Source organism: Rhinichthys klamathensis, unplaced genomic scaffold, assembly GCF_029890125.1.
Source record: "Rhinichthys klamathensis goyatoka isolate OS25496 unplaced genomic scaffold, OSU_Roscu_1.1 h1tg000236l_1, whole genome shotgun sequence".
Lineage (NCBI taxonomy): Eukaryota > Metazoa > Chordata > Actinopteri > Cypriniformes > Leuciscidae > Rhinichthys > Rhinichthys klamathensis.
In genome coordinates, this window is record NW_026606759.1 from 744,198 (window position 1) to 796,917 (window position 52,720).

The following is a 52,720-nucleotide window of genomic DNA, read 5'->3' on the forward strand; positions in this document are numbered from 1 at the left end:
ACCAATCACAGCACATTTCGTATTTCAGAAGGAGGGGCTTCACTGAAAACCCATTCAACCAGACTGGGGAGAGAGGAGCTTTAATAATGTAAAATATGTGAAAAATAATGTGTCTTTTGAACAATAAAGCATGACAACATATTGTAGTACAACCCAAATACAAAATCAAAACTTCGTGATGGGGCATAATAGGACCCCTTAAGCTTTTGAAATAAATTCAACTTTAAAAAGGTGATGTCTGGCCTTCTTGCACCCCACCAAACAAACTCCATTACCATGCCCTCATTTCTTCTCTTTTACAGGAAACCTTCTTACCCCATTTCCTCTCTCTATTGCCCTCTAATGGCCGGGATGAGACATTTCACCCCTGTAACAGGGTAGCTGTTACAGCAGACTAGAGTAAGCGGCTGGCATGGCTCCATCAGACTCTTGATTGTGTTACCACTATTGGCACAGTAATAATGATCACTACTGCACAAACTAACAGAATGATGAATGCAAATGTTTTACAAATTTTGTTCCTCTTCATTTCAGCTGCTTTCTTCTTGAGCAGAGAATCATAGCCGGGGGTGTAGAGATCTTCCAGCCAGAAGCTCAGCTCTCTTGGGTCTTCCTGAAAGACACATTCAGAACAGTATTTTTTTTTTAAGTTTTAAAAGTAAACACTGTCAGTAAACAATTTCAGATTGTGATAGCAAATGCGAAATCTTTTATATTTAGCTTTTCATGATAACTAATATATTTAATAAATGGTAACAAATGAGGTCTTATTGTAAAGTGTTTACCAAATAATTCATGGGATGTTGACATAAATATTAAATTTGGTGATTAAATTGCAATACAGAATTTAGACATTTGTTAATTAGAATTTCACCTCAATTTTGCTTATTATTGTTTGCATAAAGTAAGATTATTAATGATGGTTCATTGTTTACAGCTTGTCAATGTTATATTCCACAGGCTTAAGTGTCATAGGATCATAATCACATAACAGAGCCAGTAGCACTTAAAGGTGCAGTGAGCGGAGCAAAGAACATTCATAGCATGTTTCTATGAATATAGCTTGCCAGAAAACAGTTTGAAATGCTTAGATAGATTAAACATGAATCCGTTCACTTTGTCTAAGTTGCAGTCTCAGGTATTGTTTTTAACAAAGAATGTTTTAAATGATGAATGCATTAGACCAGGTTCTCAAACTTTTTACACCAAGTGGTTCTCCAAGTACCACCATAACGACCAACATTAAAATACAGTAGTAGTAGGCCATTCAGCTACAGTTATGCACAGGCAGGCTCAAAAACCAGGCAGTTTTATTTATAATAAGAACATTTATTATTGTCAGCCACTTTAAACAGTGTAACAAGTTTTAAAATCAACACTGCACGGTGTTGCTAACATAGAGGTTAATAAAATAAAAATTACATAATGATTAAGTTAAAATGTATTGCACCTAAAAGTGAAATAAAAACTGTACTTAAAGATTAAATGAAAATGTATTGTACTTAAAAGTACATGTTGCTACTAACATGAGCTTAATGTGATGGGTGTGCATGCCTCTGTGAGTTCTCTTTCTAACATTCGTTCGGTATCTCACTATGGGAACACCTCTGGGCGTGTCCGATCGCGGAAGCACCAATTACACCACGTCTGCCAACTATGGCAGACCAATCGCTGCAGCGATCAAGGAGTCCCGGCTCCCTGTATATAAACGCAGCTACCTGCCGTTTCGTCATTCTCGCTCTCTTCCCCGTGGAAGATTTCGGAAGCTGTCCTCAGCAGACTTTGGGAATTATTTGCTTAACAGTTTTCAGACGGAGCCGACAGGTAACGTCCCAAACGCTATAATTTCCTTAGGTCGTTGAGTGACTTCGTCACTTAAGAGTACGATAACTAACGTGTCAAGACGAGTTTTCTTGCTCTTAAGTCCTCTATCTTTTTCCAAGTTTTTCTGGGCGCTTACCACGCACCAAAAGGACAAGGAAAACGACAGCTCTCTAATCGCAGCACAGCTCCGTACCAGTTGTCACGTTGGGTGAGAACTCACCGTACGAAGAGAGTGCTAGCCCCATCATGGCCACTGCGATAGAACCGGAGAGCCCCGGAGGGAAAGGTCGCCCTCCACATCCGTGTGCCTGTGGAATGTGGATTTCTGCTAAGGATGCACACGGCCTCTGCATCTCCTGTCTGGGCGCTAAACACGCGCAGGCAGCGCTGTCCAACCCCGAGGAATGCCCGCACTGTGCTACGTTCTCGATTAAGACCCGAGAAAGAAGGCTCCGCGTGGCAGTCGGTGGAAAATCGGACCCAAGCCTCTCTGCTCAACCCAGAGAGGAACCCATGGATTGTCCCCGGACCACCACCTCATGGGCAGAGATGATGGAGAAGGTTTCTCCCGTCCTTCCCCCGCTGTTCGATGATCCGTTAGCGGGTGAGGAAGATGACGATGATGAAGTGTTGTCGAACATCCTCGAGGACGAGGACGACGACGACGACGACGAAGATGCCATTCTTCCCCCGAACCAGTCCAGGCCGCCGAGTGCACAGGATGAGAGTTCACCCTCCCCTGTACAGACGGATTCGGATCTAATCGAGGTCTGTCGCAGGGCCGCGGCTAGATTATCGATCGACTGGCCATCCCAACAGACAGGTCAAGGGGCTGAAAGAGACCTGTACGATGGAAAGAGACTTCCGTCACGTCTCCCGCCAGCAAGGCAGTTCATTCCGGCCGTCCCGGCCTGTGTGACGGAGATGAAGAAGTTTTGGGACAAGCCTTTTTCTCATCGAGTGCCCGTCAAGGGTTTCTCGAGGCTTGATGTTTAGGGAATGGAGGATCTAGGGATGGCGGATCCTCCCCCGGTGGAAACTTCAGTGGCAAATCACTTGCACCCGGGCCGCAGGGCGGCGCTCTTCAACCGGAGCGTCGCTGCCAGGGAACACAGAGCGCTTCGCCGCCTCTGTTTTTCAGAAGATCTATAAATCAACTGCACTGTCCGTCCGTGCTTTGAACGCGACGTCCCTCCTAACAGCCTATCAAGCGGAGCTTTTAGAGGAGATGGGTCGTCAGCTGGATTCCGGATCTCCCAACCCAGTGCTCTGGGAGGAGATATGCGTCATCGCAGATTTGAACCTGCGCACATCCCGCGGAGCAGTTCAAAGTTGCGGACGGAGTATGGGCTTAGCAGTAGTGGGTGAGAGATCGCTGTGGCTGGGCTTGTCAGGGCTCTCTGAAAAAGAGAAGGCAGAGTTTCTGGATGCTCCGATAGATCCAAAAGCCATGTTCGGCGCGACAGTAACGGCGATGCGGCAGCAGTGTGACCTGCGAAAGAAGGAGGGAGAAGCTTTCCAGGTCTGTCTCCCCAGAAAGCCGGCGGCTCGGCCTTATCACCCGAACCGGCCGAATTTCAGACCGTCAGGCAGAGGAGGGCATCCAGATTATCAGCCTTCCCGCTCTGCCCCACCACAACAGCCGAGCAACACGGCCCCACAACCAAAACCAGGTTTCGTTAGACCTAAACAGTCTTTCGCGGCCGCAGCAGCGAAACACCGATCGCCCGCCCCCCAGGGGAACAAAAAGAGGTGGTCGACCTGATACGTCAGTTCTGCATCAGGAAGGGTTGGGAGACAGCACCCAGGGTTTCTCTGTCCCATCCCTTCAGAACAATTCCTCTCTCCCTCCCGCGGGGAAAAGGAGAAGGTTTTCAGAGGTGAAAAGTGTTTGAGTGGACAGTTCAGAATCCAATGTATGCGGGAATGTGGCCACCGTTCTGCGAGTGCCCCCCAAGAGATCATCTCCCCCTCCACCTTCGAGGTCTGTTACAGGGGAAGAAGGTCTAACGTTCACAAGCAGTTGTTTAAAAATAAATTTTTCTCTGACGCATCCTGGTCTAAGACCGAGGGCGCAGAATGTGAAAAAAGAGAAAAAGTTCACAAGAGAATAAAACAATCACAAATAAAGACCAATATAACTCCGTCACTGGAGCGGTCTTCCCCCCCTCTGCCGCTAGAGTGTGCTGCGGCACCTCTAGTGAGCGAAGACGGGAAGGGCCCACTCGCTGCTCAGACGGTGAACTGGCGCGCATGCGCAGTTCATCCCTGGGTATTAACCACTGTAGAGAGGGGATACAGGCTTAAATTCGCTGTAAAACCTCCTCTGTTCAACGGAGTGGTAATTTCAGTGGCCAAAGGGGAAGCAGCTCTGGTTTTAGAGGAAGAAATAACCTCTTTAATGAGAAAGGGAGTTATAAGAGTGATTCCAACGGAAGAGAGCCACAAGGGTTTCTACTCCCGTTATTTTGTGATTCCCAAGAGAGGGGGAGGTCTCCGTCCCATTCTGGATTTACGGGTCCTCAACAGACACCTGAGAAAATACAAATTCAAAATGCTGTCTATCAGAACGTTGTGTCAAAATATTCGGCAAGGAGACTGGTTCACCACGGTGGATCTCCAGGACGCATATTTTCACATAGATATTTTTCCTGCGCACAGGAAATATCTGAGGTTCGCCTATCAGGGCACAGCATACGAGTACACGAGAATACCTTTTGGCCTAGCTTTAGCGCCTCGAGTATTCAGCAAATGTGTAGAAGGAGCCCTGACTCCGTTGAGGAGATCAGGGATCAGAATTTCGTCATATCTGGACGATCTGCTTATCTGCGCGCCGTGCCGACGACAGGCAGAGAGCGATACACACACTAGTGACGCATCTGGAGAGATTAGGTTTCAAGATAAACCAAGCGAAGAGTTGTCTATCTCCTTCTCAGGAAATTGTCTACCTGGGTCTCAGGTTGAATTCTGTGACGTTTCAAGCGTTCCTATCAGAGGATCGCATCAAGACTTTTCACAGCTGTCTCGCTCTTTTCCAACGAGGGAGATCAGTCTCTTTCAGGATGTGTCTTCGGCTACTAGGTCTGATGGCCTCAACTGTGTCAGTGGTTCCCCTGGGGCTGTTACGTATGAGAGATTTTCAGAACTGGACAGCGTCACAGGGCATCCGCCCCGAGAGCCGCCTCAGCCGCAGAGTGCGCGTCTCACCGGAATGCACGAGCGCTCTCTGTCATTGGAGAGTCCCGTCTTTTCTCAGGACAGGATGCCCTCTGGGTCCGATCGTACTGAGAAAAGTGGTGACGACGGATGCATCGCTCACAGGCTGGGGCGCAGTGCTCGAGGGCAGGACAGTGAGAGGAGTTTGGTCTCCCGCACTAAGAGAAAAGCACATACATTTTCTAGAGCTACTGACAGTGTTTCTAGCTCTGAGACATTTCGTGCATTTTCTAAAGGATCATCACGTATTGGTCAGGACAGACAATACGACGGTGATAGCCTACATAAATCGGCAGGGAGGAGTGCGTTCTCAGACGCTTCACATGGTAGCGAAGAAACTGATTATGTGGAGCAACAGGACCTTCCTGTCTTTACGCGCGACGCATGTCCCTGGGATAATGAACAGGGGAGCGGATCTATTGTCCAGAGGGAATCCCCTGTACGGGGAGTGGCGACTCCACCCCCAGGTGATCCTCATGTTGTGGCAGAGATTCGGCCAGGCTGCCGTAGATCTCTACGCATCGCGCGAAGACGCACAATGTCCCCTGTTCTTCTCTCTGGTCGGCGACGATGCACCATTGGGTGTGGATGCGCTGGCCCACGAGTGGCCAGACGTGTTACTGTACGCGTTCCCTCCGTTAAGCTTGATCGAGCCGACACTACGGAGGGTTCCGGAGCGCGGACATGTGTTAATTCTGATCGCGCCGTACTGGCCGGGGAGACTGTGGGTTGCGGAGATTGCGCAACTGCTCTACGACCAGCCTTGGCAGTTACCAACGCGCAGGGATCTCCTCTCACAAGCACGGGGAGAAATATTCCATCCCTCCCCTCAGAAGTTAGCTCTCTGGGCCTGGCCCATGAGAGGTTGAATCTGTGTGCAGCCGGATTACCTCCAAGGGTTATTGAGACGATTGAGAACGCGAGGGCGGCCTCGACTCGTTCTTTATATAACCTAAAATGGAGAGTCTTTGAGGAATGGTGTGCAGATAAGAACATTGTTCCGTTCTTGTGCTCTGTTTCAGATGTGCTGTGTTTTCTTCAAAACCTCCTGGATAAAGGCAGAGCTTTTTCCACGGTGAAGGTTTATCTGTCCGCCATATCGGCATGTCATGTAGGCATTGATTCGGCTACCATGGGTCAACACCCTCTAGTCTGTCGTTTTATGAAAGGTGCACGTAGGTTACACCCAGTATCAAAGACGCTGGTCCCGCCATGGGATTTGTCTGTGGTCCTGAGCGCGCTCTCAAGAGCCCCGTTCGAGCCCATTGATAGCATTGCCTTAAAGCTGCTCGCTTTAAAAACGGCTCTGTTACTTGCTCTTACAACAGCAAAGAGAGTGAGTGAACTACAGGCGTTATCAGTTCACCCTTCATGTATGAAGTTCGCTCCGGGTGGTCAAAGAGCTTATTTCAGAACTAACCCGGCGTTCGTGCCCAAAGTATATGATCACGCGGATACCGTAAGAGCAGTGGATTTGCCAGCTTTTCATCCTCCTCCTTTTTCTTCTCCAGAAGAGGAGAGGTTACACTGTTTATGTCCGGTTCGCACGCTGTACAGTTATGTACAGAGAACCCACTCATTGCGTAAGAGCAACCAGCTATTTGTCTCATGGGCTGACTCTTACAAGGGAAAACCTATTTCCCGTCAACGCCTTTCTCATTGGGTGGTGGAGGCTATTGGTTTATGTTACAAAAGCATGAATATAGAGCCACCAGTAGGGCTAAGAGCGCATTCTACTAGGGGGATGGCTACATCCTGGGCTCTATTCAAGGGTATTTCTATTCAAGAAATTTGCGCGGCGGCCAGCTGGTCCTCTCCGCACACATTTATCCGTTTTTATAGACTGGATGTTACGGAACCCTCTCTGGCACACTCAGTTTTGGGAGTAAGTAGTCAGGAGGAGGTTTAGATGGTTTCAATAAGGGGGCACCTGTCCCCATATCATTCTGTTTTTCTTCCGTCTGGGATCATGATTCAGTATTATTATATCCCCTCTTCTTCAGTCTGCTTCGTCAGCATATCGGCAATACGGGAGTTGTCTATATCCCATAGTGAGATACCGAACGAATGTTAGAAAGAGAACGATAGGTTACTGACGTAACCCCGGTTCTCTGATAACATGAAGTGAGGTATCTCACAACATTGCCCTCCTTGCCTTTTCGCACGGAGAAGAGATATGCGGAGAATGACGAAACGGCAGGTCGCTGCGTTTATATACAGGGAGCCGGGACTCCCTGATCGCTGCAGCGATTGGTCTGCCATAGTTGGCAGACGTGGTGTAATTGGTGCTTCCGCGATCGGACACGCCCAGAGGCCTTCCCATAGTGAGATACCTCACTTCATGTTATCAGAGAACCGGGGTTACGTCAGTAACCTATCGTTATCCTTCCCGTCCAGATCCAATGCTACCACATCTTTAAATTACTATTAGTATTGTTTGAATTTTGAAGTTAACATTATAAAATACGTAGACCTACACCACAAAACTAGTTGAGTTATTTAAAATGTTATTCCAGCGTTATGGACGTGACATTTGCAGTCAAAACTTGAAATATAAATTCTCAGAAAATGCATTTAATACTAATATATTGAAACGTCTGTTTATCCATATGCTACTTCTGAATTTGAGATCTGAATTTGAGCAGTCGAATTTGATCAACCTGAATCTATTTTCAGCTAAAATAGATTTTTATAGTGATCTTAAAACCCTTATCAATCTTGTTAATCTGAAAAAAGAGTTAATTTTAATAGGTGATTTTAATATTAATTGGGATAATAAGAAAGAAAGGAAAAACCTTAAACACACAACAGATTATTTTAATTTGGAACAATTAATCAAAACGCCAACTCGAATAACTAATCGGTCCAAAACAACAATAGACCTAATTTTTACAAACAAACCTGAAAGAATTATTAAAACCTACAATCTTCTAACTGGTTTGTCTGATCATAATGGAATCTTTTTTTCACGAAAATTAACTAAAACACGATCTTGTAATTCCATTGTTTCAAATAATTCTCTGTTTCATAATATTATCCCTAAATGTCAACATCAAAATTTGGAAATAGCCCTGAATGGGCAGGATTGGACTTATCTAATCGCAAGCGAAGATATCATAGACAATAGCGTCATGTTTCATAGCAAGGTTAAAATGGTTATGGCATCATTTATAAAAAAGGTGAGGCATAGAAGAACGAAAGAAAATGCCATACCATGGCTTCATAATGATTGTCGTTTGCAAATGAAGAGAAGAGATCAATTATTAAAAAGAGCGATTAATACTGGCCTTACCTCAGACAGACAACAATTCACTTCAGCAAGAAATAAAGTTATACAAATAATGCGGAAGGCCAAATCTAATTTTTTTATGAATATTATTGACGGTGCAAAAGGGAATGGGAAAAAAATATGGCAAAGCATTAATAAACTAACTGGCAAAAAGAATAAACAAGATAAATTAACTGAACTTAAAATTAATAATGTAGTGGTGAAAGATCCACTCACTCTAGCGTCTGAGTTTAATTCATTTTTTAAAAATTCTGTCCAAGAAATATCTCAATTATTCATTACACCTAAATGTGTCTCTTCTCCTGTAAACCACTCACAACCTATATTTAGGATAAAAGAAATCACGGAACCAGATGTGTCATCCATCATTGATGAGTTAAATAATTCCAAAGCCAAGGATCAGTTTGGATTGGACACTCATTTTTTTAAACTACATAAGGAGTCGTTAGTATGCCCTATTACGCATATGATTAATTTATCAATCAAACAATCTGCTGTTCCTCCAGACTGGAAGATGGCCACAATCTCACCAATTTTTAAATCAGGGAGTAGATTAGATATAAATAATTATAGACCAATTAGTATCCTGCCAGTTATATCAAAAATTATTGAAAAATGGATAGCAAAACAATTAATAAAACATCTAAATATATGCGGCTCCCCTCTGCATCCAATGCAGTTTGGTTTTCGTGCTCATCATTCAACTGAAACAGCTGTTAATGTTTTTATGGAAAAGGTCAAACATTCATTAGATACTCATCCTGTTGTTGGTGCTGTTTTTCTAGATATGAAAAGGGCATTCGATTCTGTAAATCATCAGATGCTCCTATCTAGATTAACTCATTTCAATTTCTCTGAACAAGCCATCAGCTGGATGAATTCGTACCTGGCCAATAGAATACACTGTGTCTCTATTGACAACATTAAATCTCCGTATTTAGAATGTCCAGTAGGGGTTCCACAAGGCTCCATACTTGCCCCTCTTCTTTTTTCTTTATACATTAACGACCTGCCTACTGTATGCCAAAATATCAATATTTTAATGTATGCAGATGACGCAGTAATTTTTACACAAGCAAAAACTATTCAAGAAGCCTCTCAGTCACTTACATATGCATTGAGCCGTGTACAGGAGTGGCTCATTGAATCATGTTTACTACTGAACCCTAAAAAAACTGTCTGTATGATGTTCTCAAAGCGGCTCATTGAAGTAACTCGCTCAAATATATTTTTAAACCAAGAAGAACTACAGTTAGTAAACGAATTTAAATACCTTGGCATTGTACTAGATCCAACACTGTCTTTTAAAAATCATATAAAAAGCTTGTCAAAAACCGTTAAATTTAATCTTGCTAACTTTAGATTCATTAGACCATCCCTGTCATATAAAGCGGCCAGAATGTTTCTTCACTGTATGATCCTTTCTCATCTGGAATATGGTTTTACAAACTGGTCACTTACAAACGCCACAATACTCAAAAAAACGGAGTCACTTTTCAAACAAGCCCTAAAATTTTTAGACCGGAAACCACTCTCATATCATCACTGCTTAATTTTACAAAAATATAACCTACTAAGCTTTGCAAATTTCTTAAAGCTCAAATACGCCTGTGCTATATATAAGACCTTACATGGTCTAGCCCCAACCCCACTAAGTGACTACATTAAAGTGAAAACTACGGATGGAGGCAGAAGTGTAACCAGGGCCTGCACGAGAGGTGATTGCGTGGTGCCTCACAGACGTACAGCTTTCGGACAATATGTACTATCAATTAAGGGGACAGAGATCTGGAACAAATTACCGGTTGCTGTGAGAGAAAGCCCGACCTTCCCCTGTTTTAAAAATCAACTTAAAGAATGGCTTAAAACAAATCAAATATGTGCCCACTAATGATAATTGTTTTAATTTAGATAAATAGATACGGTTCATTGTATTACTTTATAAGTGTATGTATGTATGTATACCAAACTAGATCTAGCATTTTGCAGCATCTAATAGCACTTGAAGAATTTGATATAGCACTTAATGCACTTTAAGTAGCACTTTACTATGTATGTGTATTTTGCATGTGCCCGTCATGTATGATTATGCCATATTAGATGCCCTGTTTACCAATCTGTGTCATTTCGTATAGGTTGTTGTTAATGTTTTTTTTTTTTTTTTTTTTTTTTTTTTTTTTTTTTTAAATGTCGATTCATGTTTAAATTAAATGTTTAGCTGTGTTATTGGGTAATGTTTGATGACCTCACATGGGACTACAAATGTAAAATAGCCTGGGGGCTAATTTTGGCATATGTACATTGCTAAAAACTATGTTCATTCATATGCATTGTCCCTTTTAAATAAATAAATAAATAAATAAATTTTATCTGAAATTCTGTAAGTTGATTTTTTTTTGTATCTGAATTTGTGAGCACAAAAATATTCATCGAAATTCAGGTTTTTAAAATGGAAATCAAACATTTCTGTAGGCCTATTTAAATTTCAGAGGTAAATTCGAAACAAATAAATTCAGATACATGGTTTCCAAAGTAAAATAATTTCAAAGGGGGGAATTCAGAGCAAATAAATTCAGATAGGCCCTAAATGTTTTTCAAAATAAAATATTTCAAAACTAAGTAGGTATTCAGTGGCTTTTAAATTTCAAATAGTTATGTCTCTTATTTGCTTCCATAGCCTATTAGGAGGCAAAATATTTTTTTGTAATTCTGTGAATTACACTGCGCAAATCAAAAGTAATACTAGGCCTACCCACCGGATGAAGAAGGGTTGGCTCTCCACAGAACATAAAATATTAATTTCATTTTATTTTTCGTGTTTGCATTTATGAGGAAAAAACAATGTAAGGACGTGACAGTTCTCCGTTACGGACGCGACCGCTCTGAAGCGGCACTAAAAGACTGTTTTAAAACTTTCACACAGACCTCAGTCAAACAGAAGACACAAAGCTTTTCTTTAAAGTGAATTTCGATTTGTACTAACTGTATCTTAATTTTAATCAATGTTTCATCAACCAATTACCTGGATTTAATAAATAAGAAGTAAATATAGCAGACAATAGATAGGCTAGCTAGCCTAATCACGACACGGAGGCGCCGGCGCGTGAACTGGAGCGCGTCTCATAAATTAACCGAAACTTAGCGTAGGCCTATTAGATAGCCTACTTCAAAGACCTGAAAAATATATCTATATTGAAATGTCTACTTGTAAACAGAACAATTCAAAACTAAAGAAAACGGACTGCTCTCTGCTTAGCCTATCTGTATGAAATGTGCATTTCTCTCTGACGCATTCACTACTGCGAAGATCGCGAGTCAGCAACGTCAACTTCATCTTTATTAATAAATAATTAAAATGTCTCCTTGCTATATTTGATATATTCATAATCATTGCTTTTGCCGGTTCTTTGTGACAGCTTTTAGGTGCTTTGTCGGCAGCGCCACCGCCACCGCCACCCTTAGGCCTACATCATGTTAAGTGACCGCATCACCACCGCATCAAAAACAATAGGTTACTGTCGTAACCCCGGTTCTCTGAAACATCGAGTGGAGAGATCCACCTATGGGAAGGGCATCCGTACCTGACCTCTGCAGAAGCATCCAATTGCACCAAGTCTGGCTAACAGACAGAAGCGCGCAGCCAATGCCAGGTGAGGCCACACCCCCTTACCTACGGGCATATCACAGCTGGGCGCGCTGCTATTCCTCAGTAAGTATATTCGCTTCTCGTGCGGCAAGCGGGGCAAAGCTGGTGGATCTCTCCACTCGATGTTTCAGAGAACCGGGGTTACGACAGTAACCTATTGTTCTCTTTCATCATCTCGTTTCGAGATCCACCTATGGGAGAGACATGGACAGCTCCCCGATTGCCCAATACACTCACAGTGAGGTTCTGAAGGCCAGAGAAGGACGGTCACCTCAGAGAGGCGGTGCCTGACACGTCCCACAAACATGACCCTGCAAGTTTTCCGCCACGCTAACTGCTGTGGACAAGCAGGGCATGAAACATGCATGAGACACATACATGATAATGGCCCCCGCACCACCAATGCACATAGCTAAACCCAAGAAGGAATGCGAATGCTTGGTGACAGGAATGAACATGGCCAGCCGGCCCATTCACTCCTCGTTGGTTAACCAAACGGGGCTGTGGGAAAGGGCTAAGAGGACCCTACCCCTAGGACCGAGTGTGCCACCGAAGTTCTGGTGACATCCAACCGGTAGTAACGCTCAAAGGTATGAGGAGAGGCCCAGCTGGCCGCGGAGCAGATGTCCTGCAGTGGCACTCCCCTGAACAAAGCCCAAGAGGCGGCTAAGCCCCTTGTGGAATCAGCTCTGATGCCCCTTGGGGCTGCACTCCCTTTGCTTCCTAAGCTATAGTATAGCGTCCACAAGCCAATGTGAGAGGCATTGCTTTGAAATGGGACTCCCCTTCTGCAGGGGAGCCCTTGAAACAAAGAGCTGGTCGCTCTTGCGGAAAGCACTGGTCCTGGTCATTATGCTTGCAGAGCACGGACGGGACACAGAGCATTCAGCCCCTGATCCTCCGGGGAGGCAAAGGGTGGAGGGTGAAAAGCGGATAGCTCCAAAACCTCCGACGTGAACGCAGGGAAGCATTTCGGCATGAAGGCCGGGTTAGGCTTAAGGAAAACCTTATCTCCACTTAGGGAGAATTTGGCGCACGAGGGGTGAACTGAGAGTGCATGTAGCTCACTGACCCGTTTAGCAGATGCCAAGGCCGAGAGCAAAGCTGTCTTGAGGGACAGCAGCTTAAGGGAAATACTCCCCAGAGGCTCAAAAGGATACAGAGACCGCGCTTCCAGCACCATGGAGAGGTCCCACTCTGTGACAGATTCAACAGATCTCCTGATGACCAGCAAAGAGCGGCGTGCACCCTCCATAAATCTGCGGGTTAGAGGGTGCTGCCTGACGGTGGAGCCCCAAAACCCACATGACAGGCTGAAATCGCAGCCAGGTAGACCTTAATAGTGGAAAAGGACCTGCCTCTTTCCATGAGGTCTTGCAGGAAACACAAAATATCAGGCACCGAGCACTGATAAGATGTGAAACCACGCCCATCATACCACCCTTCGAAACACTTGCCACTTACAGCCATATAGGGATCGCGTGGAAACGGCCCTAGCCTTCTGAGTAGTGGCGATTACACGCGGCGGGAGCCCCAGTGCATTTTGGTTCGTCCTCTCACGGGTCAGGCCCAGAGAGCCACCCTGTCCGGGTGGGGGTGGTAAATCTCCCCGTTGGCTTGGGACAGTATGTCCGTGCGAGGGGGGAGGCGCCATGGCTCGGCGTATAACAGAGGGATTATCTCTGCCAGCCATGGGGCTTTGGGCCACCTGGGTGCTATCAGAATGAGAGACAGGCCGTGCTCTCTCACCCTGGCCAGTGTGAAAATTATCAGGCACAGGGGAGGAAAAGCATACAACAGCACTTTGGGCCATGGGTGTGCCAGTGCGTCTGCCCCGAGGGTCCTTTAGCGAGAAGAACATAGGACAATGGTGATTTTCGTGCGAGGCGAAAAGATCTACGGCTGCCTGTCCAATCTCATCCATAACCTCTCCACTATCTGCGGGTGAAGACGCCAATCCCCGTGGATTGGGTTTCCCCTCGATAGCAGATCCGCGCCTCTGTTCCGAATGAGTGACATGAGTCACGCGTAATGACAGAAAAACCTGTCTGCTCCACACCAAAAGCCTGTAAGCTAGAGCGTGGAGTTTCGACGAGCGCATGCCACCCTGACGGTTGATATAAGCCACTACCGTGGTATTATCGCACCGTACTAGAACAGGATGTCCCTGCAGGCAAGGCAGAAAATGATTCAGAGCTTTCCAAATAGTAAAAGCTCTAAATAGTTCATGTGCGCTGAACGTAGTCTGCTCAGCCACAGACCGTTCACCGTTCTGCCTTCCTGGGTGGTTCCCCAGCCTGTTAAGGACGCATCTGTCGTCAAAACTTTTCACCTCGTACCGTCCCGAGGGGGGGGGGTTCCCCGTGCGTAAAAGTTCTCGCTCTCCCAATGGCGCAAGGCCGCCGAGCAGGCGCGTGTCATCGTTACCGAGCGGCAGAGATCGCAAATCGGGCTGAAATGTAGTGTACAAAACCCATTTCGTGAACGTTCTCATTCTCAGGAAACCAATGGCACAACTTGTATAGATGAAGCCATGAGATCCTGCAGCCTGAGGCATGTGCGATATTGTACTCTCGCCCCTTCACTGAACTGAGACAGACAGTCCATCAGCGAGCGAACGCGCTCTTGAGAGAGACGCGCTCGCATGGAGACTGAGTTCAATTCCAAGCCCAGGAAAATGACATTCTGACTGGGAGTCTGATTGTTTTCGCTCGCATTCACCTTGAACCCGAGGGATGTGATGTGCGTGAGCACCCGGCCGGTGTCCAGCGACACCTTCTCCTTTGATTTGGCTATGATGAGCCAGTAAGTCAGAATTCTCAGCCCTGATAGTCTCAGGGGCGCCACGCCCACCTCCGCACACAGACAGAAAGTTCGGGGACTCAAATTGCGCCCGAACGGAAGAACTGTGAATTCGTAACAAACGCCTTGGTAGGCGAAACGAAGATATTTCCTGTGTGGAGGGTAGATGCTTATGTGAAAGAAAGCATCTTTCAGATCGACTGATGTGAACCAGTCGTTCTGCTTTATGGCACAGGCGAGAGAGGCTTGTGTCACATTCTGAAATTGAATTTCCTCAAATGTTTGTTCAACACTCGAAGGTCCAATATAGGGCGGGGGGGGCGCCACGCCTTTTGGAACATGAAAATACCAGGAATAAAAACCATGGTTTATCAGATTGGGTGGCACCATCTGAATCGCCCCCTTGTTAGGAGGGAGGAAATTTCCTCTTTCAGAATGTGTGAGGCGTTTTCTTCTGTGTGAGAAGAGAGAACGCCGTTGAAATGCGGAGGTTTTATTGCAAACTGCAGCTTGTAACCCTGGGTTACAGTACGCAAAAACCCACTCGGGCGCTGAAACGGCTTGCCAAGCCGCTTTGTGACTCGCGAGCGCCCCCGCTCGGGCCGGAGCGGAGCTGTATGGGCCCAGCTGGTTCATTTGTGATGCAAAGGCGCCATCTAGTGGGAACACTAGAGGCGACATGCAGGGGTTTGGAGGGATTTCCTCTCTCTGCAGTGAGAAGTTTTCTTTGCGGAGAGGGGTCTTCTCTCCAAAACGAATTCATTTGATTCGTAGCTTTGTGTGTTTTGTGTTGGGCAAACACTGGGGCCGAAGCCTTTATTGACAGAGTGAGGGAAACATAGTGTGGTGTCCACTGTGCTGAACTTTCCCTCACAAGTTGCCCCCAAAAGTGGGAAAAACACATATCTCCTGAACACATGAACTGGGCAGTCTCAAGTGCAGGCAGAAAAATAATATCCGCGGAGAGAGATACTCTCTCTGTAACGGATTTATTTAATGCGTTTTTTTTTTTTTTTTTTTTTTTTTTAAGTGTTATTTAGTTATGCGTGTGTTTTGTGTTGGGGAACACAGGGGCCTTACACACACCACGTCCACTAAAAAAACGTCGGCTGGACAGCCGCAACTGAGCTGTGTGAGCCCAGTTGGTTGATTTATGAGGCAATGGCGACCTCTTGTGGACGGACTCAGGGCGACATGCATGGGATCAGAGAGATTTGCTCTCTATGTTGCCGCTGGCAGATATATAAATCTGCACGAATTCATTTGATTCGTTTATTAAATGTGTTGTTTAGTAATGTGTGTGTTTTGTGTTGGGAAACACTGGGGCCGAAGCCTTTAATAACTGGGTGAGGGGAACCAAGTGCGTGCGGTGTGGTAACACTGCTATGTACTTTCCCTCACGACAGCCCCCTCCCCCGTAACTTGTTGTTGTGGGGGGGAAGGGGACACACACACACAACGTCCACTAACATACGGGCTGGGCAGCCGCGCGAGGGGATTAACCGACCGTAGGTGGGAGACCCTGTTAGTTAACGTTACTCCCAATGGTCGAACAACAGGCAGGCCGCTTGCGTTCGGGACCGCCTTCCTAGGAAGGCATAAATTGAAAACCTCAACACGTAATCGTAACAAATCAAGGCCCGTGAGACCGTGTTAACAGTCTAGCGGGACGCTCCGGCCGTTCAGACTGGGCGGTGGTCCCAGCGTTTACCCGTCGTACATATTCCTATCCTGGTCGGTGGCGCTCTGTGGAGCTGGCCACACAATGTTGAGACGAACGGCCGCTCGCTCACAAACTTCCAGGAGGATGGACGGAGGCAAAGCCGCGTGAACGCTAGCCTAGGGAACGCTAAAAGGACCGCCTCATCCCCGTCGCCGGAACCGACCGGTTCGTCAACGAGAGTGAGGTTTTCCCGCGAAGATGTCCTCTTCAGGGAATGCGGATTGGGCTGATGTCAGCTCAAATATTTTAGAGAGGTGGCGCTCCGGGAGTCCCCCGGTAGCGTCATCATCACCGTGTCTCTCCTCCGAGTCAGAAAGGCCGAGCACGGCGCGCTGTGTCGTGCAACTAAAAGCCGGCTTAGTAAAAGCTACATGGGCAGCAATTACAATGACCGCAATTCCCCGGGTTCTCCAAAGCTTGAGCGTGTTAAGCCCAAGCAGACCGCGCAGAACGAGAGGGTCCTTATAGCGGCGATGAGAGCACCACACGCGGCCGGGCAGGCTTGTCGTGATAGGCTGTTCCCCGGGGGAAGCGGCTGTTTAGACGGTCACATAGCCATGGGTGGGCCAGCGGTGAAGAACTCGGAAAAATCCGTGGCGGGCAGCCATGTAAAGGAGGAGCAGGTGAAGGACAGCGAGAGCTCGGGCGGCTCCGGATGCAAAAAACACAGCGGATAGGCTGAAGAAACGACTGTCACTCACGTCTGGCGGAGGCTGATCTGGCGATATGTCCTCCTGAAGACTCGAAAGTGAGCAGCGTAACGTTAATCCAACCGAACTGTGTCAATGCAGAGATCGCGAGAAGCGAATGTCAACTGAGGAATAGCAGCGCGCCCAGCTGTGATATGCTCGTAGGTAAGGGGGTGTGGCCTCACCTGGCATTGGCTGCGCGCTTCTGTCTGTTAGCCAGACTTGGTGCAATTGGATGCTTCTGCAGAGGTCAGGTACGGATGCCCTTCCCATAGGTGGATCTCGAAACGAGATGATGAAAGAGAACATGATTGCGTGATGAAAACATGAAAAATATCACCTAAAAATAGCCTAACTGTTTAGAAAGAAAACACAGAACAAATAGAGTAGCCTAATGCGCAATGCGCATACCTCCATCTCGCGTATGTAGTCTTCTTCATGCCATCTTCACCCATTAGCCGCTTTTCCACTGGCCAGCGTGAGCACAGAGGCCAAAATCATGTTGTAAAAACTAAATTGCTATACAAATATATCAGACGCTGCCATTTAGTCTTTATTTACAAACTTGGACACCACACGCGGCTATTGACTGACCACGAACAGGAAGCCTATACTTGCAATTTTCATTCGTTAATGTCTCACGGTCTTGGTGGGTTTTTGTGGGGTTTTTTTTTTTACAATTAAAACTAAAACTTACACTGCTGCGTTACAGCAAAAAGTAATATGTTACTGTAATGCATTACTTTTGTAACGCTTTACTCCCAACACTGTTAGTTGGTCAAGTCATACACTCACCGTTCTACTCAAACCGGTGAGATCGAAATTCAGTGATTCCCCTGCGTACCACTAGAGGAAGTCTGCGTACCACTAGTGGTACGCGTACCACACTTTGAGAACCACTGCATTATACTTAAGCAATGTATAAAAGGCTACAAATAATATACAAAATATAATTATACAAAAATAATCCACATGTGTTCAGAAAAAGTTGTTTTATACACTCACGTTTTTGTTATACTTAAAAGATCAGATTAAAAAAATCTACCACTGTTGGAAAAGTAATCCAAAAGAATTAGATTACTTACCTTGTAATCTAATACGTTACAAATTATATTTTGCAGCGTGTACTCTGTAACATGTAGTGGAATACATTTTAAAAGTAACTGTCCCAACCCTGATCATATCACGTTCTTAAAATACAATGTTATTCAAATTGTAATATGTGCATTTGTCTGTGCGTGTATGGGCAGATGTACCTTCAAATAGTCTGCCAGCTGACCGTGTGCAGTGTGTCTGTCGTAGTCCTGGATGGTCCAGGATGGTTTGGACTTGTTCTCCTCCGCGTGGATGATGTTGATGTGAGAATAGAGAGGGTTCTGCTTGATCTTTGGTTTTAGAGTTTGAGGAGTGATGTGTTTCTCCAGCTCCCTGTCTTCAAACACATGACTGTCTGCTGATGCCTTTTCTTCCTTTCCTCTCTCCATTCCCTACAAAACACAATAAGATTTATGAAGGAGGGATTTAAATCAAATGTTCCTTGTTGAATTTGTTTTCTTTTCTTTTTTTTTGACTAGAGTGAATTCCCATGTTGGCCCATGCCAGTCCACAGGTGCATCAACATAGTCATCCAGCTCTGTGTGAATGCTTTAATTAGTGACCAAAATGGGCCCTAAATATCCTGAAAGAAAAGTACTCTTGTGACTGGTGACAATTTTGTAGAGTGATATTGCTTCCTGCACTCATAGAGGGTATGCATGTGACGTCAGCTGCTTTAAAACAGTCTGTATTGTATAAAGCGCTATATAATGAAACCTGACTAGACTTGACTTTTGCAAAAGGAAATTATTTAGTAAAAGAGAGTGAAAGAGAGTTTTTGTGTGTGAGAGAGAATGTTTTTCTTTTAATAATATACAGTAAATAAAATTTACTCTTTATTTTGTGGTTTAAAAAGTGTTGTTAAAGGTGCTCTAAGCGATGTCGGGTGACTTCACTTCTTGTTGACGTTTAAAGTGTTGTCAAACAAAACGGAGGCTAGCTAGACCCTCCCTCCTCCTCATCCGTACACTAACCCCCCAAACCCTTCTTGTCGGTCATTGGCTGGAACAGTTTGTTATGTTTCATGGTGCGGGTAAGCCCAGTTTGTTTTTGTTGCCGTTTGTGGAGCCTGGGGTGTCTGCAGAGACCGCGTTTCTTTACAGTGTGTTCAGGGGGACAGGCAGCCAGCTGATAGTGAGGAGATGTTTGCTGTATGTGACAAAAAAAGTTTTGGCCTAAAAAACGCGTGACATCGCTTAGAGCACCTTTAATATGTTTATATTGTAGTGTATTTGTTAACATATAAAAAAGTGAAATGTGCATCTTGCTTCAGATCATAACGTTCCATAACACCGATAAACTCCGCCTTTTACGTTGAGCACGCCTCTAGCCCGAGCTGGCCCGCTTTGGCCCAAGGTAATCGACGGGCCAGAAATCCTGGCCGTTGGCCCCGAGTAAGCCCCGATCAAGCCCCGGAAGTGACAGTGGAAACGCGACTGGCCCTGGCACGCACTAGCACGGCTCGGCTCTGGCCCGGCAGTGGAAACGCGGCTAATGTTAGCCCTGGCCCGGCCCTAGCCCGGCAGTGGAAACGCTGCTATTGTTACAGGGGTGTGGGCCACATCTGAGCCGGAGGAAATTGTTTGTGTGGGCCACAATTTTGTGGACAGATAAATCAACAATCTTTGTATTTTAGACTTTTACAGTCTATGATTTTAGTTAGCTGGTCCATAACATTTATTTACTGATTATATAAATCACAAATTTAACTTACCAACAAAAAAAAAAATCAATGATCCATCGGTTCATCAGGTAGGTTAGTACAGTTTACTTTCAGAACAGCTAATTATCACGGGGGAAAAAGCCAGTTGATGCCTCAGTGACTAACGTTACATCACTCAGAGAGCTGTCAATCATCGCGCGCCGTTTTCATGGCATATAACTAAAACCGAACACTTACGTGATAATCAGTGTGATAAAAACTGCCTAAAATGACAGGAAAATTTTTTATTTGAAGTGTTTTTTGGTTGTTTAATTTGAGATCAAGGGAGGGCAGGGTTTATGGCCACCTGGGGGTGATCGAGACGCCTTTGCTTCACTTTCAAGGACGAGTGCGCGGCAAAGCAAAGCATATTATTTGTTTGGGCTGCCATGCCAAATCACCCATACAGTATGCTTGCTTTTCTACTAAACATGAACAATGGGTTGTTATCGGGAGCGTTTTTGCTGGTAGCCTATGTGTATGTTGTTACTAGGCGACACGTAATTTGAAAATCTATGTCATTGAAAATCTATTTAAATGTGTTTTATAGGGGAAGCGCATCTACAGTTGGTTCGCCCTCGGTTTATATGTGTGTGATATTCCACTCCGCTGTAAAATTCAACGATAAACAAAGGTGCGTATCTCTAGTGTGACGTCACTGTGAGTAGCTATAAACCGGAGATGGTGCTCACTGCAGAACACGAAATCCAGGGTGAGGAGTTGGATCCAGATCCAACTCCTCCCACCTTACATATACCTAAACCTACCCATCTCCGCCCCCTGATCCCTAACCCCACCCCTAATCCTGTGGTGCCCCCCTTGTGGTTGTGAATGGTTGGTGTCCCTGGGCACTGGCCCAAGTGCCCTTATGGATAATCCGGCTCTGAATGTTATCTGACTCTGTCAGCATCAGGGAGTTGAAAGATGAGGCAAAGCCTGTCGTGTTATCGGCCTGGTCTTCAGGGAGCATCAGCTCAGAGAGACACGAAGGCTTCTCCTGCAGGCACCTTCAGCCCAACAGGTGAGATGTGGAACAACGGGTGATTAATTAAATCTTGCACATTAATCTTTGAACATTACTGTTCTTTTGCTCTCTTCCTTCTTCTGGAGGTCTCATTTAAAGTCCCCCTGTGGTGAAAATCAAGGTTTTAATGTTGTTTACAATATGTTTATGTGGTATTTTTAATATGCTTTAAGACAAACCATGTGCAAATTCATGTCAACACCATTACTGCGTATTTTCTCCTTAAAACTGCAGTGAACCAAAGACAGTCTCAAAAACACGGCTTGAAATCGCTGGTGTTACTGACGTCACAAACGACCTTGTAACCAATCAGATCAACGAGTGGATCCTTAATGCTAAGGCCACACCAGAAGTTATTTAAAATCTTATAAGATTTTCAAAATGCGAGAGACCACAAACACAAGGACAAAAAATCCTAGATTTAACAGTTTTTCTCCTATAGTGTGTGGTGTCACACACAAACAGATTTTTAACCATAGTTCCGACTGTGAACATGAGAAATCTCGCTAAATCTCTCGAGACTTCAGAATAAACATAGCAGGAAATAGGCAGGAAAAAAATTGCTATGATTTGGAGTGCTTTTGACAGAACATTGCCACAAATAGACAAGCTGATCCTGCATCTCTGATGTCCATATCCATTTCGCTCTGTGCTGCGCCATGACTGCGGTTGTTATGCTTGTCTTCTGTCAGCTTTCTGATTGGGTATCGTGTCGTTCCACCTGACAATCAACAGATTATATATGCACATACTTGGATTTCCCCCCACACATCAGGATTTCTGATTGTAAATTTCTGATTTCCGATTTCTTTGAATTATTAAATATTAAATTCAGGGACGCACTCCCTCCTAGGGCTGTCCCGATAACTGCAATATTGCAGTACCGCGCTACTGACAGGCCAAACGCAGAGCAATGCAAGTAACCGCAGCAACCGCGATATTCGCATGTTTTCTTTTTTCATAAGGCTAAACCCTTCGTACTATGTGTATTGAATGTTAAATAAGTTAATAATGATAACAAGTAAACAAACATTATTATAGTTTTAGCTTTATATTACAATATTATTAGTAACTGCATGATTCAATTAACTTTATGATTAAAAAACCCTCCAGCGCTACTGAATAAGGTGCTGGCGCCTCCATCTGTAGAACTGCTCTAGTGTTAGTCTGGAGCCCTGTAGAGCTACTCATTTCTTAAATCCAGTTATCAGATAAAATAAGTCTCATTTTCAGGAAGTTGTTGAAAACTGAATCTGTTTCTAATCTGTAGTCAAAGATGTTTCTAATAGTTTGCATTTTATTTTTCTTCATTTTAGAAAAGCCTGCAAAAGACAGGGCTAGGAGAGCAGTCCGTGAGATCTTCAGGAGATTCGGTGCGGTTGTGAAGCAGCCCTTCCTCTGCTGCGACCCGTCCCGGACAGTGTCCAGCACATTACACAACAGCCCAACACTCAGGAGGCGGGGTCTGTCCCGGGTCCCTCCAGGATCATGCTGACGGCTGACACGGATCATACTGTCCCTGAGCTGGTGTGTCTACCAGGCCAGGTGTGTGAGGATCTCCCTTTGCCCGTATGTGTGCCGGTCGGTCAGGCCGGTTCAGTGTCATCTGTGCCAGAAAAGCCTAATGATGAGTCTGCAGATCCAGAAATCGAACTGACTCAAGGTGAGTCGCTATTGCTTTGGTTCACGTTATGTCTGCCCTGTTTAATGGCCTATTTATTGTGACTTTAGGCTGAAATACTCTGAGAACTGAGCCACTGTCACCTTTGGCTTTTGGCTTGCTTAGTTGGGGACATTCATTTAATATTCAACAATATTATTGATCTGCCTGCATTGACACCATTATATGAGAACTGACCTGAGCTGGACGATGACATCACGGTTTTCTCCAGAGCAGTTGTATATATGAAAATGAACCATAACTGAACTTACTTAAGCTGGACTATGATGCAATTTTCTTCTAGAACCAAACTTTGTTTTATTATTTTCATGTTATCACTGTAAAGCTGCTTTGAAACAATCTGTATTGTAAAAAGTGCTATATAAATAAAAGTGACTTGACATCACTTAAAGATACTGCAGATTAGATCAGAACAGACCATCAAAGAAACTTGCAGACTCATGTTCTGTGTGTTGTTCAGGATCTGTCGTGTCTTTGTTTGAAGTGGGTAGTCTGATGACATCAGGAAAATTCAGCAAGGTGTATGAGGGAAACCACATATTCAGCAACTTAATAAAGGTTGCCATTAAGTCCATCCCCAAACACAGGACGTCCCGTTATCTTGATGTTGTAAGTTAGCAAACATAAAGCTGAAATAGACAGACAATGTTCTTCAAATCTTCTAGTTTAAGAGTTACTCATAGCAAACTAACCGCTGTTGTTTTTCTGTCTAGCCTGATGTTTCCAAACCTGTGCTTGAAGAAGTGGTACTGATGCTGCGTTTGGGACAAGCTCCCTCATGCCCCAACATCATCAAATTACACAGCTGGATTGAGGAGGAGGAGGGTGGCTTCGTGCTCATCATGGAGAAACCTGAATGCAAGAGCTTGGAGGATTTCATCATGATGGAAGAGGACATGACTGAAAGACAAGCATGCTGGTTAATGCTTCAGGCAGGCCAAGCGGTCAAACACTGCCATGAACGAGGGGTTTTCCATGGTGATATCCACACGGGGAACTTCCTGGTGTCTCGCTGCAGTCTGGAGCTCAAGCTAATCGACTTCCGCTGTGCTCGTCTCATCAATACTCAAGGCTTTAACAGCAGCGAGTATCAAGGTGAGTTGGCATGTGTTGTTGCCGTAACCACGTTTGGTATCAGCGTCAGAGACCGCCATGTGATCTGCACTCTCTGCCTGGGCCAGGAACACGCAGCGCTCGCTCTCTCGTCGGGAGGCTGCGAGCACTACGATGAACTTCCAATGTCGACCCTGCGGGCTCGACTCGAAGTTTTCAACCCAGAAGCTGTCAATCCGCCCTTCATAGGACCGCGTAAGAAGAAGCGCCGTTTTCAAAGGCCTCCGGAGCCTGTGGCCACCGCAAATTGCTCGTCGGAATTCCTCCCTCGAGCTTCGCTCTCGCCTTCTCCGCCCCCCCCTCTCGGACACGCAGCTGCCGGCTTCGGCCCGCACTGCCGTCGCTTCGGATGATGAGGCGGAAGAACAAGCCACAGGGGACTGCTGCTCCATTCTGGCATCGGACAGTGAGGAGTGGTCGGGTTCGCATCACTCCGCCTCCTCCTCGATCCAGGAATCCGGCCGGACCCGTGCTGGAGTGGACGCTGAGCTGTTGCGCCTTCTCTCTAAGGCTGTCGACAGACTCGGCCCGAGTGGTCACCGTCTAAAGAGCCCGCGCCTAACAGACTCGACGGCTGTTTCCTTCACCACCACCGTCAAGCGCCCGCATCCAGGCCTGCGCCTTTCCTGCCGGAACTCCACACGGAGCTTACAAAATCGTGGAATGCTCCATTCTCCGCGAGGCTCCAATCTCACATCTCCGCGTCGCTCTCCCAGGTGGACGGCGCCGCCGAGAAGGGATACACCTCTATCCCCGTACACCTCTACAGAAGGGATACACAGAAGGGATACACCTCTATCCAGGCCTGCGCCTTTCCTGCCAGAACTCCACACGGAGCTTACAAAATCGTGGAATGCTCCATTCTCCGCGAGGCTCCAATCTCACATCTCCGCATCGCTCTCCCAGGTGGACGGCGCCGCCGAGAAGGGATACACCTCAATCCCCCCCGTGGAAGAGGCGGTCGCAGCGCACCTTTGTCCGCCCACCGCGAGATGGCGCTCAAAGTCTGCTCTCCCATCCAAAGCCTGCAGGACCACGTCTGCCTTTGTCTGCCGCGTGTATGTCGCTGCCGGACAGGCCGCGTGTATGTCGCTGCCGGACAGGCCGCTTCCGCCCTTCACTCGATGGCTGTACTACAGATCCTTCAGGCCGATCTCCTCCGTGAGTGGGATGAGAAAGGCCCGGACCCAGCTGCCGTCACGGACCTGAGAAGTGCGACGGATCTTTCCCTCGTGCTACTAAGTCTGCAGCTCAGGCCTTAGGAAGGTGCATGGCCGCGCTATCCGTCACAGAGAGGCACCTCTGGTTGATGCTTGCTGACATGAGGGAGTCTTAGCGCGCCACGTTTCTCAACGCGCCGCTCTCCCCCTCTGGTCTCTTCGGCCCAGCGGTGAACGGGATTGTCGACCGCTTCTCCGAGGTGCAGAAGACCACGCAGGCCATGAACCTATTCCTGCCACGACGCTCTAGTTCCTCTGCAGGTCGCCCACGTGACCAGCCGCCTGCACAAACCGATTCACAGCGCCCAGCACAGCCTAGCCAGCCCTCGCAACGACGACAGGGCGGCCGCCCTAGGTCGCGCTCGGCCAGCCGTCACCGCTCACGAGCGCTCACGCTTATTAACACACTCCCCGGACGCTGCCCGCGTGTCTCAAAGTTGTCACAAAGCGCTCCCCATCCAAAGCGATCGGGGCGTCATATATGAGTATAAGTCCCGTGCCCGATCACGAGCGCTCACGCTTACTAATAAACACTTCGCCCAGAAGCCGCTCGTGCATCACAAAATGATCACAAAATGCTCCCCATTCATAGCAATCGGGACGTCATCGCGTGCGCCCATACCTCCGGTTCAGTTTCTCAAGCCCACACAGTCCGGCGATCAGAACATGGAGGCCATCCTGCCCCTAGCTACACGTATAAAAGCGTGGGAAGCGATTCCCGGGTTATCACAATGGGTGCTAAGCACAATAAGGCAGGGCTATTCGCTACAGTTCGATCTCGATAACAGTGAATGTGGCAGTAGCACATCTACTCCGCACAGAAATAGCGAAGCTGCTGTGCAAAAGGGCCATAGAACTGGTACCGCCTTCTCTGAGCGAGTCAGGCTTTTACAGCCATTATTTTCTTGTACCGAAGAAGGACGGGACACTCAGACCTATTTTAGATCTGAGACATTTGAACAAAGTTCTTGTGAAAAGACCGTTCAAAACGCTTACGACCAGAAAAATCCTTGCGCACGTTCGCCCGAGGAACTGGTTTATATCTCTCGATCTGAAAGATGCCTATTTTCAGATTCAGATAATACCCCGTCACAGGCCATTCTTGAGATTCGCCTTCGACGGTCGGGTATTAGTGATGCGAGGGTCGGCTTTTTTTACAACCCGCGGGTCCCGTTTTTATGAAATTATTTGGCCCGCCCCAGCCCGCACCGCACCACTTTATCTATTTTTATAACCCGCCCCGCCCCGCACCCGCGACCGTTAAATAGACATAGTACTAGGCATTGTAATGTAAATGAAAACAGCCTTTATTTCAGCCTGAAAGTGCTTGGAAACATCGCCCTGTAAACTGGCAACAACAGACGATTATGAATATGAACCATAAATCAGGTCATATAAACATTTTCAACATTTACAAAGCAGCATTTGTATTCATCTATTAGGCTAAATCATTTTTTATTTCTTAGACCCCCCACAAATATGTCTTGACATGCTGGAAGTGCCCGTTTTGTGGCGCTACTGTTTGTATATTTTTCACACGAGTTGCACTTCAGATAACGTTAGCCGATACTGTTGTCTCCTGCTGCAACTACTTCTGAGAACAGCTCCCAAACATTAGATTTAGTAGCCTGAACTTTTTTTTCTTTTAATCATGTAAATTCCCGACCTCAATTTCTCCCGCACCTCGTCTTCCATCTTCACTTTTATTTCTCCATTGTTGTTGTTGTCGTGGCTGGCGGCGGGAGCTGCGGAGCTGCTTGGCGCGCCGCTTTCATGACGTGTCACGTGACGTCAAAGGTTTGGGAACCTCACGCAACTTACGTTGCTGCGGCATTCGTATTGTAACCTTTTCAAATAACCTAATAAAATATGAAAATAGATATTCCCAAATATTTAATATAGGCTGGAAATTGCAAGCAACATACATGGATAAAAAAAAAAAAAAGAATGACCCGCACCACCCCGCCCCGCAAATAAAGTGACAATTTCTTTACCCGACCCGCGGGTTACCCACGAAGTGTATGGACGCGGCTCTCGCCCCCTTGAGAAATCAGGGCTTGCGTATTATGAACTATCTGGACGATTGGCTGATTCTGGCACAGTCAGAGATAGAACTTTTATCTCACAGAACAGTGCTTATCAATCATCTGGAAAGCCTGGGTCTCACGGTCAACTGGACCAAGAGCTCATTACTGCCCAGTCCTTTCTAGGAATAGAACTGGACTCTGTGGCTATGACGGCTCGTTTATCGACGCAGCGCGCGCGCCGTGTTCGATGCCTGGCCGCGTCTTTCCAGAAGGGCAGCATCGTCCCCTTGAAAAAATTTCAGAGGATGTTGGGTTGTATGGCCTCAGCTGCTGCAGTGCTCCAGCTGGGCTTAATGCGCATACGCCCGCTTCAACGCTGGCTGAACGCTCGAGCGTCTCGCTGAGCTTGGGCCTCTGGCCGCGAACGAATCAGAGTGACTCAGAGCTGCATCACGGCTCTACAGCCCTGGTTAACGGCCGACTGGTATCAGCGGGGAGTGATTATGGGAGCTGTCTCGTATCGGAAGGTCATCTCGACAGATGCGTCCAACTCAGGTTGGGGCGCTCTCTTCGAGGGCAGACCGGTCTTTGGCCTGTGGTCAGACCAAGAGAAGCTCCTTCACATAAACTGTCTGGAAATGATATCGGTCGAGAACGTGCTGAAGCGCTTCCTCCCGTTCATACGGGACCACCATGTTCTAGTCCGTTCGGACAACATGTCTGTGGTGTCCTACGTGAACCGTCAGGGCGGTGTCAGATCCAGGAACTTCTGCGATCTAACAGAACGCCTCATCGTTTGGTCTCAGCACCATCTGCACTCGCTGAAAGCTGCACATGTGTCAGGTTGCCTGAACGACAGCCCAGACAGACTGTCCAGGGACATTATTCCCCCGGGGGAATGGTCCCTGCACTCCCAAACAGTCCAGTTACTATGGCGCCTTTTCGGCAAAGCGGAAGTCGACCTTTTTGCGTCAAAAGACAACGCTCACTGCCCAATGTTCTTTTCGAAGAACGAGGACGCGCTAGCCCAAATCTGGCCCAGCCGCCCGCTGTATGCTTTCCCTCCGGTCTCTCTGTTGCCACAGGTGATCAAGAGGATCAGGGAAGCGCGCCACTCACTGCTCCTTATAGCCCGCAATGGGAGAACCAAATTTAGTTCCCGGAGCTGACGCGGCTGATTCCGGTGAGGGCAGATCTCCTCTCTCAAGCTCGCGGCTCGATCTGGCGTCCCCATCCAGAGCGCTGGTCTCTGCACGCATGGTTGATCAACGGATACCCGTTATCGTGCCAGAAGGAGTGATGAACATGATAACGCAATCTAGAGCTCCCTCTACTAGAAAGCTTTACATGTCTAAATGGTCTGTGTTCTCCAGATGGTGCACCGACAAAAATCTGGACCCATGTACGTGTGGGGTCTCGCGGTTGCTTAGTTTCCTCCAAGAGCTGTTGGATAAGGGGAGGTCCCCCTCCACGCTTAAAGTCTATGTGGCGGCCGTTGCAGCGTTCGCAGAGTCGACGCGCGGCCGATCACTAGGGAGGAACGAGCTTGTCATCCACTTCCTTACAGTAGCCAGGAGGATTAACCCCCCGCACCCCCCGTCGGTTCCTATGTGAGATCTTTCTTTGGTCCTCGAGGCCCTGAAAGCATATCCCTTTGAACCATTAGATTCCGTGAATCTAAAGTACCTATGACTCAAAACCATTTTTCTGACCGCTCTGTCTTCTAGAGAGAACCGAGGTTACGTTAGGTAACCGATACGTTTTATAGTCATCATTTCTCGAATGTCACTAATTAATGAAATTAATTTAGTTTGTATATGAAGAGTTCAGATGCAAAAGCCTCTAAAAGCCATCTGAAATTTTCTTCTAAAATGATCATTTTTATCAAGCTCGTATATTTAAGTTCAATAATTTCACTTGAATGGCAAGAAAAATTACCCATTAATTGTCATTTAAGTGAAATTACTGAATTTAAATATACGAGCTTGATAAAAATGATCATTTTAGAAGAAAATTTCAGATGGCATTTAGAGGCTTTTGCATCTGAACTCTTCATATGTGAATATATGCATGTATATTTGTAAATTATGTTTTTGTCATAATTATATATATTTATATATATATTAGACAAATACATATACCAGTCCTTCCAGAAAAACGCAGTTTTTTTGTGATTGTTGCGGGCAAAAATCCTTGATTATGCGGCCCGTTTTCTTTAAAAATGCGATGGAACATGCGGGATATTTATGCAATTTTATGCGATGAAATTGCGGGAACTTGCAAAAACTGCGGTTTGATGAAAAAGAGAAAAAAAGTGATTCCCCCAACACCCTGTTCTCACTAGGCTACTACCTTAATGTAAAGAGTCATTTCTTATTACTTCCTATGATAAGCAAGCATACTACATCATAGAAAGCTGGGAATATTTAATTTCTCATCTTGTTTTATTTCAGACTGTAACGAGTGGAAATAAGGTGTGGCCCCTTTAGGGCCTGTCTCCTGCGCTCAAGTTCGTTATTTCAAATGTAGGCGCGCGGTATGCGCGCTCATAATGGAAGCGACGCAGTCACAAGCGCGTCCGCGCCGCATCGAGATAAAAACATCTCAACTTTTCAGAATGCCGCAAGCGCACCATAGGTCACGTGACAAGAACCAACCACAGCAACAACAGACGCCTCCGGAGCGCAACTGCCCTAGCGCTATGGGAAAAGGAGAACGCGGCGCGCCTAGCGTTTTCTACGCGTTTTTAGGCGCTATATATGGCTAGCCAAAGTATTCATAAACACCTGGTCAGGCGTCTGATTGCACACTGACCCATCAAAAGCGTGCGTTTCGACAGCCAAACGGGCGCACCTGACGCGCGATTTACCATAAAAGCGCGCGTTCTTAACGCGCTTTGATTCTTTCCGTACATTTTTATATGTGTTTAAGAGATTGAATTGAAATCAAATATTAACATTACTGCCCTAACTATTTCTGAATAGGATGTGTACTTCATAAATATTTGGAATAGTATGGAAATACAAGGTTCAGATCACTAAAAACATATATGGAAATCGAAGAGTCATCGGTGGAGTCTGGATGTCATCTAGTGGAAAAGTTTGGTACTGCGCACAATAAAAATATTTCCTAAAGCTAATTTATTGAGTCATCAACCTAAAATCTGGCCCAGAACTTGTTCAGATATGTAACTTAAAGAAGTTTGTTTTACTTCTTTAATAATCTGAGAAGTGTACCCTGTTAGTTCGCAATTGCATTAAGTAATGTTAACAAATACAACTTTTTATTTTAATAATCAATAGTAAACAAAAGTGAAACATTAGCAAAGATCAATAAATGCTGTAGAAGAGCAGTTCATTATTAGTTCATGTGAACTAATGTAGTTAAATCATGTATGAAGCCTTATTGTAAAGTGTTATTAAATTACAACTGGAACATTTGCGAGATGCGTCTGGAATGAAGGGATTGAAGTCCCCATGAATTCAAAATTGACCATACTTACTTTGTTTGCCTAAATTGATCGTTTTGTGGTGAACAATTCATCCATGCAAGTCAATCCACACAAAAAAATTTTTTGGCTCCGTAATCTTTAATCAAAATCTGAAAATTCCCCTCCCCTCTGCATTAGAGGACCTTCCCTGATCACGTAGGTTTGACCGTTTAGGTGTCTGCTTAACATCCGTAACCACGCCCCTCCAACTGACAGTAGACAGCCAGGCTGCCTGTGTGTTTGCGAGCATTGACAGCGTGTGAAAGGAGAGATGGCGAGGAGGTGCATTTTTGGTTGTGGCACTCACGGGTTAGTGAGTTACACGCAGGTTACTATCATAACGGTTAAGGTTGCAGCAGTAATAGCAAATAAAAATAGTTTTATAATTCCAATTAGTGTTACCATTGGGAACTTGCTCCTGAGCCGCCACGTCCTGGTGACCATTCGAACCCTCCGCATGTAACGGCTCAAACATGTAAGGTCAGATTCCCCCCGTGACGAAATGATCCTCCGTGTGCTCCTGTTCTTCTTCATCTTCCTCATCTTCCTCCTCCTCCTGCTGCAGGAAGGGGACTGCTGGCGGTGTTTCAGGCGGCGAGTAATCCTCAACAACCGATTGTAAACTTGCGTCAAGATCTGCCTCCATTTTTTAATGAAACACCTACTTTTCTAGATCCAATCAGGTGCTGGGTGTAAAAAAAGCCACGCCCACTATTTTGCCTCATTTAGTATTCCGTTTCTCTCAGAAATACGCCACAACACTGTAGAAAAGTCGTTTGCAACTTCCGGTTCACGGTGATTTTAAGGGACTGTCTGAGGTGCTGAAATAAACAACAGTGAACGTAAAACCAAGAGTTGTTTTTCTTTTCTTGTTTCAAAAATACTTCTGAGGCATAAAACACCTGCAGACAGAAACAATCTCATTATGTCAATCTGAGTGAAGAGGCAAAGCAATACAGCAACAAACCTCAGAGAAGAACACAAGAGGTGAGAGAAGTTTGGCATATATAGCCACTGCTATCTGTAGATACAAGCTGATCAACACTGTGGTATATTTGACTGGATCCAACTGAGTGTTCAAAGCTTACAACTACCTTACAAAGTTTAGGCCACAGACATAGCTATATTTATCCACTGTGTCATCCCCCCACGACCAATTCAATGAAAAATTTCATGTTCTCATAGCAAAACTGTCTGTTTTCTTTCTTTCGTCTCGTTGTTTACCTAAATGCTAACTATACTGGATTATAATTAACTCACCAACTAAAATCCTCTCCTCTGTCAAATTTGCCATCAATAATTCCATGTCGTTTTGCTTGGGTTTAATGATCATACAAAAGTCCTAAACCACATAGGACAAAAGCATGACATACTCGATCAAAAAGTGACCCGCTTTCGACGTGCGATTTCGAGAACACCATAGGGAACGAGCACGTTCTTTTCGCCCGTTTGTACACTTCACACACGTTTGCACTGCCTGTTAGGTTTGTCTGTTTACACGGTCATAACGTGCGTTTTATCCTACTTAAAATACACATATTCGACGCCCATTTTTGTTACGATAAACGCACGTCCAAAACGTGCGTTTTCGGTAACCCCAAAATGCACGTCAATAACGTGCGTTTTAAATAGCAGATCACGCGTCGAAGACGCGCGTTTTGATGCAAAAACGGCGCGTTCCTGACGCGTGTTTTCCGTGACCACAAAGCCCAAGCAAAGAACACGCGCTATTATGGTAAATCGCGCGTCAGGTGCGCCCGTTTGGCTGTCGAAACGCACGCTTTTGACGGGTCAGTGTGCAATCAGGCACCTGACCACGCGTTTATGAATACTTTGGCTTGCCATAGCTATATGTGAATGGCGCCTTAAGGGCCTGTTCACATATCGCGTCTTTTGCGCGCTCAAGTTCGTTATTTCAAATGTAGGCGCGCGGTGTGCGCGCTCATAATGTCGCGGTGCTACGCGCTCGTTCTTTCCAAGCGCGTCCGCGCCGCATCAAGATAAAAACATCTCAACTTTTCAGAATGCCGCAAGCGCACCATAAGCGCACCGTAGGTCACGTGACAAGAACCAACCGGAGCGCAACCGCCCTAGCGCTTTGGAAAAAGGAGAATGCAGCGCCCTGTGTTTTCTACGCGTTTTTAGGCGTGATATGTGAATGCAGCCTTAAGATGTTTTTATCTTGATGCGGCGCGGACACGCTTGGAAAAAACCATAGAGGAAAAAACTATGCGCTCCCATGTACCATGCGCCTCGAACACCCCATGTGTGCGGGTAATTTCTGTTTGATGCTACTTCTTTTATCTTATTTTGTTTATTAAGTAACGATGTGGACGGTAGAACGTGTGACAGACAGTTATACGAGTTTGATTTGGGAATAAAGTGCGAGTTGTGAGATGCCAATCGCCTCCGTGAGTCTGTCTGGCCTCTGCAATAACTTCAGCTGTGAGCTATCCCTATTTTTCTTCCCGACACAATGCGTTACAAGACCTTAAAGGGATACTCTACTGGTTTTTCATATTAAACTATGTTATTCCCTTAACTAAGACGAGTTGATACATACCTCTCTTGTCTGAGTGCGTGCACTAAATCGCTGTCTTGCGGCGAAACTTTGTTAGATCTTATCTCAGCCCTGTTCATTCAATACGTGCCCAGAAGAGAAGCGACCAAACACCTCCACGTTTTCCCTATTTAAATACAGTTACTCGAGTAGTGTAACTCAACCTAAGACGGTGACACAAAATAAAACGTTGCGCTTTTCTATGCGTGTAAAATGGATAACTATATTGTATGGCAGAATACCATAGCAAGTGCTTGGGAGCACTTCGACTCGGCGCAGTAATATCATCTCTCGTGAAAAGTCCTCTCCCCCCGCTCCCTCTCCTCCTCCCTCTCATTTCAACGGGAGCGGATTTTTCACGAGAGATGATATTACTGCGCCGAGTCGACGTGCTCCCAAGCACTTGCTATGGTACTCTGCCATACAATATAGTTATCCATTTTAAATGCTTAGAAAAGCGCAACGTTTTATTTTGTGTCACCGTCTTAGGTCGGTGACACAGGTGGTGGACGAGATGAAGTGCAGAAGAGAGGCAGGATGGTAAGGTGCCGACGACGATTCCCTGACGGCACAGATGTAGATGGCCTGGTGGCGCAGACCCAGAGCCGTCCAGCACCGACAGCCCACAGCAGAGTAGACGGAGGGAAGAGACCAGATGGAAGAGGCTGACGGTAGCTGGGGGATGACCGACGGAGACTCGGAGGCAGGATCCATCGGCGCAGACGGAGAGCCGGTGGACTCCAACGACGTCGCTGGACTTGGAGACCCAGGCGACATCGCGGCGACGAGTGCTGGAGATGGAGCCAGAGTGCCCGAGAGCAGAGGCGGAGGTGGATTGAGGGAGAACAGCGGTGACGCTGAAGGGAAGGAGGAGCCCGCTGTAGCCAAAAGGGTGGAGGGATGGAGCGTAGCGGACGGACCGTAAGTCCGCGGCGAAGGCAGAGTGACGACTGACCAAGGGGGAGCCGGCAGGACGAGCGAACCCGCTGCAGCCGATGGTTCGAGGGTCTCTGGTGGAAGTGTAGGTAGGAGGAGCCAAGACAGAGCCGGCAGGTCGACAGGCCGAGATGGAGTGCAGAGGACTGAGGCTGGAGGCGGAGCCACGAGATCCTCACGCCCGAGTGCTGCGGATGGTGAGCTGACCTGCGTCTCGATGTCCGGGAGCCTCCCGAGAGACGATGTAGGGCAGCGAACATCAAGCAGCGGCGGGGCTGGAGGACTGGCTGAGTGTAATAGAGCAGTGGAATCTGACAGGTTGACGACAGGGTAGACACAGTCACTGGAAGGGTCTGAGGATGATGATGGTGCAGATTACGGGTGGGAACCGGTGTCTCCTCAGAAGAATCCTTCAGCCAGTCCTCATAATCCGTGGATTGGGTCCCCTCGTCCGCAGATGTCGTGGGCTCACACCCCTGGTTAGACTCCTGTTGGAGCTCCTCCTCCGGGGCGAGGATCAGCTCTGTCCTCTCTGTCTCGGGCTCTGGCTGACGCGTCGCGGCGGGTGGTAGCTCTCCGTCTGCGGGGGTCTCGCACGAGTACTCCATGGTCGAGGGTGGTAATCCGGGCTCTGGGTCTGGCTGTGTGCTGGATCGGAGCTCGACGCTTTCCAGACACCTGATGACAGCCTCCCTCCAGTTCAAGTTGGAGGTGTCTGGAAGGTCGACGTGTTGATGGAAATTGGCCCCGATCCAGAACAGATTTTTCAGGGTTTCGTCGTCGAGGGGGCTGGTGAGTGCAAGGAAAACAAAATCTCTAGAAAAAGTCAAAAAGTTTTTACTCTTCTGAGCCAGCTGGATAAAGTCTATATTATCCATCTCTTTTTTTTTTTGGGTTCGGTATTCTGTCACGGGGGTGTTCAGGAAGGACAGAAGAAGGAATAAATCCAAAACGAGTTTAATTCTCAAGACAGGCAAACAGGCAAACGGGTGTAACAGCGTGTCAAACACAAACAATACCGAACACTGAACTGAAGACTGGCAGGAACTTAAATACACAATGATGATTAACACAAATGACAGGCAGCTGTGAGGAAGGTGATCAGTGTCCATGGTTACAGATTGGTGGCGGGAAACAAGACTGAGGAACACACGTGACAAATGAAAACAAACTGAAAGTCAAAAAGAAGCCTAATGGTGACAGCTTCTCTTCTGGGCACATATTGAATGAACAGGGCTGAGATAAGATCTAACATATTTTCGCCGCAAGACAGCGATTTAGTGCACGCACTGAGACGAGAGAGGTATGTATCAACTCGTCTTAGTTAAGGGAATAACATAGTTTAATATGAAAAACCAGTAGAGTATCCCTTTAATAAACACATCAAACTTACAAAACATTGATGAGTCAATCAAGTTCAGTAGCTTTACAAAAGGAATATGCTACAACTTCTGTAAATGAATAAATGAAATGTGTAAAAATGAATAAAGTGTGCTCCTGTTTTACAGCTTTTCGATGATGTTTACGTCGCGTAATTACGTCACTTCATAACGTTCCCATGGCAACAGGGGGAAATGGCTGCTCTTGTGTGAAGCAAACGCAACATTTTTCAACTTTCTGCTAGGAATATATGTGACTTTTTTGCAACGAATATGCGAGGATTATGAAATCATGCAAGCCCCGCATATTTTGCACGGAAATCGGCAATTTATGCGGTGAAAGTGCGGCGTATTTGAAAAAATGCGGCCTCCGCATGAATATGCGGACTTTGGTTGATTATGCACTAAACACATAATCACGTTTTTCTGGAGGGACTGATATACAAATATACGTTCACCTTCCTTCCTCCTCTCCCCAGTGGACTGTTTTGTTCTGGTATAAGTACTCCCTGGGTAAAGCTACAGTTCCCTTTCGAACGGTCACTTTGTATTGCGTAACTATACGCAGTGGGAAAACTCCTTTTTCTCGATTTACTGAAACCTATATGTAAAACGCATTTGCAGCTGCACAGCTAGCCCATTGAGCGTCTGGCTCGCTCATAGGCTGTGCTGCAGCAACTGCACATCCAATGGCGCGGGCGCCTCTGACGTGTGACCAATGAGACCACTCTACGTCATTATCAGAGCCCATCAAGGGGCGTGGCCTCAGCCTATATTAGTCCCCGAATTCGCCATTATAGCAGAATTTACTCCTTCAGCGACAACTGCATGTCTCTGACTGTTTTACTAAGCCTTCGCCGTTTGAACAAGCCCTTCAGCCTGAGCGAGCATAATCTCAGCAGAATACGCCTTCTCAGCCGTTTTCTCCTGACGCCGTCTCACCTGTGGCTATCCGACGACGATGCTATATCCTTTCTATTGCATATTCTGTGTTTGTCTGTACAATTACATCATGCGCTCGCGGCTAGCTCTCCCTCTGGATGGCAAACTGCCTCGAGCACTCCCACGTTTTCTTCCCTCGCTGAGTCTCGACGGAAGAAGCGTGCGGGTAGATGTTCGCACGGCTAGCTCTCTTTACAACACGAGAGCTACCCCGCTCTAAAAATATACCATGCGCTCGCGGCTAGCTCTCCCTCTGGACGCCAAACCACCTCGCGCGCTCCCACGTTTTCTTCCCTCGTCGAGCCTCGACGGAAGAAGCGTGCGGGTAGATGTTCGCGCGGCTAGCTCTCTTTACAACACAAGAGAGCTACCCAAACCGCCTATATTAGTCCCCTATTCGCCATTATAGCACAATTTACTCCTTCAGCGACAACTGCATGTCTCTGACTGTTTTACTACGCCTTCGCCGTTTGAACAAGCCTTTCAGCCTGAGCGAGGATAATCTCAGCAGTCTACGCCTTCTCAGCCGTTTTCTCCTGACGCCGTCTCACCTGTGGCTATCCGGCGACGACGCTATATCCTTTCTATTGCATATTCTGTGTTTGTCTGTACAATTACATCATGTGCACAAATCACAATGTAAGGGTATTAGGTCCCCCTGTGTTAGGCGGCCCATCCCAGACAAAAGACTTCCCACAGCTCCCTGTTCAGGCGGCTGGGGTTTTTATTATTGTAAACAGGCCAGCAACAGTGAGCTGTTTATTGTAAACAGGCCAGCAACAGTGAGCTTTACAAACAAACGCCGTTTTCACGGCGAACCAAATAAAGTACAAAATGAGTATGTTTCAAAAAGAGCATGTTTCACAAGCACAACACATGGGTTCACGATCCCCCTTCACTAGGCGGCCCCTCCCCTGTTGTAACACTGACTCCTCCACACGCAAATGCCTGTACAGTCAGTCAAACACTCAATGTATGCACAAATCACATTATAAGGGTATCAGGTCCCCCTTTGTTAGGCGGCCCGTCCCAATCAGTGTGTCAGTCCCTAGCCACATGGGTTCTAGCCTGGCAAGCCATCCCCGAAGTGTCGAGTTGGGTCATAAACACTATAAAGTGAGGCTACTCGCTCCAATTTGCTCGCAGACCCCCAATGTTTCAGGTGGTTATCGAGACCTCGGTGAGAAGCGAAGTGCAGAATTTATTGGCAAAAGGGGCGATAGAATTAGTCCCCCCTGCGCTAAAACAGGCGGGTTTTCACAGCCGTTATTTTCTAATTCCGAAAAGAGACGGCGGCCTCAGACCCATACTAGATTTGAGGCATTTGAACAAGGCTCTCATGAGACGGCCCTTCAAAATGTTAACTGTCAAACATATCCTCGCGCAAATTGCTTTGTCACAATGGATCTGAAAGATGCTTACTTTCACATTCCAATGTGTGCTGGTTGAGGAGAGAAACCCTGATATGATTGTAAAGTGCTTTGGCTGTATAGTAGTACATATGAAAGCGCTATATAAATGCCTAAAAAAATAAGTAAATAAATAAACCCTCATCACAGGCCATTCTTGAGATTCGCCTTTGAGGGACAGGCCTATCAGCACACAGTTCTGCCGTTCGATCTGTCTTTGGCACCCCGCACATTCACGAAGTGTGTGGATGCAGCACTCTCTCCTCTGAGACAGAGAGGAGTGCGCGTGCTGAATTATCTCGACGACTGGCTGGTGCTGGCGCAGTCGAGAGTCGAGCTACTAGCTCACAGGGATTTGATTCTCGGCCATTTAAAATGCCTGGGTTTCACAATCAATGTTTCGAAGAGCAAACTGTCCCCCAGCCAGAGTGCGATCTTTCTGAGCATAGTTCTAGACTTGCTAGTTCTAGAGGTGCAGCCTCGTTCACAGCGCGCGAGCGCGGGCCCTTGAAGAAATTTCAGAAACTGCTAGGTCTAATGGCAGCAGCATCGCCAGTACTCTGCATGGGATTACTGCGCATGCGCCCGCTGCAGCACTGGCTGAAACGCCGTGTGCCAACCCATGCATGGCAGTCAGGCAGCGCAGGCTGAAGGCTCATGGTGAATCACGGTTGTTTAAGGACCCTGATTCCCTGGCGGGCTCAGAACTGGTACCAAGAGGGTGTGACAATGGGGACAATTTCCAGGAGGAAAGTGGTCTTTACAGACGTGTCCAACCTGGGTTGGGGAGCGCTACACGAGGGCGCGCCTGCATCCGGCCTCTGGTCGAGCACGGAGCAGAGCTTACACATCAACTGTCTGGAAATGAAAGTTAGTTTGGCCCTGAAGACATTTCTGTCGCACCTCAGGGGTCATCACGTCTTAGTCCGCACGGACAACATGTCAGTAGTGGCCTACATAAATCGCCAGGGGGCGTCAGGTCAGGCGACCTGCATGCTTTTGCGAGAGATCTCCTCTAATGGGCACAGAACAATCTGAGCTCTTTGAGAGCTGCGCATATCCCGGGCGTCCAGAATTTGGTTGCGAATTTGGATGCTCTCACAGGGCAACACTCCCCTCGGCGAGTGGTCCCTGAACCCACAGACGGTCAGTCTGATATGGAAGGTGTTTGGCAGAGCTGAAATCGACCTGTTCGCCTCGAAAAACAACACCCACTGCAAAATGTTCTTCTCGAAGGACATGGACGCGTCGGCCCATGTCTGGCCCAACCGTCCCCTGTATGCTTTTCCCCCGTGTTGGAGAGGAAAGTTCACTGCTGGCCTCTAGTTCTACTTGTTAGCAGTATACACTCCTGGGTGTCGGTCAGGACACAAAGAATGAGGAGTGCTTCTTTCCAAAGTGTATTGAATATTAGACTAAAATAACAAAAGACATTACATTAGTAGAAGTATAAAGGTGTACATTAACAGATGAATCAGTCCCATCTATATACAGAATACTAACATATTCAGTAACACCTCTAAATAACAGTTAAAGCTCAAAATATGGATAGGATGGGCAATGGAAGACAATATAAACTATTAGTTTTGTCACAAAAATGACTTGGGCATTAATATATATTATTAATGAATCCAGATGCATAAACAAATAACCTAAATTCCCAAATTGGAGTAATCAAAGGGAAGTAATACTTGATAATACTTCTACAGAATAATTAGTTAACATATTACAGACATATACAACGTAAACTGTCACATTTGACTATATTTAGCAGAAATCACGTTACACATCTGGTTTATCTGTCAAACGATCGCACATGAATCGGTACATGTCCGGGCATGCACATGTAAATGGACAAGGTTCAATAATACACTTAAAACATGGTGAAAACATCAAAATCAGAGAAAACTTACTTTATGGTCATGTACTAATACTTTAACGCCAAACGAACATCGGAAATAACAGGCACGAAGAAACTTCTAGGTGCGCAGCTGCCGTTCTCTCCGTAATCTATATTGACGCAGCAAAACAAAACAATAATGCCTCCTACTGGAAGCAACGGGTATCGCACTCTAAAATAACCATCAAAATAAAAGTCCCACAATAGAAGTCTTCTTTCGATGAGAGCCTTTTATACACCCCGTCTCGATGATTCCACAAGTCATCAAACGGGTCAGAGAGAGCGAGTGCCAAGTCCTTCTGGTGGCTCCTCTCTGGAAATCCAGACCGTGGTTTCCGGAGCTGGTTCAGTGATCGGACACACTGAGGAAAATGAGGAAAATGTCCCGATGAGGAAAGACCTCCTCACACAGGCGAAGGGAACGATGTGGCATCCACGGCCCGATCTATGGGCCCTCCATGTGTGGCCCCTTAACGGATATCCAGGGACCTTCCTGTGAAGGTGTTGAACCTTCACAGGAACTATATCTGAAGCTAGGGCCCCGTCGACTCGGCGCCTCTATGCTTCGAAATGGGCGGGTTTTTTCTATCTGGTGCTCGAAAAACCATATAGACCCAGAGTCATGTGAAATATCAGTGGTTCTCTCATTCCTACAGGAGCTGTTGGACGCGGGCCACTCCCCGTCCATGCTCAAAGTGTATGTGGCAGCCATTGCAACACACCATGTTCTGGTGGCTGGCCAATCACCGGGAAGAAACGACCTGGTCGTGAGATTTCTGAAGGGTGCTAGTAGGATAAACCCCTCCAGACCTCCCTCTGTGCCACCATTGGACCTCTCCACAGTCCTGGGGGGCTTTGAGGGGACCACCTTTTGAATCGCTCCAGTCGGTTGATCTTAAACCTCTTTCGCTGAAGACCGCTCTCCTGTTGGCATTGGCATCTATCAAGCAAGTGGGGGATCTGCAGGCTCTCTCTATGAGCCCGGCATGTCTGGAGTTTGCTCAGGATAACTCTAAGGTCATCCTCAAGCCCAGGCATGGGTATGTGCCCAAAGTGCTCTCAACACCGTTCAGAGCTCAGGTGGTGATGTTATTGGCTCTTCCCCCTTCTACAGAGGATGGGGAGGTTAATCTTCTCTGCCCTGTTAGGGCACAGAGAATTTATCTGGAGCGTTCTGCGTCGTTTAGACAATCAGAACAGTTCAGAACAATTAATTCTTATCATTTTGAGGTCACTTCAGGCCTCCTGAAGTGTGATGTTTCTGACCACTTTCCTGTTTTTCAGTTTATCCAATCCCGCCAACTAATGTCTAGCTATCCTAAGAATGGGTCAAATAAATATCGTAATTTCTCTAGAAATAACATTGATAATTTTAAGTCTGCCATTGGCAATATCATATGGGAGGAGGTACTTGTGTCACAAGACGTTAACAGTGCATATAGTTTATTCTTAAAGTCTTTTAATAAGGCCTTGGACTTATCATTTCCGTTGATGAGCTCAACATCTAGAAATAAATACTCTAAGGGGAAGCCGTGGATATCTGATGAACTAAAAAAGCTTTCCCGGAAAAAAAAAAACTTTATAGGAGGTCTATTCTTAATCCTTCTTCAATTAATGTTGAAACTTATAAGAAATGTAAAAACCATTTTACATTTTTAGTAAGAAAAGCAAAGAAAATATATTATTCAAATCAATTTGCACAAGCTTCTAAAAATATTAAGACAACATGGCACCTCATTAATCATTTATTGAATCACACTAAATCCTCATTTACAGCCCCTGTAGTAATGAACAGTGAGAAGGGGGTTCTCTCTAACCCTGTTGATATTGCTAATGGCTTTAATGATTTCTTTATATTGGTTGGTTCTGATCTAGCATCTAACATTAATGATTCGGATATACATCCATGTTCTTTAATCAAAGGTCAATATCCTCCATTTTATAATTTTGACCCACCAACTGTTCAAGAGGTTCGGAATATTACTTTATCACTCCAAGGAATTTGGTAATTATAGGCCAATATCAATTCTCCCGTGTATATCGAAAATCTTAGAAAGACTTGTCTATTCGAGATTATTTAATCACTTGGATGCCAATAATATTTTATACAAACATCAATATGGTTTTCGGAAGCGACACTCTACTGAGCATGCCCTTATTCAACTTGTGAACTACATTTCTTCAGCTCATGATAATAAAAAAATTGCTTTTGGAGTCTTCCTGGACTTGAGTAAGGCATTTGATACGGTCAGTCACAATATTTTGATTGCCAAACTTAGTAGATACGGAGTGGAGGATGTTGCCTTGAGATGGTTTAGAAGCTACTTAGCTAATAGAGAGCAATATGTTTACCTGGAAGGTTATACCTCAATGAAGTCACAAATTATGATTGGGGTCCCTCAAGGATCAATTTTGGGGCCTCTTTTATTTTTAATTTATATTAATGATATGGCTACGACTTGTACCAAACTCCTCCCAGTACTATTCGCAGATTATACAAATCTCGTAGCTTCTCACCAAGACTTCAATATTTTAATAAAAACGGTCAATGAGGAAAGTGGTCTTAAGTGGTCAAACCATATCAACTTCGTATCTAAGAGGTAAGCTAAAATGTTGGGAATATTGAGGAGGGTTTGTCCTTTAGTTCATTCTTCAGCATTTTTAACCTTATATTATAGTTTTTTGTTTCCATTCATTCATTATTGCAATATTGTCTGGGCAGCTACCTATCCTACCTACAGGGCCGTATTAAGACAGTGTGGTGCCCCTGGGCACTATACCTCAAAAGGCCCCCTATATTCAAATGTGTCAATTAAAAATGTACATAAATTAATTGACAGCGTCAATTCATGTTTGCCCAAAAATAATAATAAATCTATCAGGTTTCTTACCTCTACAGGCATGAAAAGGGGTCAGGGGTGAAAAAGGTGAGAAGGATATTACCCCTCTAGGGGGGTCCGGGGGCATGCCCCCCCGGAAGAAATTTTTTAAATATTCCATATTTTATAGCATCAATCTGATGCATTTTGAGATGCATTTTTTTTTGCCAACCTGGGGAGAGTTGGAGAAACTTAACTTCAGCCATGAGTCAAAAATATTATGGCCTCCGTAGCGTTAGCTAATAATTTCCCACCAGAGCTTTAGCTAGCTGGCTAATGTTGCGTTCTCTCCTGCTCTGTTCAACTCAATTCATCAAGCTGTAGCTAACGTTAGCTAAGCCTATGTCAACAGAGCTCCTGGGTAACTTAGATATAGCCTACCAGAAAATATTAGGGATGTCCCGATACCATTTCTTCTGAACCGATCCAATCCGATACCAAAAATTCTTAGTATTGAATTATACCGATCCGATACCAGCGCAGTTAAAAAAAAAAAAAATCAAGTAGAATTTCTATAACTCTGTGTGTTGAACTGATAATCACTATTTTCTGTTAAACATAATCTACTTAATACAGACAACTTCATTATAAAGAAAAACAACAAATAAAAAAAAATATGATCATAACCTATGACAAAAATTCTATTATATAAACTAGATTAGTGGGTAACTCAGCAGTAAAATTTAGTCTAGAAAAATCACAAGTGCACAATAATTGTATAAAATCGAACATTTAGTGAAAAAAAAAACCTTATTTAGTGAGGAACAAATAAGAGACAATAAGTGTAGCACTAAATCTGGTAAAACGTTTTCATGTATTAAGTTTAGCAGAACTGCTCCTTCCTTGATTTTGCGCAAGGAAAGGTGTCAACTACATCCCCAAAGTCCATTTCTTTGTTACCGTCTCCACAGTTAGCTCCGGCTTCGTCAGACTCAGCGCTGCTAGTGATAGCAATTCCCGTGATGTTCTCACAAAAAATCTTTCGATACCTGGAACATTGTGAATTGTAGCTACGTCTAGCGTCCTTGTCTTTCTTTAACTTTCTTTTTGCAAAACCACTCAATTGACGTCTGTCCAGTTTTGATTTTAATTCATTTTTTTGTAGCCGTTAAAAAAATGACACATTTGCACGTATTTGTTGTGGACCAACGCAACTCTGACAGATTGGGGAGGGGGGAGTGATAGTGGTCATGTAATCTTTATTTATTTATAATTTATTATTAAATCATTATTGTTATTATTATTGTTAAATTAGTGTTCATAAACGATTTATTTATGGTCTGTCAAGAATTTCAAGTTAATAATATAACAATTTACGAAAAATATTTTTAAAGCTTGACTCATGTGGTGCCCCCCTAGTGGTTGTGAATGGTTGGTGCCCCTGGGCACTGGCCCAAGTGCCCTTATGGATAATCCGGCTCTGCCTACCTACCTGAAAAAATTAATAGTCATACAGAAGAAATATCTCAGATTTATTTCTCATTCTAATAGATATGCACCCTCGGCACCCCTTTATAATACATTTAAAGTTCTCCCTATTGATAAGGTAAATATTTATCAAACATGTTTACTTATGCATAAGTTTATATATAGGAAACAAGATCTACCAGACTCTTTTCAGAGTTTGTTTATCCCTATTTCACATGTACAGAGACTACTATTGCTAGCCTGACGCCTTTATGTAGTTTTTTCTAGGTATTGTTTGCTTGTATTGAATTGCTTTGTATCGTTTGTTGTTTGTTTTTTTATTGTGAATTTTGTTTATTCTTCTTTTTTGATGTTTAGTCTGCATGTCTCATGAGTTAATAGGAGCAGGAGTGGAACTCTGTACAAGCCTAGAGTGGCTTCATTCCCTCCTTGCATTGTTCTGTACTTGTACTAAACGTGCTAAACAAATAAACTAAACTAAACAGCTTTTTGTCTGCTTTGGTGGTCGATCCAAAGGGGATTCAGTCACTAAGCAAAGACTGTCTAAATGGATAGTGGACACTATTGTGATGGCTTATACCTCAGTGGGTCAGGTTTGCCCTATAGATATTCAGGGTTCGACCAGAGGCATCGCCTCGTCATGGGCTTGGTCATTTGGCTGTCCCATTCAGGATATTTGTGATGCGGCCGGTCTATAATATGGAGGTGCCTTCCATACAGGCGAAGGTTCTTTCGGTATGATTAGGGCCCGACTGTGTCCGGTCCTGTCATTAATATTACTGTGCACAATCACATTCACATATATATATACGAGACACGCTTTGGCCGGTTATATTTTCACATACATATAAAACCCGCTTTGGCTGGTTGTATTGTCATATACTATTAGCCCTGACAGTGTCTGGGTTTATTGGTGTAATATGTTGGTGATTACTGACTCAGATGTATTATTTTAGATCTGACGGTGTCTGGTCTGATGAATACATGTTAGGATTATGGCTTCTTCTGTATGCTCAGGGGTCCTGAGCTGCAGTGGCAACCAGTTACTCGGTGCGGCGTTTTGCATAGCGTTCCCACTGCGTATAGCTACGCAATACGAAGTGACCGTTCGAAAGGGAACTACTTGGTTACTCACGTAACCTCAGTTCCCTGAGTTAGGGAACAAAGTATTGCGTAGCCGGCCGCACTGTACTAACTGGCTAGTTGTCGCCTCATTCGTATAAACCTGCTATAATGGCGAATTCGGGGACTAATATAGGCTGAGGCCACGCCCCTTGACGGGCTATGACGTGTAATGACGTAGAGTGGTCTCATTGGTCGCAATGAGAGGCGCCCGCGCCATTGGATGTGCAGTTGCTGCAGCACAGCCTATGAGCGAGCCAGACGCTCAATGGGCTGGCTGTGCAGCTGCAAATGCGTTTTACATATAGGTTTCAGTAAATTGAGAAAAAGAAGTTTTCCCACTGCGTACAGCTACGCAATACTTTGTTCCCTAACTCAGGGAACTGAGGTTATGTGAGTAACCAAGTAGTTACGTCTACAGTCAGCTTAAGATCCTTTCCATCTACACTGGTTATATCTCTTAAGCCTAGTAGTGAATGTTTTATGAGCGGTAGGATAATCATATTCATCCGCACAGTCACGCAGAGCCAAAGCAAAACCAAAACAATGTTCTTCCCCAAAATGCATGCAGTTTTGTTTTTTAACCACTAGAGGGCCAAAAGTTACGTTCATTCATTAACCATTTCAGTTGTATCTGACTCTTTTGTGTTGCAAAATAAGGTGGATAAGCACCGATATGGGTGGTATTTAAAAAGATATTTTCCAAAAGGCAAGGTCATTTTTATTTTATATTATATTTGATGAATTTGAATTCCATTTCTGGGGATATATTTGGCAGGTTATATCCAGCATGGTGTGTTTTGAAACCAGCGAAAATTGCAGGTTAGTATAGAGCCGGTACTATTCAGGATATATATATATATATATATTTTTTTTAATGATTAACCCTTTCACTGCAAACAAGCAGAGACCGTCTTCAAAATGCGTGCAGCACTTCATTCACAATTGAGGCAGGTTGAGCTGTTGTATGAGGTCAGCGACAGTTTGAGGATCCGCTGGAGTTACGAGGTTCAGTCACAAGCTCTTAGTATAAAGTTCAATATAAGCTCTGGTATAAAGTATAGGCAAACAAAACCCTGTTATTAACTTTTCTTTTTCTAATCAAACCATTTTCAGAACAATAATGTTACAGAATGAACCCATGAACAGAAACGTTAAAATACTAATTCTGCTCGGAGTGAACAGATTGTTGACATTGTAGACCAAACTGAAGACATTATTGGAAAAAAGCACCTAAAGTCAAAAGAAATACAGCAACTACTGAAGTGTTCATCAAGGTTCTTCTTGACAAATTTAGAAGGAGTATGCTAAGTCCAATGAGTTAAATCAAACTGAATTAGGTAACATAAAATAAAAAATGTAATTAAACACTTAGTGCAGTTTTTTTTTGTTTGTTTGTATTAAGTTAGGTTTAATAAGCAAGTGAAGACTAAAGACTGAATACATTGAGTTCCCGATAACAAATACTGTCCCTCAGTCAGACTGTTTCTACAGCAGCTTGAGTGTGTATGCTAACAGCGTTTACCTGCTCTATGCTACCAGCGTTTACCTGCGAGTACATCCGGTTGTGCCACTGCCTTTGGCGAGACAACACCGTGCCAATCTGGAACATGCCATGTGTAGCCGGTAGCATTCCCACATCCAGCTGCAGAAACTTCTCTGGATGATTGTTGTTCGGCAGGACGGCTATGTCCATTTTTTGACTTGTGTAAGGCTGAAATGAGCCTTACTGAGTTTGATCTCAGTGTGAGTGTGTAATTATTCATGATGTAACTCTATCTGAGCCCATGTGATACCACTATCCTGCTGGTGAAGGGCTAGTTCCACACCTTCTGACACACCTACAGTACATGCCAGTAGCATGTTACGCAATGACCTCATCCCTCCAACATGGAGGGACATTTGTTATATACATTTCCACATGCATATATGACCGTACATTCATATGGTTTGTTTTGTGGAATAATATAAAATAGCACTTACATTTCAAGTACTATCTACCCTTTACTTTGTGGTCCTATCAAACAAACCATTGTCTTTAAAACTCACTTCACTTGTATTCATGAGTATAGGGCCAGATTTAGATTTAAAGTGACATGAAACTCCTCAGATATAAAAAAAAGGTGTGGAACAGTGGGAGTGTAGAGGGTGGGAAGAGGGGAGACAACAACCAATAACACAGACATGTAACGAGCACTAAAATCTCTGAACTGACACATACTTACTTTACTTACTTCATACTTACTTCAAATTCACAAACAAATTCATGTGCATGTTGTAAATTAGGCATTTTTCAGATTTTAGGCAGATTTTTCGAGAGAAGTTCTCCTCTGCGTGCATATAATAATAATAATAATTCTTATTTCTAACGCGCTTTTCTTAGACTCAAAGCGCTACAATACACAAATCTTAAAGCAGTCCAATGTTGGAGAGTCTCTAATTCCCGATGGTAGAGCATTCCATAGACGTGCTGAGACCGAAAATGCTCGACTACCCATTGACTTTAATTTATATAGAGGCTGCTAAAGGATGCATGACCTAGAAGAGCGCAGAGAGCGAGCTGGAGTGTGAGAGGTAACTAAACTGCAGAAATAGGCAGGGGCCGTCCCATGGATAGCTTTATACGTTAAAACCAGTGTTTTGAATTCGAAATGTGCTTGTATAGGCAGCCAGTGCCAGTCATGGAGTACAGGGGAAATATGTTGTCGAGCAGTTGTATGCGTCAATAGCCGGGCGGCTGAATTTTTTATATATTGTAATTTTTTGATGGATCGATTTGGGAGACCAGCATAGAGTGCATTGCAATAATCAAGCTTCAACGTAATAAAGGCGTGAATAAGCCTTTCTGCATATCGGAGCGATAGAAAAGATCGTAGTCTAACGATATTTCTAAGATGGAAAAATGCAGTTTTTGATATCATTTTAATATGGGCATCGAACATCAGTTCTGGGTCAAAGATAACGCCAAGATTGCGCACTTTAGAGGACGGAGTAACAAAGTCATGGCCATTAATCAAATTTGAACTGTTAAGTTTAAGTAAACCCGTTGACATACCGACGAATAGAAGTTCTGTTTTTGATTCGTTAAGATTAAGAAAGTTGTCATGCATCCAGGTTTTTCTCTCATCCAGGCAAGTGGTAAGAACTGCAAGGTTTGTATTAGGGTGCATGCTGATATAGATGTGCGTATCGTCAGCATAACAATGAAACCCTAACCCAAACTTACGAATGATGTCACTCAAAGGCAACATATAAATGCTAAATAAGATGGGACCAAGCACAGACCCTTGTGGGACACCCTGCTGAACTAGTCTTGGTATAGATTTGTTTTTCCCCAAAGACACAAACTGGAATCGATTAGTGAGATAGAATGTAAACCATTCAAACGCAGTACCAGAGATTCCTAACCATACAGACAATCTGTCAAGAAGGACAGCATGAGATATTGTGTCAAAAGCAGCAGTGATGTCTAACAAGACTAAAATACTACAGGCACCCATATCAGCAGAAATGAGAAGATCATTTGTGACCCGGACAAGAGCAGTCTCAGTACTTTGACCTGATCTAAATCCAGACTGAAATGGTTCTAGGAGATTTGTTTTGGACAGGTATTGCTGGCCAACTACAACTCGTTCCAGGACCTTAGCCAGAAAAGGTAGATGGGCAATAGGCCTATAGTTAGACAAATCCTCAACATCACAACCAGTCTTTTTAAGAAACCAGATTTATAAGAGGAGATGTCAATTCCTTCTGTTTCATGGACACATTTCTTGAACAGTGCATTCAACTTTGATAGCTTAAGTCAAGTCAAGTCACTTTTATTTGTATAGCGCTTTTTACAATACAGATTGTATCAAAGCAGCTTCACAGTGATAACATGAAAATAATACAACAAAGTTTGTTTCTAGAAGAAAATTGCATCAACGTCCACCTTAAGTAAGGTAGATCAATAATATTGTTGAATATTAAATGTCCCCAACTAAGCAAGCCAAAAGCCAAGGCAACAGTGGCAAGGAACCAAAACGTCTCGGTTACTGATGTAACCCTCGTTCCCAGAAGGAGGGAACGGGAGACGTGACGTCGACGTGACGACGTTAGGGGATCACTTCAGGGAGCCCTATCAACTTCGAGTATCTAAAGAACAAGCCAATGAGCGTTGGCGTGCGTGAATGCGTCACGCGCCCCCGCCCCGCGGTTATAAAACAGGAAGCGGGCGCGCGCACCCACTGTTTTTCACTGAGGAGCCGAGATAGTGACGGCCGTACAGCGATGGTCAGCAACTGTGGCGTCGACGTGACGACATTAGGGGATCCCATGGAAAACGCCATCGGTTGCTGCCACATCCAGCGCCCTACGCAAGACTCTCAGACCCCCAACTGCTGGGGCGGAAGATCTGCGTAGAGGGAGTTCAAATGCAGTTCCATATACCCACACCGTGAACTCTTGGATACACTGGGAAGCGTGCCTTTCCGGGGAAAGGATACGCTGCGTAAGCCACATCCTGCCCGAAGGGAGGTAACATGTGGAGAATACACATATGGACTGGCCGAAGGGGCAGTGCAACATATGGAATGTCACTGGGGTGACTCCAGCCTGAGAAGGGGGAGACAACACCGGGCAGTGACGGCAGAGCAGGCTATGCCAAAGGAAAGACACGGGCTCACCGCAGGGAGCTGGTCGTGGAAGAATACTCATATGGGATCGCCGCAGGGATCACACATATGGAACCCAGCCTAGCACAAGTTACACAAGCATACGAGCACTAGGCCTGGCGTCGGACGCTCCGCAACGTCCGACTGCAGAAGGGGTGTGGAGGAACTCACAGGGTTCGCCTGGCTGGGGAACTCGACTGGAGAAAAAAAGCGCACGTATCCGCTCCGTGGAGGGGAGTGGCGCAACAAGCCGACACTAGAGCGGGAACTTCGGTGTTACCGGCTAGTTGAAGCGAGCACACAGGAAGAAACCGGCTCAACACGTAGGCTATAAAACCTAGCGAACGTGTTAGGTGTCGCCCAGCCCGCAGCTCTACAGATATCTGTCAGCGAGGCGCCGTGTGCCAGCGCCCAAGAAGAAGCGACACTCCTAGTGGAGTGGGCTCTCAACCCGGGCGGGCAAGGCACACCTTGGGCTTCGTAAGCCAAGGCGATGGCATCCACTATCCAGTGGGCCATCCTCTGCTTGGAGACAGCCTTCCCCTTCTGCTGGCCTCCGTAACAGACGAAGAGCTGATCTGAGGTCCTGAGGCTGTGCGTTCTGTCCACGTACAGGCGCAGAGCGCGGACGGGACAGAGAAAAGCCAGGGCTGGGTCTGCCTCCTCCGAAGGCAGCGCTTGCAGGTTCACCACCTGGTCCCGGAAGGGAGTGGTAGGAACCTTGGGCACGTATCTGGGCCGGGGTCTCAGGATCACGTGAGAGTTATCCGGGCCGAATTCCAGGCACGATTTGTCGACCGAAAATGCATGCAGGTCCCCTACCCTCTTGATAGAGGCCAATGCAACCAGGAGAACTGTCTTACAGGACAAGATTTTTAACTCAGCTGATTGCAGAGGCTCAAAGGGTGGTCTCTGAAGTGTCGAAAGGACCAGAGACAAATCCCAAGAGGGTATAGAGAGTGGGCGAGGAGGATTCAGTCTCCTCGCTCCCCTCAGGAACCTGACGATCAGGTCGTGTTTCCCCAAAGACTTACCATCAACAGCGTCGTGATGTGCGGCAATAGCGGCAACATACACTTTAAGGGTGGAGGGAGACAGCCTTCGCTCCAACCCATCTTGCAGGAAGGAAAGCACGGCTCTGATCGAGCAAGATCGGGGGTTCTCCTCGTGAGAAGAACACCAAACAACGAATAGGTTCCACTTCAAAGCATAGAGGCGCCTCGTAGAGGGGGCTCTAGCGGAAGTGATGGTGTCAACTACCACTGGGGGTAGGTCACCTAGAACCTCCGCGTCCCATCCAGAGAGCAGGTCCTCTCTCAGAGGGATGGGCCAGGGAGGGAACCAGGTCCGTTTGGGCCAATACGGCGCAACTAACAAGACCTGCTCCTCGTCCTCCCTGACTTTGCACAAGGTCTGTGCCAGAAGGCTCACTGGGGAAACGCATACTTGCGAAGACCCCGGGGCCAGCTGTGTGCCAGAGCATCCGTGCCGAGGGTCCCCTCGGTCAGGGAATAGAACAACTGGCAGTGAGACGTGTCCGGGGCGGCGAACAGATCTATCTGTGCGGTCCCGAAGCGCCTGAAAATCAGCTGGACCACCTGGGGATGGAGTCGCCATTCTCCTGGTAGCACCTGCTGCAGTGAGAGCTCGTCGGCTGCACGGTTGAGCAGGCCCGGAATGTAAACGGCACGAAGCGACCTCAGATGCTTCTGACTCCAAAGAAGGAGATGGCGGGCGAGTTGTGACATGCGGCGGGAGCGTAGACCACCCTGACGGTTGATGTATGCAACGGTCGCAGTGTTGTCCGTACGGACCAGTACATGCTTGCCTTGTAGCGATGTTTTGAAGCGGCCCAACGCAAGATGTACTGCTAACAACTCGAGGCAGTTGATGTGCCAATGCAGTTGAGGCCCCGTCCACAGACCTGAAGCTGCATGCCCAGTTGTACGTGGCCCCCCAGCCGGTGATGGGGCCATCCGTGGAGACCACAGAGTTCCTGGAACCCAGCACGAGCCGCTCTGCCACGCCCATCTCGGGACTCGATCGTGGAGCCAGTGTTGGTGCGGTCTCATATGAAGCAATCCGAGCGGCTTAACCGCGGCTGCAGATGCCATATGCCCCAGGAGCCTCTGAAATAGTTTCAGTGGTGCCGCTGTTCTGCGTCTGAGCGTACTCACGCAGTTCAACACTGACTGGACGCGGGCCTCGGTGAGGCGCGCTGTCATGTTGATCGAGTCCAACTCCATACCGAGAAAAGAGATCCTCTGCCCAGGGGTGAGTTTGCTCTTTTCCCAGTTGACCCGAAGCCCTAGGTGGCTTAGGTGACTGAGCACCATGTCCCTGTGTTCGCACAACTGCTCTCTCGACTGGGCGAGAATAAGCCAGTCGTCGAGGTAGTTGACAATGCGAACACCACGCTCGCACATGGGAGCAATGGCCGCCTCCGCGACTTTCGTGAAGACACGGGGTGACAGGACCAGCCCGAAGGGTAAGACTTTGTACTGATATGCCCGTCCCTCGAACGCAAAGTGAAGAAACGGTCTGTGTCGAGGGAGAATCGAGACATGAAAGTACACGTCGTTCAGGTCGATCGCTGCAAACCAATCTTGGGGACGGATGCATTTGAAAATGCGTTTCTGCGTAAGCATCTTGAACGGTAGCCTGTGAAGGGACCGATTCAGGACGCGCAGGTCCAAGATTGGCCGTAACCCACCTCCTTTCTTGGGTACAATGAAGTACGGGCTGTAGAAGCCGGTCTTCATATCGGCTGGAGGGACTGGCTCGATTGGGTCCTTCGCCAGTAGGACTGCAATCTCCGCCCTGAGAACAGGAGCACTGTCCGCCAGAACACGGGTGAACAGGATGCCCATGAAAACAGGGGGGCGCCGGGCGAACTGAATCGCATAGCCGAGTCTGATGGTACGGATGAGCCAGCGAGACGGGCTGGGAAGCGTTAACCAAGCTCCCAGAGA

At 46.0% G+C, this 52,720-nt stretch overlaps 1 protein-coding gene across 1 annotated transcript; it reads right to left on the reverse strand.

Annotated features, from left to right (window-relative positions):
- Positions 1-325: 325 nt before the first annotated feature.
- On the reverse strand, positions 326-46,841 carry LOC130099795 (major intrinsically disordered NOTCH2-binding receptor 1-like). Its single transcript, XM_056265601.1, has 3 exons — positions 46,646-46,841; positions 18,446-18,676; positions 326-613 (listed from the first exon to the last, which is right to left on the reverse strand). Exons 1-3 carry the CDS (start codon positions 46,790-46,792, stop codon positions 422-424), a joined length of 570 nt encoding a protein of 189 aa, XP_056121576.1. The 5' UTR covers positions 46,793-46,841; the 3' UTR covers positions 326-421.
- Between the last annotated feature and the right edge of the window lie 5,879 nt (positions 46,842-52,720).

What these genes read in the sequence shown, in the direction of transcription:
- LOC130099795 (XM_056265601.1), bottom strand. Translation starts at nt 46,792, where the DNA reads ATGGACATAGCCGTCCTGCCGAACAACAATCATCCAGAGAAGTTTCTG. An exon ending in ACAACCGGATGTACTCGCAG is followed by an intron (nt 18,677 to 46,645) that starts GTAAACGCTGGT and finishes TGTGTTTTGTAG; the next exon opens with GGAATGGAGAGAGGAAAGGA. An exon ending in AGCTGGCAGACTATTTGAAG is followed by an intron (nt 614 to 18,445) that starts GTACATCTGCCC and finishes TGTGTCTTTCAG; the next exon opens with GAAGACCCAAGAGAGCTGAG.